The sequence below is a fragment of the Salvelinus alpinus genome, chromosome 2 (genome assembly GCF_045679555.1).
Source record: "Salvelinus alpinus chromosome 2, SLU_Salpinus.1, whole genome shotgun sequence".
Lineage (NCBI taxonomy): Eukaryota > Metazoa > Chordata > Actinopteri > Salmoniformes > Salmonidae > Salvelinus > Salvelinus alpinus.
In genome coordinates, this window is record NC_092087.1 from 85,754,377 (window position 1) to 85,826,465 (window position 72,089).

The window sequence follows — 72,089 nt, forward strand, 5'->3', positions numbered from 1 at the left end:
CCAAACGCTAACACAGGAAACAAACACCCACAAAACACCAGTGAAACCCTGGCTGCCTTAGTATGACTCCCAATCAGAGACAAACGATACACACCTGTCTCTGATTGAGAATCATACCAGGCCAAACACAAAAACCCCACATAGAAATAGAAACCTAGACCAACCCACCCAACTCACGCCCTGACCAACTAAAACAAATACATAACAAAGGAAAACAGGTCAGGAACGTGACAGAACCCCCCCCTTAAGGTGCGAACTCCGGGCGCACCAGCACAAAGTCTAGGGGAGGGTCTGGGTGGGCGTCTGTCCACGGTGGCGGCTCTGGCGCTGGGCGAGGTCCCCACCCCACCATAGTCACTCCCCGCTTCCGTATCCCCCTCCCAATGACCACCCTCCAACTAAACCCACCTAAATGAAGGGGCAGCACTGGGATAAGGGCCAGCAGCTCCGGGCTGAGGGACGGCAGGTCCTGGCTGGGGGACTCTGGCAGGTCCTGGCTGGGGGACTCTGGCAGGTCCTGGCTGGGGGACTCTGGCAGGTCCTGGCTGGGGGACTCTGGCAGGTCCTGGCTGGGGGACTCTGGCAGGTCCTGGCTGGGGGACTCTGGCAGGTCCTGGCTGGGGGACTCTGGCAGGTCCTGGCTGGGGGACTCTGGCAGGTCCTGGCTGGGGGACTCTGGCAGGTCCTGGCTGGGGGACTCTGGCAGGTCCTGGCTGGGGGACTCTGGCAGGTCCTGGCTGGGGGACTCTGGCAGGTCCTGGCTGGACGGCTCTGAAGGCTCGGGACAGACGGGCAGCGTTGGGCAGGCAGACAGTTCAGACAGCGCTGGGAAGGCAGACAGTTCGGGCAGCGCTGAGCAGGCAAGCAGCGCAGGCGGCGTTGGGCAGACGGCCGACTCTGACCTGCTGAGGCGCACAGTAGGCCTGGTGCGTGGTGCCGGAACTGGAGGCACTGGGCTGGAGACATGCACCACAGGGAGAGTGCGTGGAGGAGGAACAGGGCTCTGGAAACGCACTGGAAGCCTGGTGCGTGGAGTAGGCACTGGTGGTACTGAGCTGGGGTGGGAAGGTGGCGCCGGATATACCGGACCGTGAAGGAGGACACGTGCTCTTGAGCACCGAGCCTCCCCAACCCTACCAGGTTGAATGGTCCCCGTAGCCCTGCCAGTGCGGCGAGGTGGAATAGCCCGCACTGGGCTATGCAGGCGAACCGGGGACACCACCTGTAAGACTGGTGTCATGTACGCCGGCCCGAGTAGACGTACTGGAGGCCAGATACGTTGGGTCGGCTTCATGACATCCGGCTCGATGCCCAACCTAGCCCTCCCAGTGCGGCAAGGTGGAATAGCCCGCACTGGGCTAAGCACGCGTACTGGGGACACCGTGCGCTTTACCGCATAACACGGTGTCTGACCAGTACGACGCCCTCTCACTCCACGGTAAGCCCGGGGAGTTGGCTCAGGTAACCAACCCGGCTTCGCCACACTCCCCTTTAGCCTCCCCCCAAGAAATTTTTGGGTGAGCCTCTCGGGCTTCCAGCCTCTCTTACGTGCTGCCTCCTCATACCAGCGCTCCTGGGCTGTGGCTGCCTCCTTCTCCTCCCGAGAGCGGCGATTCTCTCCCACCTTAGCCCAGGGTCCTTCTCCGTTGAATATTTGCTCCCATGTCCATTCCTCTTCTCTCCATTGCTTTTGTTCTTGCCGTCCTTCTCCAATCCGCTTGGTCCTGGTTTGGTGGGTGTTTCTGTAAAGGTTGTCAATGTCGTTCTCCTCCTCAGACGAGGAGGAGCATGGATCGGACCAAGATGCGGAGTAGGAGGTATTCATGATTTTAATGGCAAACCAACAAACACTACAAATTAACAAAACAACAAACGTGACTAACCTGCAACAGTCCTGTGTGGCCCAAACGCTAACACAGGAAACAAACACCCACAAAACACCAGTGAAACCCTGGCTGCCTTAGTATGACTCCCAATCAGAGACAAACGATACACACCTGTCTCTGATTGAGAATCATACCAGGCCGAACACAAAAACCCCACATAGAAATAGAAACCTAGACCAACCCACCCAACTCACACCCTGACCAACTAAAACAAATACATAACAAAGGAAAACAGGTCAGGAACGTGACATTGTCTCCATTTCTGATTTCTGTAACCATTAACTTACCTGTGCAATATTGACATAAGCTCATAGTCCTGTTTTATCAATTGCTGTGCTGATCAGTGGGCAAATGAATATGTATCTTAAAGATGAATGTATTTGTATTTATTTTTGCAATGAAGATTGTGACGCTAACTTAATACACATTTACAATAGGCCTATATCTAAAAATACGTGCAGCCTAATGATATATATTTATATATACAGTGCAGAAAGTATTCAGACCCCTTGACTTTTTCCACATTTTGAACACCTGCTCTTTCCATGACGAATACTGACCAGGTGAATCCAAGTGAAAGCTATGATCCCTTATATATGTCACCTGTTAAATCCACTTTAATCAGTTTAGATGAAGGGGAGGAGACAGGTTAAAGAAGGAGCCTTGAGACAATTGAGACAGGGTTGTTTATGTGTGCCATCAGAGGGGGAATGGGCATGACAAAAAATTAAGTACCTTAATCTTTTGTAAGTACCTTTGAATGGTAGTAGGAGCCAGGTGCACCAGTTTGTGTCAAGAAGTGCAATGCTACTGGGTTATTCATGCTCAACAGTTTCTCGTGCGTATCAAGAATGGTCCACCACCCAAAGGCCATCCAACCAACTTGAAACAACTCTTTTTTTATTTCACCTTTATTTAACCAGGTAGGCCAGTTGAGAACAAGTTCTCATTTACAACTGCGACCTGGCCAAGATAAAGCAAAGCATTTCGACACATACAGCAACACAGAGTTACACATGGAGTAAAACAGACACACAGTCAATAATACAGTATAAAAATAAGTCTATATACAATGTGAGCAAATGAGGTGAGATAAGTCACATCTAGCAAAGTGGATGAGTAAATATTGTCTAGACATGTACACATGTCCATAAAATACAATAGATGGCCGTAATCACACCCAGACACACCTGGCTAACTTGATGGGTCATGTAATCATCTGGCGAAGTGGAGTCTTTTGGTTAGACTAGTAGTTAGCTAGCTAAACAATGAACCTAATGATGCTTTCAAGACAACCAGGGACTTGGGAAAAATATGAGGTAAAATCATGACGTCAGTGATCTTCAGGTCGGAAAGTAGGAGCTCTAGAAAGAGGCCTGAGTTCCTGAGTTGGAATTCCGAATTGGATGACCTTTCAAAATATTTTTTTTTTCAGTTGGAGCTCGTTTTTTTCAGAGTTCCTTGAAAGCACTAGGATGTCAGAGATTTCCGGGTACCCAGTTCAGAGTTCCCAGTTGTTTTCAACGCTGAAATAACCCCAATCTATACTGAATATCATAGCTAGCAGGTAGCTAAAGCTAACCAAATAGGTTCAATGTTAGCTAACTAGCTAATGTTAGGCTATAACTAGCAATGCAAATAGATTTCTGAGATACAAATAATATTACCTCACAGATCATACACGTAATGTTAGCTAGCAAGCTAACCAGGTAACGTTAGCTAGCTAGCAAACAGTATGCTTTAACTTGCAATGAAAGCTACTTTCTGACTAAATTAGAACCGTATATTATCTGTAAATGTAGCCAGCTAGACTTTTACACATATGCATGGATTAACGCTTCTCCCTCACTGTCACAGATGGCATGGTTGCCCTAAGTTTGAAAATGTAATCCGGAGACAGGTGTTTTATACAACAGCCTTCTGTGTTCTCTCTTCGACTCCCTCCGCATATTTGCAATCAAACGCCAGAATTTTCTCCGTCTCCTTAGCTATCATATTCTGCTTCCACCTGGTATTCCACTGATTTCAAAACTTGGTCAACTTCCTCCATAACAACAACACTGTTGATCGCTGTTTCTTCCTCACCACTGTCATCAGAAGACCCTACAATGTCTGGTTCAATGAAAATGTTTTGACCTAAATCAGGGATTTCCTCATCGTCTGATTCATTTTCAGTCAGAGAGAGTCAGCATGTCATGATCGTCCTCCAGAAAGTGGAGAGCCCTAGCAACGCTTTTGCAGGACTTCATGATATCTTTCAAAAAAGCTGTGGTAAAGAGGATTACCTAAACATACTGAGCAGCTCATGTTATAGACAGAAGCATCCTGCATGGCACACCAATCTGAACTTAACTCTTGGCATGTCCAGCCCATCCAATATAACAGCCAATCATGGCTAGCGGGAAGGTTCCTCCCTTTTTCCGTTGCTAAACCAACAAGGCTCGTAATTTAACAATTTTATTCGTATTTACAGATACAAATTTGCTATTAAGGCACATGAAAGTTCACATGTTTTAGAAGGCAATTCTACCCAAAAAATGCATTTTAATAAATGCCTCTCCTGTGAAGTAGTGACGTGTGACATAAGGCTAGTATCCTGAAACGAGTCACATGTAATTCCTTCTCGCAACTATGTACGCGCTCTCCTCCTCTCACCTTTTCCCTTCGATTGTGGACTTTAGTGCACAACACATCAGCTGTCTGTGACCAGGTGAAAAAACCTTTCATATCATGACCGCTAAACCCTCATACTCAAGATAGAACTGCCAAAGGGGGAGGAGTTGCAATCTACTGCAGAGATAGCTTGCAAAGTTCTGTCATACTTTCCAGGTCTATGCCCACACAGTTCGAGCTTCTAATTTTAAAAACGAATCTCTCCAGAAACAAGTCTCTCACTGTTATAGACCCCCCTCAGCTCCCAGCTGTGCCCTGGACACCATATGTGAATTGATTGCCCCCCCATCTATCTTTAGAGTTCGTTCTGTTAGGTGACCTAAACTGGGATATGCTTAACACCCCAGCAGTCTTACATTCTAAGATAGATGCCCTCAATCTCATACAAATGATTAAGGAAACCACCAGGAACAACCCTATATCTGTAAACATGGGCACCCTCGTAGATATTATCCTGACCAACTTGCCCTCCAAATACACCTCTGCTGTTTTCAATCAGGATCTTAGCTATCACTGCCTCATTGCCTGCATCCGCTATGGGTCCGTGGTCAAACGACCACCCCTCATCACTGTCAAACGCTCCCTAAAACACTTCTGCGAGCAGGCCTTTCTAATCGACCTGGCCCAGGTATCCTGGAAGGATATTGACCTCATCCCGTCAGTCGAGGATGCCTGGTCGATCTTTAAAAGTAATTTCCTCACCATCTGAAATAAGCATGCCCCTTTCAAAAAATGTAGAACTAAGAACAGATATAGCCCTTGGTTCACTCCAGACCTGACTGCCCTTGACCAGCACAAAAACATCCTGTGGCGGACTGCAATAGCATCGAATAGTCCCCGTGATATGCAACTGTTCAGGGAAGTCAGGAACCAATACACACAGTCAGCCAGGAAAGCAAAGGCTAGCTTTTTCAAACAGAATTTTGCATCCTGTAGCTCTAACTCCAAAAAGTTTTGGGACACTGTAAAGTCCATGGAGACCAAGAGCACCTCCTCCCAGCTGCCCACTGCACTGAGGCTAAGCGACATGGTCACCATCGATAAATCCATGATTATCAAAAATTTCAATAATAAGCATTTCTCTACGGCTGGCCATGCTTTCCTCCTGGCTACCCCAACCCTGTCCAACAGCTCCGCACCCCTCACAGCTACTTGCCCGAACCCCCCCAGCTTCTCCTTCACCCAAATCCAGATCGCAGTTGTTCTGAAAGAGCTGCAAAACCTGGACCTGTACAAATCAGCTGGGCTAGACAATCTGGACCCTCTCTTTCTAAGATTATCCCACCGCCATTGTTGCAACCCCTATTACCAGTCTGTTCAACCTCTCTTTCATTTCGTCCGAGATCCCTAAAGATTGGAAAGCTGCCGCGATCATCTCCCTCTTCAAAGGGGGTGACACTCTAGACCAAAACTGTTACAGACCTATATCCATCCTGCCCTGCCATACTAAACTCTTGAAAGCCAAGTTAACTTCTTCTGGCTGCAAGCCCGAGGCCACCCACAATATGACAACAGCGACTTCAAGTGCAGGGCGCGAAATTCAAAATATATTTTTTTGAAATATTTAACTTCACACATTAACAAGTCCAATACAGCAAATGAAAGGTACACATCTTGTGAATCCAGCCAACATGTCCGATTTTTAAAATGTTTTACAGCGAAAACAGCACGTATATTTATGTTAGCTCACCACCAAATACAAAAAAGGACAGACATTTTTCACAGCACAGGTAGCATGCACAAAGCCAACCTAACTAACCAAGAACCAACCAAACTAACCAAGAACCAACTTCATCAGATGACAGTCTTATAACATGTTATTCAATAAATCTATGTTTTGTTCGAAAAATGTGCATATTTCAGGTATAAATCATAGTTTACATTGCAGCTACAATCAGAATTTGCACCGAAAGCAGACATAATAATTACAGACACCAACGCCAAATACCTAAATACTCATCATAAAACATTTCTGAAAAATACATAGTATACAGCAAATGAAAGACAGGCATCTTGTGATTCCAGACAATATTTCCGATTTATTAAGTGTTTTACAGCGAAAACACAATATAGCGTTATATTAGCTTACCACAATAGCCAAAAACACAAGCCATTTCCCAGCAGTAAAAGTTAGCGATCGTAACAAACCAGTAAAAGTTATATAATTTTTGACTAACCTTGATATTCTTCATCAGATGACAGTCCTATAACATCAGGTTATACATACACTTATGTTTTGTTCAAAAATGTGCATATTTAGAGCTGAAATCAATGGTTATACATTGTGCTAACTTAGCTACTTTTTCCCACAACGTCCGGATTTTTTTCTGACACTTTTTCTGACACACATATTCTGACCAAATAGCTATTCATAAACATAACAAAAAAATACATGTTGTATAGGAAATGATAGATCCACTAGTTCTTAATGCAATCGCAGTGTTAGAATTCTAAAAATAACTTCATTTCGACATACAGCTTCGGTATAGCTAGAGTACCCAAAAGCTGGGCGCCGACGACTAGTTCACATGTACGACAGATATATGAAATAGCATCATAAAATGATTCCTACTTTTGCTGATCTTCCATCAGAATGTTGTACAAGGTGTCCTTTGTCAAGAACAATCGTTGTTTGGATTTAGAACGTCCTCTTTCCCTCTCGATTTAGCAAGCACACTAGCCAAGTGGCACGAATCTCTCCATGTCAACAAACGGAAGAGAACGGAACACGGCAAAACTCCCGAAAAAATGTCAATAATCTGATTAAACTATATTGAAAAAACATACTTTACGATGATATGGTCACATGTATCAAATAAAATCAAAGCCGGAGATAGTAGTTGCCTATAACGACAGCTTTTCATAAGGCAAATCCAGGTCCCTCTTCGCGCCTTCCTGAAAACAGGAAATGGGGGACACGTCATTCCAAGAGCTGTAATTTGAGTCCAGATCAAGTTACACACTCCATTTCTTCTCTCACTCCTTGTCGACATCTAGTGGAAGACGTATAAAGTGCATCTAAACTAATAAATAACAAGGACTTTAATAGGCAGCCCCTAGAACAGAGCCTCAATTTCAGACTTTCCACTTCCTGTCAGGAAGTTTGCTGCAAAATGAGTTCTGTTTTACTCACAGATATAATTCAAACGGTTTTAGAAACTAGAGAGTGTTTTCTATCCAATAGTAATAATAATATGCATATTGTACGAGCAAGAATTGAGTACGAGGCCGTTTGAAATGGGCACCTTTTATCTGGCTACTCAATACTGCCCCTGCAGCCAAAACAGGTTAACCTCTCTTGGGCACGTGAGACGATAGTGTCCCACCTCTACAGCAGCCAGTGAAACTGCTGGGCGCCAAATTCAAATACAGAAATACTCATTATAAAAAGTCAGAAAACAAAACATATTTTACATAGGTTTAAAGATTAACTGCTTGTGAATTCAACCACTGTGTCAGATTTTAAAAATGCTTTACAGCAAAAGCATACATTACGATTATGAGAACATAGCCCACTAGACAAATCATTACAAACAGTAGCCAGCCAGGTAGAACAGTTACACAATTTAGAAATAAAGATAAAATGAATCCCTTACCTTTGATGATCTACATATGGTTGCATTCAGCAGACATTAATTTACTCAATAAATGTTCTATTTGTTCGATAAAGTCTCTTTATACCAAAAAAACTCTGTTTTGTTTGCGCGTTTTCTTCAGTAATCCACAGGCTCAAACAAAGTAAAAACGGAAAGACAAAAAAATCCAAATTGTATCCGTAACGTTCATAGAAACATGTCAAACGATGTTTATATTCAAACCTCAGGTTGTTTTTAGCCTAAATAATCAATAATATTTCAACCGGACAATAACGTTGTCAATATAAAATGTAAACTAGAAACGCACTCTCTCGGTCTTGCGCAGGAAAAAGCTCTGTGACCCGGCAGGGTCCACTCATTCAGACTGCTCTTACTTCTTAATTTTTCAGAATACAAGCCTGAAACATTTTCTGAAGACTGTTGACATCTAGTGGAAGGCATAGAAACTGCATTTGAGTCCTAAGTCAATCGATACTGTATTGGCATTGAATAGAAAACTACAAAACCAAAAAAAAAAAAACTTCCTGAATGCATTTTTCTCAGGTTTTTGCCTGCCAAATTAGTTCTGTTATACTCACAGACACTATTTTAACAGTTTGGAAACTTTAGAGTGTTTTCTATCCAAATCTACCAGTTATATGCATATCATATATTCTGGGCCCGAGATGCAGGCAGTTTAATTTGGGCATGCATTTCATCCAAAATTCCGAATGCTGCCCCCTACCTTAGAGAAGTTAATAAACAGATCACTGACCATTTTGAATCCCACCGTACCTTCTCCGCTGTGCAATCCGGTTTCCGAGCTGGTCCCGGGTGCACCTCAGACACGCTCAAGGTACTAAACAATATCACAACCCCCATCGATAAAAGAAAGTACTGTGCAGCCATCTTCAGTGACCTGGCCAAGGCTTTCGACTCTGTCAATCACCGTATTCTTTTTGGCAGACAAAATAGCCTTGGTTTCTCAAATGACTGCCTCGCCTGGTTCACCAACTACTTCGCAGATAGAGTTCAGTGTGTAAAATCGGAGGGCCTGTTGTCCGGACCTCTGGCAGTCTCTATGGGGGTACCACAGGGTTCAATTCTCAGGCCGACTCTTTTCTCTGTATATATATAAATGATGTCGCTCTTGCTGCAGGTGATTCCCTGATCCACCTCTACGCAGACGAAACCATTCTGTATCAAATCAAATCAAATCAAATGTATTTATATAGCCCTTCGTACATCAGCTGATATCTCAAAGTGCTGTACAGAAACCCAGCCAAAAACCCCAAACAGCAAGCAATGCAGGTGTAGAAGCACGGTGGCTAGGGAAAACTCCCTAGAAAGGCCAAAACCTAGGAAGAAACCTAGAGAGGAACCAGCTTATGAGGGGTGGCCAGTCCTCTTCTGGCTGTGCCGGGTGGAGATTATAACAGAACATGGCCAAGATGTATACATCTGACCCTTCTTTGGACACTGTGTTAACAAACCTCCAAACGAGCTTCAATGCCATACAGCACTCCTTCCGTGGCCTCCAACTGCTCTTAAACGCTAGCAAACCAAATGCATGCATTTCAACCGTTCGCTGCCCGCACCCGCCCGCCCGACTAGCATCACTACTCTGGACGGTTCTGACCTAGAACACGTGGACAGCTACAAATACCGAAGTGTCTGGCTAGACTGTAAACTCTCCTTCCAGACTCATATAAAACATCTCAAATCCAAAATCAAATCTAAAATCGGCTTTCTATTTCGCAACAAAGCCTCCTTCACTCACGCCGCAAAACTTACCCTATTAAAACTGACTATCCTACCGATCCTCGACGTCGGCGATGTCATCTACAAAACAGCTTCCAATACTCTACTCAGCAAATTGGATGCAGTCTATCACAGTGCCATCCGTTTTGTTACCAAAGCGTCTTATACCACCCACCACTGCGACCTGTATGCTCTAGTCGGCTGGCCCTCGCTACATATTCGTCGCCAGACCCACTGGCTCCAGGTCATCTACAAGTCTATGCTAGGTAAAGCTCTGCCTTATCTCAGCTCACTGGTCACGATAACAACACCCACCCGTAGCACACACTCCTGCAGGTATATCTCACTGGTCACCCCCAAAACAGTTCTCTGCTGCCATGGACTGGAATGAATTGCAAAAATCGCTGAAGCTGGAGACTTACATTTCCCTCACTAACTTTAAACATCAGCTATCTGAGCAGCTAACCGATCGCTGCAGCTGTACATAGTACATCTGTAAATAGCCCACCCAATCTACCTACCTCATCCCCATATTGTTTTTATTTACTTTGCTGCTCTTTTGCACACCAGTATCACTACTTACACACCATCATCTGCTCATCATCATCTGCTCATCTATCACTCCAGTGTTAATCTGCTGAATTGTAATTACTTTGCTACTATAGCCTATTTATTGCCATACCTCCTCATGCCATTTGCACACACTGTATATAGACTTTCTTTTTCTATTGTGTTGACTGTACGCTTGTTTATTCCATGTAACTCTGTGTTGTTGTTTGTGTCGCACTGCTTTGCTTTATCTTGGCCAGGTCGCAGTTGTAAATGAGAACTTTTTCTCAACTAGCTTAACTGGTTAAATAAAGGTGAAATAAAAAAATTATAAAAATAAAATAGCTACTAGAATTAACGTGTTAGTTAACCCACTACAATCATGCGGGCCGGTGTAATTAATAAAACCGAAAGCTTACCTTACTTGAAAGAGTTCCAGTGTTGACTAGACATAGCCAGATAGCTAACATAGCATATGTTTGAGCCAGGTGTTTAAGTAGGCTAAACTAGGTAGCTAAGCTAACATAGCACCCCCCTCTGTTTGAGCCAGATGTTTAAGTAGGCTAAACTAGATAGCTAAGCTAACATAGCATCCCCCTCTGGTAGAGCCAGGTGTTTAAGTAGGCTAAGTAGGCAGCTAGGTAGCTAAGTGAAAGTGAAAGTTTAAAAAAAAATACAACCAAATATCTCTCTCTCTCTTTCTCTCTCTCTCTCTATCCATCTATCCCTCTCTCTCTTGCTTCTTCTGAATTTTGGAAGAAATTAATTTGTTCAAAACTGTTCAACTATTGTCTTTCTCTTTGAGTTAAACTACTCACCACATTTTAGCTTATGCTTTCAGGACTAGACTAATTCTCTGATCGTTTGATTGGGTGGATTACATGTCAGTTCATGATGCAAGAGCTCTGATAGGATGGAGGACGTCCTCTGGAAGCTGTCATAATTACTGTGTAAGTTTATGGAAAGGAGTGAGAACAATGAGCCTCCTAGATTTTAACCATGGTGCTACACTACAGAGTGCTGCTGAGGCTACTGTAGACCTTCATTGCAAAACGGTGTGTTTTAATTAATTATTGGGAGACATGAGAATACATTTAGTATAGTTCTGTTAAAATGTATAACTTTTTTCATGTTTTACTATTTTTATTTATTTGAAATTCACTGAGGAGGATGGTCCTCCCCTGCCTCCTCTGAGGAGCGTCCAATGGTGTGAATGTGGTGTGTGTGTGTGTGTGTGTGTGTGTGTGTGTGTGTGTGTGTGTGTGTGTGTGTGTGTGTGTGTGTGTGTGTGTGTGTGTGTGTGTGTGTGTGTGTGTGTGTGTGTGTGTGTGTGTGTGTGTGTGTGTGTGTGTGTGTGTGTGTGTGTGTGTGTGTGTGTGTGTGTGTGTGTGTGTGTGTGTGTGTGTGTGTGTGTGTGTGTGTGTGTGTGTGTGAGTCACTTGCTGTTTAGCCTCACAGCTTCGGGATAGGAGCTATCCTTGAACTTGGTGGTCAGTGTTCAGCTTGCCGGGCCGCAGAGAGTTCCTATATTTGGGCTTCTGAGAATAAAACAGCTTCTGAACAATCAATGTAGAAAAATGTGTTTACAGTACTACAGATATGTTCAATAAGTGGTTGTTGTTGATTATGACTTTATTGTATCCATTACGAATCAGGTGGAGTTATTCACCAGCTATTGCTTGAGTTGTTGTTTATGTTTCTAAGACTGCAGGGTGGGAGATGCAACAATGGCCTTGAGAACAGCAGGAAGTGTGTTGGTGGTCTTTCTCTGGTCTTTAGCAGGTATGGTCACATTATCTTTTAGTTGCTCTGTTTGTCAATCTACATACATTTCTAAAAGGATAAGAAACATGTTATTCTGGTGTGTTCTGCTAGGAGTCTCCACTTCACTTAAATGGTTATCATTCTCACCTCACTGAGTGATGATTATCTGTGGTTTCTATTCACACTCAGCAACACACTCAGTTTGAGTCATTAGACCTTGGCTTAATTCTTATACCATTGTGTTGTGTGACTGTGTTTCAGTGGTACTGGGTCAGACTGGCTGGAGTGTAACGTACACCACTCAGAGTATCTGTACCTTGAAAGGGTCAACAGTGGAGATGTCCTGCTCTTACACATATCCCAGTGGTTATACAATCACAACAACCTTCTGGTTCACTAAAATGTATGCTGTGGAGAATTATGTGAGTCTGAGTGATGACCCAGACTACAAAGGACGTGTGACGTATCGTAAGGATGAAGAGAATGGTCACACCCTGTCAATCACAGACCTGAGAGAGAGTGACTCAGCTACATACAAGTTCAGATTTACAGATCAGACTGGAGGATGGAAATATACTGGCAATCCTGGAGTCACTCTGTCTGTCACAGGTACAGTTACATTCAATATAGTTAAACTGTTGAATTCCATTTAGTTCAGGAAAATTGTCTTGGTTTTGTATTTATGTCTGTATAACATAGGACTTCTTACATTATTGTATTAAAGTGATACGTCTGTGACAAAGGGATTTACAGTGATATTGTTTTTTCTCCAGGTCTTCAGGTGAAGGTGACTGATGGACATCAGGATAAGACACTGACCTGTAGCACCACCTGTACTCTGACTGGTAACCCCACCTACATCTGGTACAAGAACGGACAACATCTAGATGAGAGCACCTCCCCCCAGTACAAAGACCCAGTCTCCAGTAACTATGAAGACAGTTACTCCTGTGCTGTAAAAGGCCATGAGGATCTCATCTCTCCTGCAGTGTGTGAGTGTGAATCTAATATGGAATCTAATACAGAATTTATACAGAATGTTTGTACTACGTCCTGTGGGTCTCACTGTGTAATTTGATAGGTCTTGGCTTTTATGAAAATATCTAAAAGTACAGTATAATGTACTCATGTGATTCCATTATGTTTTAGGTGTCCAGGGTCAGGACTGCAACAGAGTGACTTACACCAAGAGGACAATCTGTGCCTTGAAGGGGTCATCAGTGAACATATCTTGTACTTATTTTAGTCTTTATAACATCACATCATCACTCTGGTTTAGTCCTAAACAGAGTGACAGCTGGAGAGATGAGTTGATCCCTGAGGACCTAACCACAGACCCAGGGTATGCAGGTCGTGTGGAGTATGCAGGAGAGAATGAGAGAGGTCGCTCCACCCTGAGAATCACAGATCTGAGAGAGGAGGACTCAGCTGAGTACAAGTTTATATTCAACACACAGACCTCAAGATGGGGATACAGTTTCCCTGGAACAACTCTGACTGTCACAGGTTACACTGAACAAATGATCATACCCACAGATTTCTATTCACTGTTGGTTTCTTTATATTTTATACGTAATTCTTGATGGTTTTAATTATGTTATTGTCATTAACCCTGTATTCAGACCTGCTGGTGAAGGTGACTCCTGCCAGAAAGGCAGGGAAGAGGACACTGACGTGTATCACCACCTGTACTCTGACTGACAACCCCATCCCCACCTACATCTGGTACAAGAATGGACGCAAAGTAAAGGAGGACACTTCCAGCCTGTACTTAGACTCCTTTAGTGATGCAGACAGTTACTCCTGTGCTGTAAAAGACCATGAGGATCTCCACTCTCCTGCAGTATGTGAGTATTGACCTTGTAAACAACATTTCATACAAAATTTCATACAAATAAAATGTTTTTTCAAGTTGAGGGACAATCATATTTGTATATGCTGTGATTGTGACGTCCACTTCTGCCTTAGTTCCGTATCTATTCCCAAGCTGTGTTGAATGGGATTCAAGAATATATAATCAAATTCATGAACATGTGGTCATTTATTAAGATTGTGGTAACCGTGGGGTGTTGGGTTGAGCATGCAGAGATTAACACAGAGACCGGGAGGTTTTAGTCAGCAAACACAACTTTACTAGGCCATAAAATAAACATAACAAAGAAAATCACGTAGGTTTGGCTCGATCCTTCTTCTCAGCTTTGGCTCTGTGTCGGTCTCTCCCGGGTCTCTCCCGCGGTGTGCCACAGCGCTCCTTTTATGTTGCCTCCACAGCTGGTTGGCACTTTCCCCTAATTACCTCCACTTGGAGCCATCCGTGTCGGGATGCCCAGCTCGTATACTCCCAGTAGATGGAGCCAACATCTCAGCACGTACTTCCCCTCTATTACCACCCCCCAGGGTAGACCTCCCGGGATACCACACACCCAGTGATCAGGGTGAACTTCCTTCTGAGGAGGTAATACTTGAGGGTGTCCAGTGCCCACTTTACGGCGAGGCACTCTTTCTCGACAATCTACTTTTCCTCCCTCGGGAAGAGCTTCCTGCTGACATACATGATTGGGTGCTCCTCACCTTCCTGCTCTTGGGACAACACGGCCCCTATCCCTGTGTCAGACGCGTCTGTCTGGACTAGGAGGTTTTTTGTGAAGTCCGGGATCACGAGTACCGGGCGCGAACATAGCGCGTCCTTCAGGGCCTCTGTGTCCTCCGTCCATTGCACCGTCTGGGGTAGTCGTGCCTTCATTAGGTCTGTGAGGGGAAAAGCTATTGCGGCAAAGTTAGGTACAAATCAACTGCAGTAACCTGCTAACCCCAGGAATGACTTCCTCTGCCTCTTGGTTTGGGGGACTGGCCATTCCCTAATGGCAGCGATTTTTTTCTCTTGGGGCTTCACATTTCCCCGCCCGATCTGATAGCCCAGGTACACCACCTTGGCATAGCCCAGCTAGCGGTCAGACCGGCATCCCTTAGCACATCCACCACTGCCTGTAACCTACAGAGATGGGACTCCCAACTGTCACTGTGCACAATTATGTCATCCAAGTAAGCAGCCGTGTACTCACAGCGCAGGACGAGGTCCATGAGTTGCTGAAAGGTCGCTGGTGCCCCATGTAGCCCAAAATGAAGAACCCGGTAGTGGTATTTACATTTACATTTACATTTAAGTCATTTAGCAGACGCTCTTATCCAGAGCGACTTACAAATTGGTGCATTCACCTTATGATATCCAGTGGAACAACCACTTTACAATAGTGCATCTAAATCTTTTAAGGGGGGGGGGGTTAGAAGGATTACTTTATCCTATCCTAGGTATTCCTTAAAGAGGTGGGGTTTCAGGTGTCTCCGGAAGGTGGTGATTGACTCCGCTGACCTGGCGTCGTGAGGGAGTTTGTTCCACCATTGGGGTGCCAGAGCAGCGAACAGTTTTGACTGGGCTGAGCGGGAACTGTACTTCCTCAGAGGTAGGGAGGCGAGCAGGCCAGAGGTGGATGAACGCAGTGCCCTTGTTTGGGTGTAGGGCCTGATCAGAGCCTGAAGGTACAGAGGTGCCGTTCCCCTCACAGCTCCGTAGGCAAGCACCATGGTCTTGTAGCGGATGCGAGCTTCAACTGGAAGCCAGTGGAGAGAGCGGAGGAGCGGGGTGACGTGAGAGAACTTGGGAAGGTTGAACACCAGACGGGCTGCGGCGTTCTGGATGAGTTGTAGGGGTTTAATGGCACAGGCAGGGAGCCCAGCCAACAGCGAGTTGCAGTAATCCAGACGGGAGATGACAAGTGCCTGGATTAGGACCTGCGCCGCTTCCTGTGTGAGGCAAGGTCGTACTCTGCGAATGTTGTAGAGCATGAACCTACAGGAACGGGTCACCGCCTTGATATTAGTTGAGAACAACAGGGTGTTGTCCAGGATCACGCCAAGGTTCTTAGCACTCTGGGAGGAGGACACAATGGAGTTGTCAACCGTGATGGCGAGATCATGGAACGGGCAGTCCTTCCCCGGGAGGAAGAGCAGCTCCGTCTTGCCGAGGTTCAGCTTGAGGTGGTGATCAGTCATCCACACTGATATGTCTGCCAGACATGCAGAGATGTGATTCGCCACCTGGTTATCAGAAGGGGGAAAGGAGAAGATTAATTGTGTGTCGTCTGCATAGCAATGATAGGAGAGACCATGTGGTATAGCGGCCCCGGGGTGGAGAAGGCCATTTTCTCCCGGGAGGCCGCTGCCAGAGGCATCTGCCAGTACCCCTTCGTCAGGTCCAAGGTAATGACGTATCTCACCATCGCCAAGCGGTCGATCAGTTCGTCCACCCTGATCATGGGGTAGTCGTCGAACTTACTGACCTCGTTCAGGCCCCGGAAGTCATTGCAGAAGCGGATGGTTCCGTCCGGTTTCGGCACCAGCAATACAGTGCTAGACCACGCACTGTGGGACTCCTCCAGTACCCCCATCTCTAGCATTGTTGTCACCTCCCGCTGGACCGCATGCGGGCTATGCTGTGGCCGGGTCCACGTTACGCACAGCGCCTCTCGTGCATGCCATTTCTTCAGCAAGTTCACATGGTAAAGCTGGAGGGGTTGGCGGACCTTGTTTTTGACGTCGACTACCCGCTCGACGATGTCGTAGTGCCCATGCCACGTAGCCAGGAATTGAATCTCTGTTGTAGAGATCAACATCAACATCTTCTCACCTGGGTGGAACTCGCGTGGTTAGGATCCCCAGATGTAGACACGCTCCTGGGCACATTGCGCCTGGGCCATGGGCTCTCTCACCACACCACTGGCCAAATCGCCGTCATCCTCTCCCTCATCTCCTCCACATTCTACTACGCTGCGAAGCAGTCCGCTGGGCCGACGGCCATACAAGAGCTCAAAGGGGGAGAACCCAGTGGATGCTTGGGGTACCTCATGCACTGAGAACATCAGGTGGGGCAGCAGCTGGTCCCAGTTCCTCCCGTTTCTCTCGATTACTTTCTTCAGCATCTGCTTTACGGTATTTTTGAAGCGTTCAACTAGCCCATCCGTTTGTGGATGGTACATATTGGTCCTTATCAGTTTGATTTGTAGTAGATTGCAGACATCTTTCATCACACGAGACATGAATGCAGTGCCCTGGTCCCTCAGGGTTTCCCGTGGAATACCCACCGGGCTGAATAAATGGAAGAGCTCCCATGCGATACCTTTCACTGCCACCGTGCGTAACGGGATTCCCTCAGGATACCGGGTGGCGTAATCCATGATTACCAGGATGTATTGGTGTCCCCTCACGGTCTTCACCAATGGCCCCACCAGATCCATCGCCACCCTCTCAAATGGTACACATATAATGGGCAAGGGAACCAAAGTTTCTATAATGTACCCTCGGAGCTGTGATCTGGCACTCTGGGCAACTACGGCAGTAGTCCTCCACAGTGCGCTTGACTCTGCGCCAGTTGAACCGGTTCCCGATCCGCTCCCTGGTTTTCTCCATCCCCACGTGTGCCCCATTCAGCTCGGTGTGGGCAAGCTGCTAGGCAAGCTGCTAGACAGTCCTAACATACTGGCTGGGTATGAGTAACAAGTATTTTTTTATTCCCATTGTGCTTTACTACCTGATACAATAAATGATGCTTGATGGCGAAGTGGGGGTAGCGCCACTCACTTACCCCAGGTAACAGGACACCATCCACCGCAATCACCTGGCCCCTCGCTTTCTGGAGATTGGGGTCTTCTAACTGGGCCGTCCCAAACTGACCCGTGAGGATTCTTCATGTCGGGAGGTCCGTCTGGTTTCTCCACCTCAATAAAGGGGAGACTGAGATCTTCCTCGCATGGTGGCTCGCTTGCCGGAGCGGGGTTGTCTCCCTCCTCCAGGTCCGACTCGGGCCCAGTGGACACCTCTTGCAGCGGTAGGTGGGTTGCACAGGTCACCATCCTTTTTCCTGTCCTTCCTACCTCGCGTTCGCACCTCCCCAGGTCCCTCCTCCACAGTGCCTGGAAGAGAGGGCAATCTCGACTGAGGAGAATGGACATGGGCAGGTTAGGAACAGCCCTCACGCGCATCTGGCACTCCCCCCTTGGGGTGGTTATCCTCACCAGCACAGTTGGGTACCTCTTTGTGTCCCCGTGTACACAGGACACTGTCACCTCATCATCCCCCGGTTCGTCTTTCCCCTCTTGTGTGAGCAACTGCGGGTGGGCCAGGATCAACATGCTGCTGGAGTCCAGCAGAGCGCTGGTGTCGATGCCATCAATTCGTAGCAGGAACCATCAGAAGGGCCGTCTCGGTGTGCGACCAACAGGAGGTGACGTCATTCGCCATCCGGGTTATTCCAGAGCTGGGGAATGCGGATGGCATGGCCTCCATCCAGCTGGGACAGCTCCACGCGAGGTGTCCCGGCTCACCACACTCATAGCAGCGTATCTCATCTAGGTCCAGCAGCGGCCGACATCGTCGGTTTGGGTCATCCTCCCGCTTCATGGCCGGTTCCGTGCGGGCCCCCTTCAGCCCCTCACCTCTCTCTGTGCGGTTCTTCCTCCTCGCCGGGTCCACTCGTCCTGGCCCCTCTAAACAGGTCCCTGGGTGTTCTGGTGAGTTTCCACAGCGGTCAGCAATTCCTCCAGGCTCTGGGGGTCCGCATGCCCGAAGGTAGCGATCCAGGACGACCTTGTCGATCATCGGGAGGGACAGTATGTCAGTCAGTAGCCAGCCCCTGGTCAGGCGCACCATGTCGCTCATCTGAGTCGTGGACCATTTGTGCACAGCGTGCGAGGCTGAACCCATAACGGCTCAGGATCTCGTGTTTGAGTCCCTCATAATTCGCCTTCTGGGCCTTCCCAGAGAGGTAGAGTGCTAACAGGCTGGCTCACTTGAGCATGGCCCATCCCTCCCTCTGCGCCGTCCTCTCGGAGGTGCTCAAATACATCTCCACATCATCTTCCTCCCTTAATAACCTGTCTGGGAACGGGGTTCCGCTAGTAGTAGGGTCCCCTAGCGGAACCCCTCGCCAACAGCCAGTGAAATTGCAGGGTGCCAAATTCAAACAACAGAAATCTCATAAATCAAATTTCTCAAACATACAGGTATTAGACACCATTTTAAAGATAAAATTATCGTTAATCCAGCCACAGTGTCTGATTTCAAAAAGGCTTTACAGCGAAAGCTCCACAAATGATTATGTTAGGTCACCACCAAGTCACAGAAAAACACAGCCATTTTTCCAGCACAAGACAGTTGTCACAAAAATCAGAAATATAGATAAAATGAATCACTAACCTTTGATGATCTTCATCAGATGACACTCATAGGACTTCATGTTACACAATACATGTATGTTTTGTTCGATAAAGTGAATATTGATATCCAAAAATCTCATTTTACATTGTCGTGTTATGTTCAGTAGTTACAAAACATGCGGTGATTTTGCAGAGAGCCACATCAATTCACAGAAATACTCATAATAAACATTGATAATAGATACAACTATTATACATGGAACTTTAGATAAACTTCTCCTTAATGCAACCGCTGTGTCAGATTTAAAAAAGACTTTACGGAAAAAGCATACCATGCAATAATCTGAGTACGGCACTCAGAGCCCAAAGCAGCCAAAGAAATATCCGCCATATTGGGCAGTCAACATTAGTCAGAAATAGCATTATAAATATTTACTTACCTTTGATGATCTTCATCAGAATGCACTCCCAGGAATCCCAGTTCCACAATAAATGTTTGATTTGGTTTGATAAAGTTCATAATTTATGTCCAAACACCTCCTTGTTGTTAGTGCGTTTAGTAAACAAATCAAATTTATTTGTCACATACACATGGTTAGCAGATGTTAATGCGAGTGTAGCGAAATGCTTGTAGCGAAATCGAAACTCACGAGGCGTGGGCAAGTCCAGCGGAAAGGTCGGACGAAAATTCTAAAATGTTATATTACCGGTCGTAGAAACATATTAAACGATGTATAGAATCAATCTTTAGGATGTTTTATCATAAATGTTCAATAATGTCCCAACCGGAGAATTCCTTTGTCTGTAGAAAAGCAATGGAACGAGAGGTAACTTTCTCATGACCGCGAGACACGAGCCCGTGGCACTCTGCCAGACACCTGACTCATTCCCCTCTCATTCAGCCCCCCTTCACAGTAGAAGCCTGAAACAACGTTCTAAAGACTGTTGCCATCTAGTGGAAGCCTTAGGTAGTGCAACATGACCAATATCCCACCGTATTTTCAATAGGGGCTGAGTTGAAAAACTACAAACCTCAGATTTCCCACTTCCTGGTTGGATTTTTTCTCAGGGTTTTGCCTGCCATATGAGTTCTGTTATACTCACAGACATCATTCAAACAGTTTTAGAAACTTCAGAGTGTTTTCTATCCAATACTACTAATAATATGCCTATATTAGCATCTGGGACTGAGTAGGAGGCAGTTTACTCTGGGCACGCTTTTCATCCAAAAGTGAAAATGCTGCCCCCTAGCCCAAACAGGTTAACTTAACCAGGAACTGATTCGGGCCAGACTCGTGAGCCATCCCTGCCTTCAACTGGGCTACCTCCGCTACCAGTCGGAGGTTTTGTTGGCGCTGCTCCTCCAGTGCTTGCTCCAGGAGAGCCTGTTTCTTCTGCTGGCTGAGGATAAACTGAGCCACCAACTCCTCCATGGTATTCTCTGTACGCTCGACCCCACGGCACCCAAAGCTACTGAGTTGCCTGCGTTCTGGTAAACCGTGGGGTGTTGGGTTGAGCATGCAGAGATTAACACAGAGACCGGGAGGTTTTAGTCAGCAAACACAACTTTACTAGGCCATAAAATAAACATAACAAACAAAATCACATAGGTTTGGCTCGGTCCTTCTTCTCAGCTTTGGCTCTGTGTCGGTCTCTCCCGCGGTGTGCCACAGCGCTCCTTTTATGTTGCCTCCACAGCTGGTTGGCACTTTCCCCTAATTACCTCCACTTGGAGCCATCCGTGTCGAGGTGGTGCCCAGCTAGTGTACTCCCAGGAGAGGGAACCAACGCCGCAGCCCCGTACCTCTCCTCTATTGTCATCCCACGGGGTAGACCTCCCGGGATACAACAAGATATATAACATAATATTCATGTCAGTGGGAGAATTTACTTCTATCAGATGCCTTTTATGAAGAGCTTTGCGGTATGTTTTTGCACATAGAAAACCCTTTCAATTTTAAATTGAAAAAAGAAAAAGAAAACTACAAACGTTGAAAAACGACAAACCTGAAGGGGTGGTCACTTTCTCGTTACTTTTACAGAATATAACTATGGTTTTACAAACGGTTAGGAAGTAATTATTCATTTTCCTACTTTATTAAAAACATAAGTGTATACTGGTAGGTATTGTAATTAAAGATTTATGCAAGGTGTTCTCTTGTCTTCTTGTATTTCAGGTCAGAAGTGTTGGAGTGTGACTTACAACCATCAGAGGATCTGTGCCTTGAAGGGGTCAACAGTGAACATATCCTGCTCTTACACATATCCCAGTTATCATGAGATCAAAAAAGCTTTCTGGTTTACTAAATGGTCTGATATGGATGCTGAAGATCTAAGCTCAGTAGCAGGGTATGAGGGTCATATAGAGTACCTTGGGGATAAGGAGAGTGACTGTACCCTGAGAGTGACAGATCTGAGATTGAGAGACTCTGCTCGGTACAGGTTCAGATTGATAACATCCGGAGAAAAGTTTGCTGGCTCATCCGTCTCCCTGACTGTCACAAGTAATCTGTCACTCATCTCACATCTATTACTGTAATTACCTTATTAGGGGCAGTCATACAGAAACTGTGGTGGTATGTGATGGAAAAATACCAAATGTTGTATTTCACATAAGAGGACATATATAGGAGGATATTAATGATTTGTTTCCTTTTACTTCAGATGTTGTGTTGGAGATGGATCCTACGTCTGTGTCAGAGAGGGAGAATGTCACACTGACATGTAGAACCAAATGTACACTGGACACCATCACAGTCTACAGTTGGTATAAGAATGGACAGCCTATACCAAACAGCAACACCTCCTCTCCTGTCTATAGCCTATTCTCAGTCAGCAGTGAGGATACAGGCAGATACTCCTGTGCAGTAGAAGGCCATGAGGATCTCCCCTCTGCTGAAGAGAATCTCACTGTCAGATGTAAGTACATGGGGCTTAAATCTTTAGTTTGGTATATTAACATTGTAGTGACAGATATTAGCTTCACATGATATTTGAATAGATAATCTTCATTAAGTGGGTGAATCTAAAAGTAATTTTGTGGAAAAGTACATTTGTGGAAAGTTAATAGAATATTTTTAACTGACCTAATTTGTACTCCTTCTAAATCCACTGTCTTTTATTTCAGATGGACCAAAGAACACCTCATTGTCAGTCAGTCCCTCTGGTGAAATAGTGGAGGGCAGTTCAGTGACTCTGACCTGCAGCAGTGATGCCAACCCACCTGTGGACAAATACACCTGGTACAAGAAGAACATAACCTCACCAAAAGCATCAGGACAGAGTTACAGCATCACTAACATCAAATCTGAGGACAGTGGAGAATACTATTGCGAAGCTAGCAACATTAATGGGACAGAGACTTCCATCCCTGTCCATATTAATGTCATGTGTAAGTATGTCATGTTCTGTCTATTACTGGTGCTCTGTGATATGACTGTTTTTAACAGATACGCACTATAAACACATGTACACATGGGATTTGTGTTGTAGATATGTGGTAGTAGAGTAGGGGCCTGAGGTCACACACTTAATGTGTTGTGAAATCTATTGTGAATGTATTGTAATGTTTTAAAATTGTAGAACTGGCTTAATTTTGGTGGACCTAAAGGGGATCCATAATAAATACAACTACAAACAGATATATGTTCTAACCTCTTGACACTTAAACCCAGTAAATCCTGCAGCATTGTTTTCCTGGGTTCCTGTGGTGGGGGTGGGGGCTGTCCTGACTGCTGGAGCTCTTCTACTCACCATCTACTGCTATATGAAGAGGTGAGCCAGCCATTTACATCTACTGTATTAGTAACATATCAACCTCCACTAGAGGTCAGTAGAGAGCATAACTCACTCTGTTCCTCTTTACAGGAGATCCACAGGAGGAAGTGATGCCACAACAGACACACATGTGATTATATCAGTTACACCTCCACCTTCACACCTGGTGACATTAATCTACTGTATCACGACAGTCTCTTTCACACTATTTTCACTGTTACCATGTTCCCTCTCTCTACACAGAGTGTCCATCATGACCCTAACAGTGACACGTACACAGGTCTGAACATGAAGACCTGGTCACCTGACTATGACACTCTGGAGGTAAGTATCTTATTATGTGTTTGTGTTTTATACAGTATTTGAATGTGTTTAGAGAAAATGATAGAGTGGTGTCACAAAGTGCTCATGCATTTCTCTCTCTCCACTCCATCCCTCCCTCCCTCTCACGCTCTCTCTTTGCCTCTCCCTCACTCTCTCGTTCTCTCCAGAGTGTCCATCCTGACCCTAACAGTGACATGTGCACAGCTATGAAGAAGAAGACCAGGTCACCAGAGTGACACCCTGGCAGTGTGTGTGTGTGTGTGTGTGTGTGTGTGTGTGTGTGTGTGTGTGTGTGTGTGTGTGTGTGTGTGTGTGTGTGTGTGTGTGTGTGTGTGTGTGTGTGTGTGTGTGTGTGTGTGTGTGTTCATAAACACTTTATGAAGTGGTGTGTAAAGTGCTCATTCAATGTGTCTTCTTTCAGAATGTGAGGGACTCCCCCAGTGACACAGCCCCTCAGATTAGATTAGATGCTGAGCCCTCAGATTATGAGAAATGAAGAGAACCACCACAGATTCTGGACTGAAGAGAACCACCACAGACCTGGACTGAAGAGAACCACCACATAACCTGGACTGAAGTCAATCAACACAGAACCTGGGCTGTGGAGAACCATAACAGAAACTGGTCCGAAGAGAAGAGAACCACCAATGTTTTTTCCTTGTAATGTTAATTGTATATATTGAAGATAAATAGGACGGATTATACTTTTACTCTTTTACAATAGTACATTTCCCCCAAAAATTATTACATAATGTACTTTTCTCAGCAACTAATATGGATAATATTGAAAACAGCTTTTAATATTTTTTGCTCTCTGACCTTGTTGCTCCTGATGTGTTAATAGATGTACTTTGTATTGCTGTCAGACATTATTGTGCCATGGCATTTATGAAAAGGAATATCATAATCATGCTTGTTTTATGGTGAAATTATTCATGATGATGTACTTCTGAAACAGTGTGATTCAGTGTAAATTATGCATTTTGTTGTAAATGAGCTCAAAGTTTAAGACAATAAATACAAATACATGTTGCGTGAAATATTACAGCCTAGTCTGTCATTCTTTATTATCTGTTAACTTGAAAATCTTAAAAAGCTGAATTTATAGAAGTTTATATTTTTTACATTTTATTTCAACTTTATTTAACTTCTCTAGGGTAGGGGGCAGCCCAAATTAAACTGCCAGCTACTCATCCCCAGAAGATAAGTTATGCATATCATTAGTAGATTTGGATGGAAAACACTCTGAAGTTTCTAAAACTGTTTGAATCCTGTCTGTGAGTATAACAGAACTTATTTAGCAGGCGAAACCCCAAGGACAAACCATTCAGATCTTTTTTTTTTTTGAGGTCACTCTCTTTTCAGTGAATTTTCATTGGGAAACCAGATTTCTAAGGGACCTGCTTGCAGTTCCTACCGCTTCCACTGGATGTCAACAGTCTTGAGAAATTGGTTGAGGTTATTCCTTTGTGTAATGAAGAAGTACGACCATCTTGAACGAGAGTCACATGAAGTGTCCTGTTAGATAGAAGCGCGTGACCAGAAAGCTAGCTATAGTTGGTTTTAATCCTGTATTGAACACAGATCATCCCGTCTTCAATTTTGACGATTATTAACGTTAAAAAATACCTAAAGTTGTATTACAAAAGTAGTTTGCCATTTTTTGGCAAAGTTTACAGGTAACCTTTGAGATATTTTGTAGTCACGTTTGAGCAAGTTGGAATCGGTGTTTTTCTGGATCAAACACGCCAAATAAATGGACATTTTGGATATATATCAACGGAATTAATCGAACAAAAGGACCATTTGTGATGTTTATGGGACATATTGGAGTGCCAACAACAGAAGCTCGTCAAAGGTAAGGCATAAATTATATTTTTATTTCTGTGTTTTGTGTCGCGCCTGCAGGGTTGAAATATGCTTCTCTGTCTTTGTTTACTATTGTGCTATCCTCAGATAATAGCATCGTTTGCTTTCGCCGAAAAGCATATTTGAATTCTGACATGCTGGCTGGATTCACAACCAGTGTAGCTTTAATTTGGTATCATTCATGTGTGATTTAATGAAAGTTCGATTTTTATAGTAATTTTCATAGTAATTATTTGAATTTGGCGCTCTGCATTTTCTCTGGCTTTTTTCCAAGTGAGACAGTAGCATCCCGCCTAAACTCAGATTTTTGGATATAAATATGAACTTTACCGAACAGAACATACATGTATTGTGTAACATGAAGTCCTATGAGTGTCATCTGATGAAGATCATCAAAGGTTAGTGATTCATTTTATCTCTATTTCTGTTTTTTGTTACTTCTCTCTTTGGCTGGAAAAATTGCTGTCTTTTTCTGTGACTTGGCTCATACCTTACATAATCGTTTGGTGTGCTTTCGTCGTAAAACCTTTTTGAAATTGGACACTTTGGCTGGATTTACAACAAGTGTATCTTTAACGCTACCGTCCCACATACCCTAGAGAGGTTTATTTAACCAGGCAGGTTAGTTGAGAACAAGTTCTCATTTGAAACTGCGACCTGGGCAAGATAAAGCAAAGCAGTTCGACACATACAACAACACAGAATTACACATGGAATAAACAAACATACAATCAATAATACAGTAGAAAAAATCTGTATACAGCATGTGCAAATGAGGTAGGATAAGAGAGGTAAGGCAATAAAAAGGCCATGATGGCAAAGTAATTACAAAATAGCAATTAAACACTGGCATGGTAGGATGTGCAGTAGATGAATGTGCAAGTTGAGATAATGGGGTGCAAAGGAGCAAGATAAATAAATAAATACAGTATGAGGATGAGGTAGATTGGATGGGCTATTTACAGCTGGTGCTTAAAGCTAGTGAGGGAGGTAAGAGTCTCCAGCTTCAGAGATTTTTGCAGTCCGTTCCAGTCATTGGCAGCAGAGACCTGAAGGAGAAGCGGCCAAAGGAAGAATTGGCTTTGGGGGTGACCAGTGAGGTATACCTGCTGGATCGCGTGCTATGGGTGGGTGCTGCTATGGTGACCAGTGAGCTGAGATAAGGCAGGGCTTTACCTAGCAGAGACTTGTAGATGACCTGGAGCCAGTGGGTTTGGCGACGAGTATGAAGCGAGGGCCAGCCAACGAGATCATACAGGTCGCAGTGGTGGGTAGTATATGGAGCTTTGATGACAAAACTTATGGCACTGTGATAGACTGCATCCAATTTGTTGAGTAGAGTGTTGGAGGCTATTTTGTAAATGACATCGCCGATGTCGAGGATCGGTAGGGTTAGGGTTAGGGTATGTTACGAGGGTATGTTTGGAAGCATGAGTGAAGGATGCTTTGTTGCAAAATAGGAAGCCAATTCTAGATTTGATTTTGGATTGGAAATGTTTAAGAAGGTGTCATAATCGACCCATAAAATAACACAATATATGTCACATGTTACGGCTTTCATATTCCTCCTCCTCGGACGAGGAGAGGCGAGAAGGATCGGACCAATACGCGGAGTGGTTAGTGTCCATAATTTATTAGCATCGAACTGAACACTATATGAAGCAAGAATAAAAATGAAAATCAAAACCGACAAACAGTCCCGTGTGGCACAACGACTACACGGAAGACAAACACCCACAAAACACACGTGAAACCCAGGCTGCCTAAGTATGATTCTCAATCAGGGACAACGATTGACAGCTGTCTCTGATTGAGAATCATACCTGGCCGAACACAAACATCCCAACATAGAAAATAACACATAGACAAACCCACCCAACTCACGCCCTGACCAACTAAATAAATACAAGAAAAAGGAAAACAGGTCAGGAACGTGACATCACAGCAGGTGTAAGTATATAGGTCATGAGAGCGTTATGACCATATTATGACAGGTTATGACAAGTTATGTCAGCTGTTATGAAATATTGTGACATGGTCATGACCAAGTCGTAGCGTGCTATGACACTGTGTCAAATAAATTGTTACCATTGGGGTCAATCCCATGTCAATTCCAGTCAATTCAGAAAGTAAACCAAATTCCAATTCTACATTTTCACTCATTAAAAAGCTTTGAAGATAATTGGAATTAGAATTTCAATCTACTTCTTGAAAATAGTGGAATTGAAATGGAACAACTTGCTGGTGGTTGACATCATTCTTATTCTGCTCCTGCTGCTGATGTGCAGAAGTGTTAACGGAAACCTCAGTGAGGTGTGAAATATAACTATTTAAAGTGAAGTGGAGACACTTAATTATCCTATCAGAAGCTTCTAAAGCCATGACATCATTTTCTGGAATTTCCAAGCTGTTTAAAGGCACAGTCAACTTAGTGTATGTAAACTTCTGACCCACTGGAATTGTGATACAGTGAATTATAAGTGAAATAATCTGTCTGTCAACAATTGTTGGAAAAATTACTTGTGTCATGCAGAAAGTAGATGTCCTAACCGACTTGCCAAAACTATAGTTTGTTAACAAGAAATTTGTGGAGTGGTTGAAAAACAAGTTTTAATTATGACTCCAACCTACGTGTATGTAAACTTCCAACTTCAACTGTAGATAACTGTAATTACCTTATTACGGGCAGTAATACAGGCTTAGTAGTGGTATGTAACAGAAAAATAACAAATCTTGTATTTCACATCAGAGGACATACAGTTGAAGTCGGAAGTTTACATACACTTAGGTTGGACACCAACCCCGAAGAAGTTAAAACTTTCCACCTTCTCCACTACTGTCCTGTCGATGTGGATGGAGGGGTGCTCCCTCTGCTGTCTCCTGAAGTCCACGCTCATCTCCTTTGTTTTGTTGACATTGAGTGAGAAGTTATTTTCCTGACACCACACTCCGGGGGCCCTCACCTCCTCACTGTAGGCCGCCTCGTTGTTGTTGGTCATCAAGCCTACCACTGTAGTGTCGTCTGCAAACTTGATGATTGAGTTGGAACCGTGCATGGCCACGCAGTCATAGGTGAACAGGGAGTACAGGAGAGGGCTGAGAATGCACCCTTGTAGGGCCCCAGTGTTGAGGACCAGCTGGTTGGAGATATTGTTTCCTATCTTCACCCCCTGGGGGCAGCCCGTCAGAAAGTCCAGGACCCAGTTGCATAGGGGACCCAGGGTCTTAACGATGAGTTTGGAGGGTACTGAGCTGTAGTCAATGAACAGCATTCTTATGTAGGTATTCTTCTTGTCCAAATGGGATAGGGCAGTGTGCAGTGTGTTGGCGATTGCATCATAAGTGGACCTATTGGGGCGGTAAGCAAATTGGAGTGGGTCTAGGTCTATCACCAAGTCAGGTGATATGATACTTGACTAGTTTCTCAAAGCACTTCATGATGACAGAAGTGAGTGCAATGGGGCAATAGTAATTTAGTTCAGTTACCTTGGCTTTCTTGGGAACAGGAATAATAGTGGCCCTTGAAGCATGTGGGGAGAGCAGACTGGGATAGGGATTGATTGAATATGTCCGTAAACACACCAGCCAGCTGGTCTGCGCATTCTCTGAGGACACGGCTAGGGATGCCTTCTGGGCCGGCAGCCTTGCAAGGGTTAACACATTTAAATGCTTTACTCACGTCAGCCACGGAGAAGGAGAGCCCACAGTCTATGGTAGCGGGCCATGTTAGTGGCACTGTACTGTCCTCAAAGCGAGCAAAGAAGTTGTTTAATTTGTCTGGGAGTAAGATATCGGTGTCTACGACAGGGCTGGTTTTCTTTTTGTAATCCGTGATTGACTGTAGACCCTGCCACATACGTCTCGTGTTTGAGCCGTTGAATTGCGACTCTACTTTGTCCTTATACCGACAGTTTGCTTGTATGATTGCCTTGCGGAGGGAATAGCTGCACTGTTTGTATTCGGTCATGTTTCCGGTCGCCTTGCCATGGTTAAAAGCGGTGGTTCGCGCTTTGAGTGTTGCAAGAATTCTGCCATCAATCCACTGTTTCTGGTTAGGAAACGTTTTATTAGTCACAGTGGGTACGACATCTCTGATGCACTTGCTAATAAACTCGCTCACCGAGTCAGCCACTACATCAATGTTATTGTCTGATGCTATCCGGAACATATCCCAGTCCACGTGATCGAAGCAATCTTGAAGCATAGAATCCGACTGGTCAGACCAGCGTTGAATAGACCTGAGTATGGGCGTTTCTGGTTTTAGTTTCTGTCTATATTCTGGGAGCAACAAAATAGAGTCATGGTCAGATTTGCCGAAGGCAGGGCGGGGGAGGGTTTTGTATGCATCACGGAAGTTAGAGTAGCAGTGATCCAGAATGCTACCAGCTCGAGTCACGCAGTCGATATGCTGATAAAATTTAGGAAGGCTTGTTATCAGGTTAGCTTTGTTAAAATCCCCAGCTACAATAAATGCAGCCTTGGGATGTATGGTTTCCAGTTTGAAGTTCTTTCAGGGCCGACGAGGTAATTGCTTGGGGGGCTATACACAGCTGTGATTATATTCTAAGAGAATTCTCTTGGAAGATAATGCTGTCGGAATTTGATTTGAAGGAATTCTAGGTCAGGTGAACAGAAGGACTTCTTATCAGAGACATGTTTGTATTTGTCGGCACGATGCATGAAGAAACCGGGTTTCTGTACCGACTCTGACAACGTATCCATAGTGAGCCATGTTTCCGTGAAACAGAGAATGTTACAACCTCTGATGTCTCTCTGGAAGGCAACTCGTGCCCAAATTTCGTCCACCTTGTTGTCTAGAGATTGGACATTGGCGAGTAATATGGTCGGAAGCGGTGGATGGTGTGCTCGCCTTCTGAGTCTGACCAGTAGGCCGCTCCGTCTGCCTCTCCTGCGGCGACCGCATTGTTTTGGGTCGGCCTCTGGGATAAGATCCGATGTCAGGGTGGAGTTCCGAACAAGGGATCCGCTTCGGGAAAGACGTATTCCTGGTCGTATTGTTGGTAAGTTGACGTCGCTTTTATATCTAATAGTTCTTCCTGGCTGTATGTAATAACACTTGAGATTTTCTGGGCTAACAATGTAAGAAATAATACATGAAAAAACAAAGAACTGCATCGTTTTCTAAGGACCTGAAGCGAGGTGACCATCTCTGTCGGCGCTATCTTGTGTCGACGCTTGGCATAGCTCACGGTGATCTTAGGCTTGTGTGCGGCTGCTCGGCCATGGGAACCCATTTCATGAAGCTCCCGACGAACAGTTATTGTGCTGAAGTTACTTCCAAAGGCAGTTTGGAACTTGGTAGTGAGTGTTGCACCCCAGGACAGACGGTTTTAAAGTGCTAAGCGCTTCAGCACTCGGCGGTCCCGTTCTGTGAGCTTGACCTGTGTGGCCTACCAATTTGTGGCTGAGCCGCTGTTGCTCCTAGATGTTTCCACTTCACAATAACAGCACTTACAGTTGAACGGGGTTGCTCTAGCAGGGCAGAAATTCGACGAACTGACTTCTTGGAAAGGTGGCATCCTATGACGGTGACACGTTGAAAGTCACTGAGCTCTTCAGTAAGGCCATTCTACTGCCAATGTTTGTCTATGAGGATTATGAGGATTGCATGGCTGTGTGCTCGATTTTACACACCCGGGTGTGGCTGTAATAGCTGGATCCACTCATTTGAAAGGGTGTCCACATACTTTTGGATATATTGTGTATTTAGGAGGATATTAATGATTTGTTTCCTTTAACTCCAGATGTTGTGTTGGAGATGGATCCTACATCTGTGTCAGAGAGGGAGAATGTGACACTGACGTGTAGAATCACATGTACACTGGACCCCATCACAGCCTACAGTTGGTATAAGAATGGACAGCCTATACCAAACAGCAACACCTACTCTCCTGTCTATATCCTATTCTCAGTCAGCAGTGAGGATACAGGCAGATACTCCTGTGCTGTAGAAGGCCATGAGGATCTCCCCTCTGCTGAAGAGACTCTCACCGTCAGATGTAAGTACATAGGGTTTAAATCATTAGCTTGGTATATTAACATTGTAATTATTTTGTATCTATCTCCAGTTGTATTCTTTATGAAGTAACATCATGTTGGAACCTCAGAGCATGTGCTTTACATTTTTCTCAATGTAATTATTTTAATATATCTTGTAAAATGCGCTGATGTACTTTATTTGCTAAATCTAATGTCATCAGAAAGCCAAGATAATATATACCATAACCAAGATGTTAATGTCTTTTTAATGGTCCTTTACCAGATGGCCCAAAGAACACCTCGGTGTCAGTCAGTCCCTCTGGTGAAATAGTGGAGGGCAGTTCAGTGACTCTGACCTGCAGCAGTGACGCCAACCCACCTGTGCAGAATTACACCTGGTACAAGAACATGTCGATGAGACATTCTGGACAGAGATACACCATCCATAACATCAGCTCTGAGGAAAGAGAGGGATACTACTGCGAGGCCCTGAACATTATAGGGAGAGAGACTATCCCTGTCCATATTAATGTTATATGTAAGTATGACACATTCTGTCTATTTTTGTGCTCTGTAACTTTACAGATTTCATTCTGACATCATGCATTTATAACCTCATGACCCTGCAGCAGTGTTTCCCTGGTTTCCTGTGGTGGGGGTGGGGGCTGTCCTGACTGCTGGAGCTCTTCTACTCACCATCTACTGCACACTGAAGAGGTGAGCCAGCCATTTACATCTACTGTATTAGTAACATATCAACTTCCACTAGAGGTCAGTAGAGAGCAGAACACACTCTGTCCCTCATTACAGGAGATCCACAGGAGGAAGTGATGCAACAGCAGACACACAGGTAATAATGTCAACAACCAAAGTTATTTCAATCCCAATACCACAGACAGTAAGCAAATTAATTTACATGAAAATGTAGAGGGAGTGGTTCGTAAAGTGCTAATTCAGAGTGTCTTCTTTCAGATTAAGGGACTCCCCTGTGACACAGCCCCTCAGAAAGATGCTGAGCCCTCCGATTATGAGAACTGGAGCGAACCACCACAGAACCTGGACTGAAGAGAACCACCACAGAACCTGGACTGAAGAGAACCACCACAGAACCTGGATTGAAAAGAACCACCACAGTACCTGGACTGAAGAGAACCACCACAGAACCTGACTGAAGAGTACAACCACAGAACCTGGACTGAAGAGAACCACCACAGAACCTGACTGAAGAGAACCACCACAGAGCCTGACTGAAGAGTACCACCACAGAACCTGGACTGAAGAGAACCACAACAGAACCTGACTGAAGAGAACCACCACAGAACCTGGACTGTAGAGAACCACCACAGAACCTGGACTGAAGAGAACCACAACAGAACCTGACTGAAGAGAACCACCACAGAACCTGGACTGTAGAGAACCACCACAGAACCTGACTGAAGAGAACCACAACAGAACCTGGACTGAAGAGTACCACCACAGAACCTGGACTGAAGAGAACCACAACAGAACCTGACTGAAGAGAACCACCACAGAACCTGGACTGTAGAGTACCACCACAGAACCTGGACTGAAGAGAACCACAACAGAACCTGACTGAAGAGAACCACCACAGAACCTGGACTGTAGAGAACCACCACAGAACCTGACTGAAGAGAACCACCACAGAACCTGGACTGAAGAGAACCACAACAGAACCTGGACTGAAGAGCAACAGCATCAAACCAAAGCTAGGCCTCACAATGCTATTCTCTTACTATCATTATGCTTTCTTATCTATTAGGTTTTCCAGACAATGACCTTTAACTTTTGAGTGAATGCTGGAATTTAGAGTGTTATCCTAATGATAAATACAGTTTGTATATAGATGATAAATGGGATAGATTAGGCTTCTTCAATTTTTCTATAAGATTTTGCTATTTACAGATTTGATAACATTTCATGTAGAAATATGTTGAACTATTCATTAGCTCAGCTCCTTCAGGTGTTTAGTAAGCCCACCGCATGCTAGGTAATGCTAGTATCAACATCCCATCCAAAACAGCTGAAACTATAGTAAGACCAGCACATGCTAGATAATGGTAGTATCAACATGCCATCCAACACAGCTGAAACTATAGTAAGACCACCACATGCTAGATAATGGTAGTATCAACATGCCATCCAACACAGCTGAAACTATAGTAAGCCCACCACATGCTAGGTAATGCTAGTATCAACATCCCATTCAACACAGCTGAAACTATAGTAAGACCAACACATGCTAGATAATGCTAGTATCAACATGCCATCCAACACAGCTGAAACTATAGTAAGACCACCACATGCTAGGTAATGCTAGTATAAACATGACATCCAACCCAGCTGAAACTATAGTAAGAACACCACATGCTAGGTAATGCTAGTATCAACATCCCATTCAACACAGCTGAAATTATAGTAAGACCACCACATGCTAGGTAATGCTAGTATCAACATCCCATCCAACACAGCTGAAACTATAGTAAGACCACCAGATGCTAGGTAATGCTAGTATCAACATCCCATCCAACACAGCTGAAACTATAGTAAGAACACCACATGCTAGGTAATGCTAGTATCAACATGCCATCCAACACAGCTGAAACTATAGTAAGACCACCACATGCTAGGTAATGCTAGTATCAACAGCCCATCCAACACAGCTGAAACTATAGTAAGACCACCACATGCTAGGTAATGCTAGTATCAACATCCCATTCAACACAGCTGAAACTACAGTAAGACCACCACATGCTAGGTAATGCTAGTATCAACACCCCATCCAACACAGCTGAAACTATAGTAAGAACACCACATGCTAGGTAATGCTAGTATCAACATCCCATCCAACACAGCTGAAACTATAGTAAGACCACCACATGCTAGGTAATGCTAGTATCAACATCCCATCCAACACAGCTGAAACTACAGTAAGACCACCACATGCTAGATAATGGTAGTATCAACATCCCATCCAACACAGCTGAAACTATAGTAAGACCACCACATGCTAGGTAATGCTAGTATCAACATCCCATCCAACACAGCTGAAACTATAGTAAGACCAACACATGCTAGGTAATGCTAGTATCAACATCCCATTCAACACAGCTGCAACTATAGTAAGACAACCACATGCTAGGTAATGCTAGTATCAACATCCCATCCAACACAGCTGACACTATAGTAAGACCACCACATGCTAGGTAATGCTAGTATCAACACCCCATCCAACACAGCTGAAACTACAGTAAGACCACCACATGCTAGGTAATGCTAGTATCAACATCCCATCCAACACAGCTGAAACTATAGTAAGACCACCACATGCTAGGTAATGCTAGTATCAACATGCCATCCAACACAGCTGAAACTATAGTAAGACCACCACATGCTAGGTAATGGTAGTATCAACATCCCATCCAACACAGCTGAAACTATAGTAAGACCACCACATGCTAGATAATGCTAGTATCAACATCCCATCCAACACAGCTGAAATTATAGCTAGCCTTGATTAGTAATCACAGCGTCAGCTTCCCCACTAAGGTCCAATGTGATAACTTGAAATCTGAGGAAGAAAGTTTGGTTTAAGAAGTAGTATGACATTTTAAATGATGCCGTACATCTATGAATATAGGCTTACTGATAAAAAGACCCAGTAATGCTCGACTGCTGAACAGCGCATATCGCGGCCAACAGCATTTGGGGCAGCCCGATGGTGGTAGTTATGACCCACTCTCACTAAAACTACTGTAGCAGAGTGAGTCTCATCATGGTATAAGATGCCTGCATACTCACTATGTACAAGCAAACATGATAACATGCGTAAATGTATTACTAGCAGAAGATGAATAAGAATGAATAATACACGATGACTAGAATGAAGTGATCGCTACAGTAGCATACAATGTAAAGATGGACCGACAGGGAGGCCTACCTATGTAAAATACATAACAGGATTAGAACATGGCTAATAAATCAGAGCCTGAACCTACTGTTGCAGATAAGGATGAAGTAAATATTAGAGTGACACAAATTATACCATAAAATGGAAACTAATTATGTGACTCATGCAACAGTATCAAATTGTATTTGTCACATGTGCGGAATACAACAGGTGTAGATCTTACAGGGAAATGCTTACTTACAAGCCCCTTAACTAAAATAACATTAGAGAGGCTATATAAAGGGAAAGGGGGATACCTAGTCAGTTGTACAACTGAATGCATTCAACTGAAATTTGTCTTCTGCATTTAACCCAACCCCTCTACAGGGGGTATCGTACAGAGTCAGTTTGGGGGGCACCGGTTAGTTGAGGTAATATGTACATGTAGGTAGAGTTAAAGGGACTATGCAGAGATAATAAACAGAGTGTTGCAGCAGTGTCTTGGTAGCCCTTTGATCAGCTGTTCAGGAGTCTTATGGCTTGGGGGTAGAAGCTGTTAAGAAGCCTTTTGGACCTAGACTTGGCTGTCCGGAACCGTTTGCCGTGCGGTCGCAAAGAGAACAGCCTATGACTGGGGTGGCTGGAGTCTGACCATTTTTATGGCCTTCTCCTGACACCGCCAGGTTAGAGGTCCTGGATGGCAGGAAGCTTGGCCCCAGTGATGTACTGGGCCATACGCGCCTTTTGGTCGGAGGCTGAGCAGTTGCCATAACAGTCGGTGATGCAACCAGTCAGTATGCACTAATGCAGCCTTTCATAAAGTTGGGTCACGGACCTGTTAATGGTGGGTCGCGACGTGTCAGTGTAAATACATAATTGTTTCATTAATTACTGGAATTGATTTGGCCAAGTGCATCTGCGCTCTCTGTTCAATGTGCTTTCTGCTTAAGCTGCGGTCTCTGCTCAGTTTGGCAGCTGCACGAGTGTGAGAGGGAGATGCCTGTGTGCATCGGAGTTGTGTACCGGATCTCTTTTTCTGCGGTTTTCTTGAAGATCACTCCGCTACACACGACGCAGCGCTGTCGTTCAGATTGTTGGCATTTTATAACAGGTGATAAGCAGTAATAAGGGAGTACTAACTAACTCTCATAGTAGTAGATGTGAGTTTCTCTTTCAATCCCCTGGCCTTGTACATGGCTAATAGCTAACATTCGCCAAAGCAAGCTAGCTACTGATAGTGCAACCCTAGTAACAGTACAGATGAAAATGAAAATGATCAGGCCTACTTTACATCTTACTGTAGAAATTATTGTTGAAAACTAGTCTAGGTTGGAACTGTTACTCTCAAAATACAATAATAATTGTTATTCTTAACTGGAATTAACTGATTGACGCAAGATGCTTTTTGAGGCAAACACACTCACAGTTCTGGGTTGCTCATCTACAGTAGGAAGCGGTCTCCTGCCTGACTGAGAAAGCAGTAGATGTTCTGGTCCAGTTTGGCACCACATACCTATGTGAGTCAGGGTTCTCAACTCTGACATACTTAAAAAACAAGTACAGAAACAGTTTCAAGGCTGAGCATAACCTCAGTGTTGCATTGTCAAAAACAGAGCCCAGAATAGACATGCTCTCATTAGGACTGTGTGGGGGTTTTCTGGTCTACAGATGTGATCAATCAGTTTATTCCAGTTCAGAATAAAAAAAGATGTATTGTAGTTTAACAGCAACAGTTCCAACCTAGACTTTCAACAATCATTTCTACAGTAAGATGTACAGTAGGCCTGATCATTTTTCATCTGTACTGTTACTTAGGGTTGCACTATCAAAAAGCCTGTGTGTGTGTTCTGTTATTCATCTGTGTGATGTGATCAATCCTTTTATTCCAATTCAGAATTTAAATGATTTATTGTATTTTAACAGCAACAGTTCCAACCTAGACAGATATGTTTTTAATGGAGGAAAATAAATATTAATACATATTTATATGGATATTTAATTTCATTGTTATTTGTTTTTGTCTATATTGCATTTGTTTTAGGCATAAGGGCAATGACATGTACTGATAATTATGTATAGTTGCATATTTTCCTGAGTTTGGGTCCAAGGAAAACACAGAATGTTGCATTCTGGTCCCAGGCTGAAGAACCCCTGCACTAATGAGCTAGCAGACGCTCTGAGCAAATCAGAGTAGAAGTGCAGCTAAAGTGTAACTATACAAATGCACTAGTCCAGACCAGTCTGCAAGTTCATTTGAAGGCTTCTAGTTTAAACTGTGTAAGGGAATAGGGTTCCAAGAATAATAACCAGAAATATTTTGTACAACATTTGAATAGTGACTGTCGGCGAAAGTCACACCGACTAATGTGACTGGGATGACCTGTAAAATGTAAGCTATGGCTGATAGTGTGCATTTATTGCTGCGGTTTCATGAGCTGGACACATGCTGTACTAAACTAGTTAACGCTCATGATCAGAAAATATTGCTTCTCACTCACTGTATAGCAACACATAGCCTGTATGCTAGTCTAGCATAGACTACTTCCTCCTTGTATGTATGAAGGACTATTCTCCATGATGGTTCGTGGAGCACACTGACTCAGCTCGAAAGCTGGTATTGGGAACAAACAAGTAGACTATATGATAGACTACTCCTGAGGCTAATTCTACTTAGCTAGCTAGTTTGTATCCAGCTATTAACTGAAAACAGAGCAGCAACATGGTTGATCCTCGCAATTAATCACATCACCGCAGCAGCCAAACATTGCAACATGAGCATATTGAACGATGCGGGCGAGGTTCAAACACAGCTAGCGAGCATTTACAAAGAAAACATTATATCAGAAATCAGCAGCATAGCGAGAAACAGCTAGTTACAACAGCAGAGTCAATGGAGAAAAAGAAGCCAGCGCTTAGTAGCAGCAAGCGGCAGAAGGATGTAAGAGCAGACCCGGTCAATAAGGAAGTTGTGAATGATACTAGCCTCTAATTGGTGCAATCTCAGTTGAGGCGGGCACTCGGGTTTCCTTTCTGAACTAGCTCCGCTTAATAAATAGCCTTATTTTCTTGTGTACTTCCGTTGTACTTATCTGTTTTTGATCTTTTTCTATGGGATTTAGCCAATTCTTGATTTTTTATAATAGATAAAGTATTGGCTTGTTTTAGTGACACAAAAGGAATAATATTGATAAGAGCTTTTAAATAATTTTAGCTCTGGAGTTGCTCCTGATTTGTTTAAATACGTTTTACTTTGTATTGGTGTCAGATATTATTGGGCATTTTATATTTTATATTATACCATATTGTTCAGTGTAATAATATTGCTTGTTTTATTATCAAATTATGAATTATTACCTATTTTAGATACATTACTCTTTTTTTTTTTTACATTGAATACAGTACAAGTATCATATTGTAAAGACGCTCAAAGTTAGACAATAAATAGACAACAAATATATCAATTATGTTTCTTGTATTTGTGCCTATTGTACACATGATGGCGCCATTGAGCAACATAATGCATGAGTGGCTAGCCTATAGGTCAGCCAGGGATACTCCATTACTGTCAGGAGATAAACTGTAATAGATCAACAATCAGCACTGTTCATCAACAAACACACACACGACCATGCACGCACACACACACACGTAAACACACACTGAGTCTGGAACTTGCCAGAGTCTTTCCCGGTAGTTCAGACGTTGTGTGTGTGTGTGCCTGCGTGTGTGTTGTGTGTGTTTATATATATGTGTGTGTGTGTGTGTGTGTGTGTGTGTGTGTGTGTGTGTGTGTGTGTGTGTGTGTGTGTGTGTGTGCCTGTGTGGGTGGTATGGGTATGTTGCTCCCTAGACTACTGCAGGAGTACTCTAATGTAAGTGGTCCAACAGATTTACTAGGTGGTAAAGGTCTGGATGGACTATTTCTACATTGATCTCATTTCTTGTATTTCTTTGGGAATGTGGTTCATACTGCTACTGGTGTCTGGAGCTCTACCCTTCTGCCCTATCAGACGCTCAGAAGTCCATCCAGCTCGCCCCTGATTGGCCAAAGGGATACTTCTTCAAGGGGAGTGCACTGATGGGGTTGAATTCTACTGTGAACGTGGACATTGCTGATTGTGTGTGTTTGTGTGTCGGTCTGTCTTCTCCACTCCTTCTATCTCCCCATCGTTTCCTCCCTTCACTCTCTCACTTCATGTCCTCTACCTCCCGTCCCCTCCCCTCAGTTTTCCTTAAATGACCTTCTGAATAGGAATGGACCAGGGTTTGAGGCTGCGTGTTGCTACTGATGTCCACCTGACAGCACAGTAGAGATCTCAATGGTGAGTTAGACGTCCCTGCATGATACACAGAGTCAAGAGCCTTCAGTTTAGAGCTTCAGTTTAGAGCTTTAAATAGTATCAACATCGTTCAACACAGAGAGAAAAGTACAACGATTCAACTCCTTTCTGGCAGCAAAGGAAAAACAAGCTTTGTTATTGGTTCCATTTTACTTGTGGGACTATGCTATTGGTCCCATTGCATGTATTTGGAATGTGCCTGCTGTTTGTCCTCCTGTCCAGGGGTGGAGCTGGAGAGCACCAGCCTGGTGATCAGGTTCCCAGACCGCTGGATGCAGAGAACCCCTCCCTCTCCTCAGAGGACCAACCCTATAGGCCTCAACACCTCCTCAGCCTCCCAGTACGCCTCCACAGGGTAAGGACACCCATCTGTCTGTCAAAACATCATCTACGATTTATAAACATATATATAAGCATTTATAATTAATAATTATGAGTTATTCTAAAGTGTTACCAATCATCTCATATAAACTTTTGAAATGTACAAAGTGATGGAAGGAGGAAGCAGGAGCACAGGTGCAGGTGTTTGTGTTTTCATACTGTTTGTCTCTCTCTCTCCCAGGACCAGGAGGATGGCTCCCATCAATGGTGACGAGTGTTTCTTCTGGAGGACTACCGGCTGTTTCTATGGTGACAAGTGTCGCTTCAAACACAAGCCTGACCAGAGAGGGAGAGACAGGAAACCCTGACAACCCTGACAAACCTTACAACCCTGAACACCACGTACCGTCCGGATATGACAGAGTAAGGAAGAAGAGAAGGAATAACAGAATAATGAATATGAAGATTGAGGAAGAGGAGGAGGGACCGTGTAGCTACCTTAAAAGGGAACAGGAGGCTTGGATAGAATGGAGCTGTTGGGGGGTGTCACCGCTTTTGTAGTCCTCTGACACACAGCACAGACAGCACACTGGACACACAGTAGGACTAAGTGTCAATCAAAGTGAAGAGGAGTGCTCCTCTGATTTCCTTCCCCCGCCCCCTCGGTCTGAGCTGTGAAACATGTTTGATCATTGATGTCAGATGATGGAGATGATGTCATCATTAGAATCTTGAGGGGGTTGTTGCCCAGGCCAACGCCTCTACAACAACCATGTTGTAGACACTAAAGGGGGTCAGTGCAGGGTCTTTGATGTAGCTGATGAGGAGTGTACATTAAATGGGTTAGTAGAATAGAATTAATGACATCATGGAACTGACCAAATGTAAATGGAACTTTGACCTGTTCCATGTAGAACTCAGAGGGACAAGGCACACATTATAAGATATTATAAACATTCCATATAGAATAGTCAACATATTGTTAACATGGTTCTGTATTTAAATAAAAGTGGAAATGGGGGACATTTTGTCCATTATAGAAATGTAGGGCCCATTCTAATACAGTAACCTCCCTTTTCTGACATGTTGTTCTGGTCTTCATGCATGTTAATGACTTAAAGAGGAAGGAGAGGACAGTTCTGTATCAGCTACTTGTGTTCTGACTACTTTAAATATGTGTCAACCACAGAACTGACAGTTACTAGCAGTTCCCACTCACTACCAGTCAGTTGACTCACTGTACAATACCTCACCCCTTCACTTCACTCTGTAAGTACTCTTGACAATATCTTGAAATGTAGTTTTTGGTTATTTGTTTTTAGTCATAAGTCATATATGATATATGTATAATTTTACTTGTTGTTATGTTTTGAGCTGTGTTTTGGTTGTTACATCAGGGCCAGTATTCATAAAGTGTCTCAGTGTAGGAGTGTTGATCTACATAGTGATGAGATGATTAACCAGGGTAAAATAGACATGCAGACAAACATTGTAACACTTCAGTGTGTGTGTGTGTGTGTGTGTGTGTGTGTGTGTGTGTGTGTGTGTGTGTGTGTGTGTGTGTGTGTGTGTGTGTGTGTGTGTGTGTGTGTGTGTGTGTGTGTGTGAGTCAATTGCTGTTTAGCCTCACAGCTTGGGGATAGGAGCTATCATTGAACCTGGTGGTCAGTCTTTAGGCTGCTGTACAGCTTGACGGACCGTAGAGGATTGAACATTTATCCTCCTATATTTGGGGTTCTGAGAATAAAACAGCTTCAGAACATTCAGAAATATGTGTTTACAGTACTACAGATCTGTTCAATAAGTTGTTGATGTTGTTTATAATGATGGTGATGATGGTGATGGTGATGATGATGATGATGACTATTGTATACATTAGGAAATTGTTTTTGCATCATACTACATATCATCTTAAATAGACAGATGTAGACAGACATGCAACACGTCACACACATTACATACATATTGCAATAGACTTACAGACAGAGAGTATTCACATAGACAACCATGTAGTACACTACAACACAACACAATATGAGCCTGGTTCATTTTCAGTAATGAGGCCCTGTACCCCATTTACAGTTTCTACTTCAATGTATCAGGTGGAGTAATTCACCAGCTATAGAGTGAGTTGTTGTTTATGTTTCTAAGACTGCAGGGTGGGAGATGCAACAATGGCCTTGAGAACAGCAGGAAGTGTGTTGGTGGTCTTTCTCTGGTCTGTAGCAGGTATGGTCTCATTCTTATATTTTAGTTGCTCTGTTTAATAATCTACAGACATTTATTAAAGGTTAAGAATCATAATGATATTCTGGTGTGTTTTGTTAGGCGTCTCCACTTCACTTAAATAGTTTTCTGTGGTTTCCATTCACACTCAACTCAGCAACTATAGCAACAAAGTGGAGACAAACCCTACTGTCAGTGGCAACCAATAGACCTTGTCCTAATTCTGATACCATTGTGTTTTGTGACTGTGTTTCAGTGGTACTGGGTCAGAATGGCTGGAGAGTGAAATACACCACTCAGAGTATCTGTGCCTTGAAGGTGTCATCAGTGGATCTGTCCTGTTCTTACACATATCCCAGAGGTCATACAGTCACAACAACCTTCTGGTTCACAAAAATTTTAAATCTGAGAGACGACCCAGACTACAAAGGTCGTATGACGTACCGTAGCGATAGGATGAATGGCCACACTCTGACAATCACAGACCTGAGAGAGAGTGACTCAGCTGAGTACAAGTTCAAATTTATAACAGATCAGACTGAAGGGAAGTATACTGGTGATCCTGGAGTCACCTTGTCTGTTACAGGTACAGTGACATTATATATAGTATTGATCTGTTTAATCACTCTGTCTGTTACAGGTACAGTGATATTATATATAGTATTGATCTGTTTAATCACTCTGTCTGTTACAGGTACAGTGATATTATATATAGTGTTGATCTGTTTAATCACTCTGTCTGTTACAGTGATATTATATATAGTGTTGATCTGTTTAAACACTCTGTCTGTTACAGGTACAGGGATATTATATATAGTGTTGATCTGTTTAATCACTATGTCTGTTACAGGTACAGTGATATTATATATAGTATTGATCTGTTTAATCACTCTGTCTGTTACAGGTACAGTGATATTATATATAGTATTGATCTGTTTAATCACTCTGTCTGTTACAGGTACAGTGATATTATATATAGTATTGATCTGTTTAATCACTCTGTCTGTTACAGGTACAGTGATAATATATATAGTGTTGATCTGTTTAATCACTCTGTCTGTTACAGGTACAGTGATATTATATATAGTGTTGATCTGTTTAAACACTCTGTCTGTTACAGGTACAGTGATATTATATATAGTGTTGATCTGTTTAATCACTATGTCTGTTACAGGTACAGTGATATTATATATAGTATTGATCTGTTTAATCACTCTGTCTGTTACAGGTACAGTGATATTATATATAGTATTGATCTGTTTAATCACTCTGTCTGTTACAGGTACAGTGATATTATATATAGTATTGATCTGTTTAATCACTCTGTCTGTTACAGGTACAGTGATATTATATATAGTATTGATCTGTTTAATCACTCTGTCTGTTACAGGTACAGTGATATTATATATAGTGTTGATCTGTTTAAACACTCTGTCTGTTACAGGTACAGTGATATTATATATAGTATTGATCTGTTTAATCACTCTGTCTGTTACAGGTACAGTGATAATATATATAGTGTTGATCTGTTTAATCACTCTGTCTGTTACAGGTACAGTGATATTATATATAGTATTGATCTGTTTAATCACTCTGTCTGTTACAGTGATATTATATATAGTGTTGATCTGTTTAAACACTCTGTCTGTTACAGGTAAAGTGATATTATATATAGTATTGATCTGTTTAATCACTCTGTCTGTTACAGGTACAGTGATATTATATATAGTATTGATCTGTTTAATCACTCTGTCTGTTACAGTGATATTATATATAGTGTTGATCTGTTTAATCACTCTGTCTGTTACAGGTAAAGTGATATTATATATAGTATTGATCTGTTTAATCACTCTGTCTGTTACAGGTACAGTGATATTATATATAGTATTGATCTGTTTAATCACTCTGTCTGTTACAGTGATATTATATATAGTGTTGATCTGTTTAAACACTCTGTCTGTTACAGGTACAGTGATATTATATATAGTGTTGATCTGTTTAATCACTCTGTCTGTTACAGGTACAGTGATATTATATATAGTATTGATCTGTTTAATCACTCTGTCTGTTACAGGTACATTGATATTATATATAGTGTTGATCTGTTTAATTGGTTCAGGAAAACTGTCTTGATTTGTATTTAAATAATATAAAAATGAACGTATGGTATAACAGAAATGTCTGAATTGATGATTTGAGAATGTCCACTCCTGCCTCATTTGAACTAGACAACAGGTCATTGATGGTTTTAATGTTGTTATCTACTCCAGACCTGCAGGTGAAGGTGACCACTACATGGTGGTCAACGACACTGACCTGTAGCACCACCTGTACTCTGACTGGTAACCCCACCTACATCTGGTACAGGAACAGTAAGATTGTACAAGAGGACTCCTCCCCCTCATACTCAGTCTACTTTAAAACTGAAGACAGATTCTACTGTGCTGTAAAAGGCATCAATTCTCCTGCAGTGTGTGAGTGTGACTAATAGACTTTATAAAGTCTATCAAAATCATCCAATACATCATAGGTCAGTGTTCATGTGCAGTGAAACAGACATGAAATAGGGCTCCTATTTCCTTTAGATTAATGGTTGTTGATTTTACAGTTGTAAATACTTACACCATTTGAAAAATGTACTTGTGTTTCAGCTGTTGAGGGTCACAGTTATTTCCATGTGACTTACACCAATCAGAGTGTCTGTACCTTGAAGGGGTCATCAGTGGACATACCCTGCTCTTATACATTTCCCAGTGGTCATACAGTCTCTGAAACAAAATGGTACACAAAAGGAAAACTTGACGAGGCGCCTCAAATCCTGAACCCGGGGTATGGAGGTCGTGTGGAGTACCTTGGAAATATGCAGAGTGACTCCACCCTGAGAATCACAGACCTGAGAGAGGAGGATTCAGCTGAGTATAAGTTTAGACTCAGAACAGATCAGACAACCTGGGAGCCCACCTTCCCAGGAACAACTCTGACTGTCACAGGTAACACTGCACGTCACATCCTATCAATACTGCAAATGATTACTTAATGATATACTCAGTGTTTTAATCCTCTTTCATTTAGGTCTGCAGGTGAAGGTGACTCCTGCAACTGTGACAGAGGGACAGAAGGTGACACTGACCTGTAGCACCACCTGTACTCTGACTGACAACCCCAACCCCACCTACATCTGGTACAAGAATGGACATGTAACCACCCAATCTAACAGTCTGTTCCTAAACCCAGTCAGCAGTGAGGATACAGGCAGATACTCCTGTGCTGTAGAAGGCCATGAGGATCTCTACTCTGCTGAAGAGACTCTCACTGTCACATGTGAGTATGTGTGATACATCTCCAGTTGTATTCTTTTAGTAACGTCTTCTCTTATCTATTCTATCTATTATTTCAATCTATGTCCAAGTTCCATGAATGTACTCATCTCATTACTGTAGTTAACTACAAGTACTTCACAAACACTGTATTGTTACATTATTGTCTAAGTTATACATATTTATATTAATATTTCATTTATTTCAATCACTAGTCCAAGTTCCATGATGCTCCTCATGTAAAGCTCTATGTATGAACAATGTGTTGTTACATATTGTCTACCAGATGGCCCAAAGAACACCTCAGTGTCAGTCAGTCCCTCTGGTGAAATAGTGGAGGGCAGTTCAGTGACTCTGACCTGCAGCAGTGATGCCAACCCACCTGTGGACAAATACACCTGGTACAAGAAGAATGTAACCTCACCAAAAGCATCAGGACAGAGTTACAGCATCACTAACATCATCTCTGAGGACAGAGGAGAATATTACTGTGAGGCCCAGAATGGAAGAGGATCTATGAACTCTACAGCTCTGATGATCATTGTAGCAGGTAAAGTTAATCTTCAAAACTTCAATGCAAAACTACATGATTCAATCTCATGTTAATATTTTGGATTTGGCTTATTTTACTTGGGTTTTAATTCAACATTGAGTGTACAAAACATTAAGAACACTTGTTCTTTCCATGACATAGACAGACTGACCAGGTGAAGCTTTGATCCCCTATCACTTGCTAAATCCACTTCAATCAGTGTGGATGAAGGGGGGGAGACAGGTTTTACCATATTATATTTGTTTTTAATTTATTAGAACATGCCATGTACTCATATCATCCATATTTTATTGTAGGGAAACAGACCTCAGTTCTGACTGCAGCTTTAGGAATCATAGTGGTTGTTCTGGTTCTCATCCTCTGTCTCTCTGGACTCATGTGGTTCAGGTGACATACTTTTTTTTATTTCACCCCTCGCACTCTGATTTGTTATGAATGCATTAATATATTAATTTATTAATTAATGTGCAAAACTTTATTTGTAACATGTCAACTTCCACTAGAGGTCACTAGAGAGCATAACTCTCTCTGTTCCTCTTTACAGGAGATCCACAGGAGGAAGTGATGCCACAGCAGACACACAGGTGATTCTATCAGTTACACCTCCACCTTCACACCTGATGACATGAATTTACTATGTCACGACAGTCTCTCTCATACTATTTTCACTGTTACCGTGACAACTCTCTCTCTCTCTCCACAGATTGTCCATCCTGATCCTAACAGTGACACCTACACATCTCTGAACATGAAGACCAGGTCACCAGACTATGACACCCTGGCAGTGAGTTTGTGTGTGTGTTTGTGTCCATAAAAATGTTATAGAGTAGTGTGTAATGTGTTCACTTTGTTTTCTTTCAGAATGTAAGGGATTCCCCTAGTGAAACAGTCCCTCAGATAGATGCTGAGCCCTCAGATTATGAGAACTGAAGAGAACCACCACAGAACATGGACTGAAGAGAACCACCACAGAACCTGGACTGAAGAGAACCACCACAGATCCTGGACTGAAGAGAACCACCACAGAACCTGGATGAAGAGCTTCAGCACCAAACCAAAGCTAGGATTTACACCTCTATTCTCCTGCTATCATATTGCTATCATATCTAGAAGGCTTTCCAGACAATGAGCTCTAACTTTTAGAAAATTCTGTGATTATTTTATTTTCTTGTAAAGTTAAGGAAAGGGGAATACCTAGTCAGTTGTACAACTGAATGCATTCAACTGAAATGTGTCTTCCACATTTAACCCAACCCCTCTGAATCAGGGAGGTGCGGGGGGCTGCCATTATCGACATCCACGTCTTCGGCGCCCGATGAACAGTGGGTTAACTGCCTTGTTCAGGGGCAGAACGACATATTTTTATAATGATGCTTATTGGTGTCATATCTAGAAGTTTTTCCTAAGCTTTAACTTCCAGTAAATGCTGGAGTTGAATTATCTTTCCTTGTAATGATAATTATGTATATTGATGATAAATAAGACAGATTATGCTTCTGCTCTTTTTCTATGAGATTTGACCATTTGTAGATTTTCTGTAACACAAAAAGTCCACTTTTCTGTTTGCTCTCTGTAGATTAATATTATGTTTCTGTCTTTCTCTATGGGATTTTGCCATTTCCAGATTTTAATAACAAATATAGACCTACATTTCTCAGTGACTAATGTGGATAATATTGATAACAGCATTTTAATATTTCTAGCTCTTGAACCAGGTTTCTCCTGATGTGTTTAATAATGACTTACTTTGTTTTGCTGTCAGACATTATTGCGCTTTTTATATTAAGTAATATCATATTGTTCAGTGTCATGTCACTTGTTTCATTATCAAATGATTAATTATGACCTATTTTAGATGCATTAAATACATGTTCACATTTGGAGATTTTACAGTGTTGTTCAATGTAAATACAGTATAGGCGCCATGTTGTAAATGAGCTCAAAGTTCAAGATAAGAAGTACACTGATTAGTTGATCAACTATTAATACATTGAATCATATCTATATCCACTCTGCTGTTGTTTCTTGTATTTCTGCCTATTGGACACATGATGGACATAATAACTGCTAATAACACATCTTCAACCGCCCGACTATACTGTAAGTGATAAAGTGAAAATCTGAGGCCCTCACCACCCAACACTAACCCGCAAATATAGAATATGTGCTATAGGCTACAGTCAAAGACAGGGAGTGCAGGATTTTTTTGCTGTTGCTTGATTTAGACATGTTTCTGCTTATAATTTCAGACATTTTGGTGGGCTATTTGTTAGTCAACTTGTCCGTAGTTTCTAGATACATGCATTAGCGACACGTCATTCATGGCAGGTGTGGCAGAGCTCCACCTGTTTAGCTTTTTTTGTTGCTTTTTTTCATGTTATTTTGGCATTAATACATGACACATATCAATTTGCATACATTGTAAAACATAAATAATGCATTGAGTTAATAAAGTCGCATACAAACATGGTCTCTTTTTTACTTTCTTGAGTAAGGTAGGAAAATGCAGGTGTTCCTAGCTCAGTGCATTCTGTGGTGGTGGGGCAGCCAGCGGAAAATACGAAGTCTGCAAGCTGATTTCGGTCGTCAGTTCAACAGTGTTGCTGTTTGTCAGTGTTGCTGCTGTTCGTCCTCCTGTCCAGGGGGTGGAGCTGGAGAGCACCAGGCTAGTAATCAGGTTCCCAGACCGCTAGATACAGAGAACCCCTCCCTCTCCTCAGAGGACCAACCCTATAGGCCTCATCACCTCCTCAGCCTCCCAGTACGCCTCCACAGGGTAAGGATATCTGTCTTTGTCAAAACATCAGCTATCATTTATAAACATATATAAATCTTCTTGCAACTACAGGGGGTGCTGTTTCGAATTAGCATTTTTTTCATCTCCAAATTAAACTGCCTAGTACTCAATTCTTGCTCGTACAATATGCATATTATTAATTCTATTGGATAGAAAACACTTTCTAGTTTCATAAAACGTTGGAATTATGTCTGTGGGTGACCCAGAACTCTTTCTACAGCGAAATCCATGACAGATAGTGAAAGGTCTGAGAGCGAAGCTCTGGTTTCAGATCAGTTTTTAAGGTCTGTGTATATCCTATTGAACGACACGAACTGCACCCGCCTTCCCCTGGATGTCAGTAACCAATGAGAAGTGGAATGGGCTTTCTACGTAGCTCTCAGAGGTTATAAAAGACCAAGGAGTGAGAGTAGCCCCCCTTTCGACGCTCGCCATTACGCAGGAAGGGACCTCCGGATGCCATTTTCAAAGGCTCGGTTATCAACGTTAAATGTATCCGTCTGTAATTTAATTCGATATAGGAGTTAGAAACATCATAACGTAGTTAATTTAAACCGTTTTATAGCAATTTATATCCGTTTAGTGCGATTTTGATGCATTTCTATGTGATGCTCTATGAAGCACCGGGCACGTTTCGGGGTCCCGGTCGAACGTTAGCGGGCATTTCGACGGACAAAGGACATCTTTCGACCAAAAGAAGATTAGACCCAAGAAAGGATACATTGCCCAAGAATCTGATGGAAAATCACCTCATAGTAAGTAATATTTAATATGATAAATCGTTGTTCTGTCGAAATATTTTAAACGCATATTTCGCCATTTTGTTTTCTATCCCTTCGCTTGGCGAACCCTGTATTGCACAGTAAGGATAATTTTAGAAATGTAAATCAGCGATTGCATTAAGAACTAATTTGTCTTTCGATTCCTGTCAACCCTGTATTTTTTAGTCAAGTATATGATTAGCTATTGATTAAACTAGATCACTCTGAAAGATGGCGACCGACTTTTCCATGCTTGTATTGCTACTATCTTCATTGTATAACCACGTTTTTTTATGGCTAAATATGCACATTTTCGAACAAACAATATATGTATGTTGTAATATGATGTTACAGGAGTGTCAACGGAAGAATTCTGAGAAGGTTAGTGAAAAAATTAATATCTTTTGGCGATGATTACGTTATCGCTCTCTTTGGCTTGAATTGATGCTCTGGTAATGTTTGCACATGTGGTATGCTAACTTATCGATTTATTGTGTTTTCGCTGTAAAACGCTTAGAAAATCTGAAATATTGTCTGAAATCACAAGATCTGTGTCTTTCCATTGCTATGCTTTGTCTATTTTTATGAAATGTTTTATGATGAGTAAATTGGTCATACACGTTGCTCTCTGTAGTAATTCTAGTCCAGTTGTGATTGTGGGTGCAATTGTAAACTGTGATTTCTACCTGAAATATGCACATTTTTCTAACAAAACCTATCCTATACCATAAATATGTTATCAGACTGTCATCTGATGAGGTTTTTTATTGGTTAGTGGCTATCAATATCTTTATTTGGCCGAATTGGTGATAGCTAGTGGTGGAGAGAAAAAATGGTGGACAAAGAAAAATGGTGTATTTTGCTAACGTGGTTAGCTAATAGATTTACATATTGTGTCTTCCCTGTAAAACATTTTAAAAAACAGAAATGATGGGTTTATTCACAAGATCTGTATCTTTCATCTGGTGTCTTGGACTTGTGATTTAATAATATTAAGATGCTACTATTTAGTTGTGAAGCTATGCTAGCTATGCTAATCAGTGTGGGTGGGGGTGGGGGGTGCTCCCGGATCCGGGTTTGGGAGGTGGTAGAGGATAAGCAAGTTTTACCAATCTCATATTATATATCATAACTTTTGACACAAATGCCGGATTGTGCAGGCGGGAGAACAGGCATGCGGGTGCTGTTATTTTCATATGTCCTCCATAGAGATGGATAGAGGACTCTAGTGCCCAAAATCTAGTTTTAGCATGGGCAGCACCATTGAGAACTGTCACGTTCAAGCTCTCTCTCCTCTCTCTCTCTCTCTCTCTCTCTCTCTCTCCCTCTCTCTCTCTCTCTCCTCTCCTCTCTCTCCTCCTCCTCCCTCCCCTCTCCCTCACCTCCTCTCTCTCCCCCTCTCTCTCTCTCTCTCTCTCTCTCTCTCTCTCTCTCTCTCTCTCTCTCTCTCTCAAATCAATTCATAGGGATTTATTTGCATGGGAAACATATGTTTACATTTCCAAAGCAAGTGAAATAGATAATAAACAAAAGTGAAATAAACAAAAACATTTACAGTAAACATTACACTTACAAACGCTCCAAAGGAATATAGACATTTCAAATGTCATATTATGTCTATATACAGTGTAGTAATTATATCTCTTTCTCTCTTTCTCCCCCTCTTCTCTTTCACTCTCTCTCTCTCTTTCTTCAAACATAAGCCTGACCAGAGAGGAAGATACAGGAAACCAGGGCAACCCTTACCACTGACAATCCTGACCACCCTGACAACTCTGACCACCCTGACCATCCTGACAAGCTTGACCACCTTGCCTCTACGACGACCATGTTGTAGACACTAAAGGGGGTCATTGTAGGATCTGACCTGCAATGATCCCTTCCCCCCCTCTCCCCATTGATGAAATACTTTATTGTAAAATGTGAATCCCTCATCCAGTTCCGTGTTCCGTGGCAAAGATTTCAGCTTCTCCTATTCCTCTTAATATAGCGTCCCCACCATATAATCCGGTCAAATAACAGTTTTTTAGAAGGATCCAAAATGAAGTCACCAGTCATAAGATTTAACCTTTCTAGGACACACGTTCCGCTAGCGGAACCCCCCACAACATTCCGCTGAAAAGGCAGCGCGGGAAATTCAAAAATATTTTTGCAAAATATTTAACTTTCACACATTAACAAGTCCAATACGGCAAATGAAAGATAAGATCTTGTTAATCTACCCATCGTGTCCGATTTAAAAATTGCTTTACAGCGAAAACACAACATATGATTATGTTAGATCACCAAGTAAAAAAAAAACACAGCCATTTTCCCAGCCAAAGATAGGAGTCACAAAAAGCAGAAAGAGATAAAATTAATCCCTAACCTTTGATGATCTTCATCAGATGACACTCATAGGACATCATGTTACACAATACATGTATTTTTTGTCCGATAATGTGCATATTTATATCCGAAAATCTTAGTTTACATTGGCGCCATGTTCAGAAATGCCTCCAAAATATCCGGAGAAATTGCAGAAAGCCACATCTAATAACAGAAATACTCATCATACACTTTGATGAAAGATACATGTTTTACATATAATTAAAGATACACTTGTTCTTAACTTCTTGCAACTATAGGGGGTGCTGTTCCGCATTAGCATATTTGTGTCTCCAAATTAAACTGCCTCGTGCTAAATTCTTGATCGTACAATATGCATATTATTGTTATTATTGGATAGAAAACAGTCTATAGTTTCTATAGGAGTTGAAATTTTGTCTCTGAGTGGTACAGAACAATTTCTACAGCACTTTTCATGACAGGGTTCAGATTTCAGAAATTTTTACCTCTGATCTGGGGTCTGTTTATAAGGCCACAGTGAATGCTATGAAGAAACCGACACTGCCTACGTCTTCCTCTGGGTGTCTGTACGTCATCACGTTTTCAATGAAGTCGATGGGATATTCCCAGCCATTATAAAAGCCCAAAATGTACAGAGACCCCCCTTTCTCAACGTGCGCCTCAAGCGTGAAGGCCATCGGACCTGCCTCGTTCCAAATCGTTTTCTAACCAGCAGTATTTCTCCGGTCATGTTTTCAGTCGTTATAGTTGTTAAAAACATCATAAGGTAGTGAATTTTAACCGTTTTATAGCAATTTATATCCGTTTAGTGCGATTCTGAGGAATTTATTTGTCGTGCACTTTCTAGCTTTGGGAACGTTTCGCGGTCTCGGTCGTTGTTAGTGGACATTTCGAAGGACAGAGGACATCTATCGACCAAAAGACGTTTATAACATAGAAAGGATACATTGCCCAAGAATATGATGGAAGATCAGCTCAAAGTAAGCAATATTTAATATGATAAACCGTGTTTCTGTCGAAATATTTTAAACGTATATATCGCCATTTTGTTTGGTATAGCTTCACTTGGCCAACCCTGTATTGAAAAGTAAGGATAATTTTAAAAATGTAAATCAGCGGTTGCATTAAGAACTAATTTGTCTTTCGATTCCTGTCAACCCTGTATTTTTTAGTCAAGTATATGATTAGCTTTTAATTAAACTAGATCACTCTGATAGATGACGTCAGACATATTGAGGCTTGATTTCCTAGTATTTTCATTGTGTAACCACGGTTTTGTATGGCTAAATATGCACCTTTTCGAACAAACTGTATATGTATGTTGTAAAATGATGTTACAGGAGTGTCATCGGAAGAATTCTGAGAAGGTTAGTGAAAAAATTAATATCTTTTGGCGGTGGTTACGTTATAGCGCTCTTTGGCTGGAATCGATGCTCTGGTAACGTTGGAACATGTAGTATGCTAACTTATCGATTTATTGTGTTTTCGCTGAAAAACGCTTAGAAAATCTGAAATATGGTCTGAAATCACAAGAACTGGGTCTTTCCATTGCTATGCTTTGTCTATTTTTATGAAATGTTTTATGATGAGTAAATTGGTCATACACGTTGCTCTATCTAGTAATTCTAGTGGATTTGTGATGGTCGGTGCAATTGTAAACTGTGATTTCTACCTGAAATATGCACTTTTTTCTAACAAAAACTATCCTATACCATGAATATGTTATCAGACTGTCATCTGATGGTTTTTTTTATAGGTTATTGGCTATCAATATCTTAGTTGAGCCGAATTGGTGATAGCACCTGAAGGAGTAAGAAACTGATGGAGTTAGAATAGTGGTGTATTTTGCTAACGTGTTTAGCTAATAGATTTACATATTTTGTCTTCCCTGTAAAACATTTTAAAAATCTGAAATGGTGGCTTTATTCACAAGATCTGTATCTTTCATCTGGTGTCTTGGACTTGTGATTTAATGATATTTAGATGCTACTATCTACTTCTGAAGCTATGCTATCTATGCTAATCAGTGTGTGGGGGGTGGGGGGTGCTCCCGGATCCGGGGTTAGTAGCAATGAAAGGTTAATGCAATGGCTGTGTCAGATTTTTAAAAAACTTTACAGAAAAAGAACACCATGCAATAATCTGAGACGGCGCTCAGATATCAATAACATTTCTCCGCCATGTTGAAGTCAACAGAAATACAAAATTACATCATAAATATTCCTTTACCTTTGATTATCTTCATCAGAATGCAGTCCCAGGAATCCTAGTTCGACAATAAATTGTTGTTTTGTTCGATAATGTCAATTATTTATGTCCAAGTAGCTACCTTTGCTAGCACGTTTAGTTCACATGTCCAAACGCTGGCGCCGGTCCAGGCGAACTCGGACGAAAACTTCAAAAAGTTATATTCCAGGTCGAATAAACTGGTCAAATTAAGTAGATAATCAATCTTCAGGATGTTGTTATCATATATATCCAATAACGTTCCAACCGGAGCATTCCTTTTTGTCTACAGAGTAATGGAACGCATGGTGATATCATGAGTAATGCGCATGACCAGGAACTTGCATTCTGCCAGACCACTGACTCAAATAGCTGCCATCCGGCCCCACATCACACTAGAGGCTTCATTCAACGTTCTACTGGCTGTTGACATCTAGTGGAAGGCGTAGGAAGTGCGACCAGATCCATATCTTACTGGAATGTGAATAGACGATCAGTTGAAAATCAACCAGCCCCAGAATTTCCTGTTTGGAAGTTTTTCTGCCATATGAGTTCTGTTATACTCACAGACATAATTCAAACAGTTTTAGAAACTTCAGAGTGTTTTCTATCCAATAGTAATAATAATATGCATATATTAGCATCTGGGACAGAGTAGGAGGCAGTTCAATGTGGGCACGCTATTCATTCAAAGTGAAAATGCTGCCCCCTATCCCAGGTAGGCCAGTTGAGAACAAGTTCTCATTTACAACTGCGACCTGGCCAAGATAAAGCAAAGCAGTGCGAACACAGAGTTACACATGGGATAAACAAACATACAGTCAATAACACAATAGAAAATTATATGTACAGTGTGTGCTAATGTAGTAAGATTAGGGAGGTAAGGCAATAAATAGGCCATAGAGGCGAAATAATTACAATTTTACATTAACATGTGTTTACCTTTGGATGAAAGTAGAGACTCAGAGCTAGAAAATTGTATATCTTACACTACAGTTGAGGTACAATGGGAAAGTAATTCTGCTTTGAAAGTTGATAAACTTGTAACCTGTTTGGGCTCTAGGGGGCGAATTGGAAAAACTGGAAAATATGCGCAAATTTTCAAACGGCCTTTTAATCAATTTCTGCTCTTACAATATGCATATTGTTAATAGTATTGGATAGAAAAGAGTCTCAAGTTTCTAAAACCGTTTTAATTTTTTCTCTGAGTGGAACACAAGTCCTTTGGCAGCACTTTCCCCGACCAGGAAGTAAAATGCAAGATGTTTATGCTCGCTTCAACGCTCTGCCTATACATGGTCATGCCACTTATGACCCGAAACACACCTCGTACGCCTTCCTCTGGGTGTCAAGAGTACGTCAGAGGAGAAATCATGCGTTTATCTTGTTCTGACGTGAAATAAGACCTATTTCTTTGACGTGACCGTCAATTTCAGGAAGTCAGAAGCGTGCGACTTGGGAGAGATATCATGTTTTGTTTTGCTGCCGTTTCGGATGTGAACTATCTCCAGCTCGGATTTGATTTGATAAATGAGACCATGTCATCGTAATGTATGTTTTTTCAATATAGTTTAACCTTTCACGGCTACTAACCCCGGATCCGGGAGCACCCCCCACCCCCCACACACTGATTAGCATAGATAGCATAGCTTCACAAGTAGATAGTAGCATCTAAATATCATTAAATCACAAGTCCAAGACACCAGATGAAAGATACAGATCTTGTGAATAAAGCCACCATTTCAGATTTTTAAAATGTTTTACAGGGAAGACAAAATATGTAAATCTATTAGCTAAACACGTTAGCAAAATACACCACTATTCTAACTCCATCAGTTTCTTACTCCTTCAGGTGCTATCACCAATTCGGCTCAACTAAGATATTGATAGCCAATAACCTATAAAAAAAACCATCAGATGACAGTCTGATAACATATTCATGGTATAGGATAGTTTTTGTTAGAAAAAAGTGCATATTTCAGGTAGAAATCACAGTTTACAATTGCACCGACCATCACAAATCCACTAGAATTACTAGATAGAGCAACGTGTATGACCAATTTACTCATCATAAAACATTTCATAAAAATAGACAAAGCATAGCAATGGAAAGACCCAGTTCTTGTGATTTCAGACCATATTTCAGATTTTCTAAGCGTTTTTCAGCGAAAACACAATAAATCGATAAGTTAGCATACTACATGTTCCAACGTTACCAGAGCATCGATTCCAGCCAAAGAGCGCTATAACGTAACCACCGCCAAAAGATATTAATTTTTTCACTAACCTTCTCAGAATTCTTCCGATGACACTCCTGTAACATCATTTTACAACATACATATACAGTTTGTTCGAAAAGGTGCATATTTAGCCATACAAAACCGTGGTTACACAATGAAAATACTAGGAAATCAAGCCTCAATATGTCTGACGTCATCTATCAGAGTGATCTAGTTTAATTAAAAGCTAATCATATACTTGACTAAAAAATACAGGGTAGACAGGAATCGAAAGACAAATTAGTTCTTAATGCAACCGCTGATTTACATTTTTAAAATTATCCTTACTTTTCAATACAGGGTTCGCCAAGTGAAGCTATACCAAACAAAATGGCGATATATGCGTTTAAAATATTTCGACAGAAACACGGTTTATCATATTAAATATTGCTTACTTTGAGCTGATCTTCCATCATATTCTTGGGCAATGTATCCTTTCTATGTTATAAACGTCTTTTGGTCGATAGATGTCCTCTGTCCTTCGAAATGTCCATCACCAACGACTGACACCCTAAAACGTGTCCAAACTTTCAGAGTGCACGACAAAGAAATTCCTCAAAATCGCACTAAACGGATATAAATTGATATAAAACGGTTAAAATTCACTACATTATGATGTTTTTAACAACTATAACGACTGAAAACATGACCGGAGAAATACTGCTGGTTAGAAAACGATTTGGAACGAGGCAGGTCCGATGGCCTTCACGCTTGAGGCGCACGTTGAGAAAGGGGGGTCTCTGTACATTTTTGTCATTTATAATGGCTGTGAACGTCCCATCGACTTCATTGAAAACGTGATGACGTACAGACACCCAGAGGAAGACGTAGGTAGTGTCGGTTTCTTCATAGCATTCACTGTGGCCTTATAAACAGACCCCAGATCAGAGGTAAAAATTTCTGAAATCTGAACCCTGTCATGAAAAGTGCTGTAGAAATTGTTCTGTACCACTCAGAGACAAAATTTCAACTCCTATAGAAACTATAGACTGTTTTCTATCCAATAATAACAATAATATGCATATTGTACGATCAAGAATTTAGCACGAGGCAGTTTAATTTGGAGACACAAATATGCTAATGCGGAACAGCACCCCCTATAGTTCCAAGAAGTTAATCAGATTATTTGAATTTTTTCGGGAGTTTTGCCGTGTTCCGTAATGTTTATTTTGTTTACGTTGGAGAGTTCCGTGCCACTCGACGAGTACCCCTGCTAAATGAAGATGGAAAGTTGCCATTCTGAAGGGATTGAACGACTCTTCTGGACTAAGGACAACTTGATCAACATTCTGATGAAAGATCAGCCAAAGTAAGACCAAATTTATAATGTTATTTCATATATCTGTCGTGCATGTCAACTGGTCGCGCGCGCCCAAGTGTGTCTGTCTGGCGTGGCTATGCTAATTTAGCGCTACATTTAGTTTTCGATGTAAAACATTTAATAAATCGGAAATATTGTCTGGAATCACAAGAATCCTGTTTTTCAATTGCTGCACAGTATGTATTTCTCAGAAATGTTTTATGAGGAGTAATTAGGTATTTGATGTTGGTGTCTGTAAATGTTATGGCTGCTTTCTGATTGTAGCTGAAATGTAATTTATGATTTATACCATAAATATACACATTTTTCAAAAAAAAAAAATGCTATACAATAAATATGTTATCAGACTGTGATCTTATGAAGTTGTTTCTTGGTTAGTGGCTATATATATCTTCATTTGGTCGAATTAGTGATAGCTAGTGACGGAGTAAAAAACTGATGCAGTTAGAAAAGTGCTCTCTTTTGCTGACGTGGTTAGCTAATAGATTTACATATTTTGTCTTCCCTGTAAAACATTTTAAAAATCGAACATGGTGGTTAGATTCACAAGATGTCTGCCTTTCATATGCTGTATTGGACTTGTTAATGTGTAAAAGTTAAATATTTAAAAAAAATGTTTTTTTGAATTTGCCGCTCTGCCTTTTCAGTGGAATGTGGGAGGTGTGGCGCTAGCGGCACCCCAAGCCTCAACAGGTTGTAACCTCACTTTTGAGAAAATGGCCGTTGAATGTTTTGGTACCTACTTGAGAGGTCTTCTTTGTCTACACCCATTCAGCATCATGCACACCCTGTAAGCTTTAGCCCCACCCATCTCTTTAAGGTTTCACATGTGAGGTTATATATTTTAAACAAGCAAAGATTTCAAGTCTAAGGGCTGGCTTATTCTACAGGTGTGTTTGTAGAATACATTTAGTCTGGAATGCCAGTGTTCTCTGGGCGTTTGTAAACTCAGAGTGTTGTCAGATTGTCCGTTCGTAAAACCAGAGCATTTCGTTCTCGGAGCGTTCAGAGCGCACACTGGACGCTCTGGCTGAGGAGTAGGGTTGATCTTAGCATTCTGACCTAACAACAGCAGTCAAGCACCCAAGCTAACTGGCTAACGTTGGCTAGCTTGCTAGCTACTTCCAGACACAAATGAGAGAACAGCTCACTCTGACCATTTTACTCGCCCTAGCAGAGCTGGTTAGGCTGTTTTTAAGTTAACCTGCTGGCAACAATTTAATTACGCTTTTTGCCAATTAATACTGACACAGGCCATATTCAATGGGTTTTGAACGTTCGTAGATTTGTCAGTTTTTTTGCACTCTGGCACACTCAGATGAGAGTTTTCTGAAATCGGAGAAGATAGCCAGAGCTATCTACCATTGACAGCTGTTGCAGTGACATCATAAACATCCGAATAGCTACTTGCATAGTGGAGTCTTTTGTTTAGACATGTAGCTAGTTATCTAAACAATTAACCTGCATGAATCTGCAGGTAGCTAACCAACCAGGTTCAATGTTAGCTAGCTAAAAGTACACTTTAACTTGATGAGAAACATATAATATTTGAAAATGTAGCTAGCTAGATACATGGATGGACACTTCTCCCTCTCTGTCATGAAAGCCATGGTTGCCCTTAGTTTGAAGATGTAATCCGGAGACAGGTGTTTTCTCGCTTAGCAATCATACTCAAATTCCACTGATTTCAAAACTCGGTCCTCCAGAAAGTGGAGCGCAAGACTTATGCAGATCTACTATGTGATATATATATTTTTTAAAGCAGCGTGAGAAAGGATTACCTACACATACTGACCAGCTCAAATAAACAGAAGGATGTTACATGGCAGACAAATCCGAACTCATTTCTTGGCATGTCCAGTCCATTTATTATCTCAAACAATCATGGCAAGGGGGAAGGTTGCTGACTTTCTCTGTGGCTTAACCAACTAGGCTCCTGATTTAACTTCTTGACGCTAGGTGTCCTCTGAATAGTTCCTGCGTGTGAGGTTCCGGTCCAGTTGAAATATTATCGATTATGTTTGTTAAAAACAACCTTAGGATTGATTATAAAAAACATTTGACATGTTTCTACGACCATTATGGATACTTTTTGGAATTTTCGTCGAACGGAACGAGGCTGTAGTTTTCTCAACTGTGCGCAGAAAGGTTAACAATTCTATTCGTATTTACAGATGGTATACAACTTTGTTATTAAGGCACACGAAAGTTCACATGTTGCAGAAGGCATTTCTAACTCATCCCAAACCATCTCAATTGGGTTGAGGTCGGGTGATTGTGGAGGCCAAGTCATCTGATGCAGCATTCCATCACTCTCCTTGGTCAAATCACCCTTACACAGCCTGGAGGTGTGTTGGGTCATTGTCCTGTTGAAAAGCAAATGATAGTCCAACTAAGCACAAACCAGAGGAGATGGCGTATCACTGCGGAATGATCTTGAAGCCATGCTGGTTATGTGTGCCTTGAATTCTAAATAAATCACCAACAATGTTACCAGCAAAGTACGCCCAAACCATCACACCTCCATGCTTCACGGTGGGAACCACACATGCAGAGATCATCAGTTCAACTACTCTGCTTCTCACAAAGACACGGCGCTTGTAACCAAAACTCTCCTATTTGGAGTCATCAGACCAAAGGACAGATTTACACCAGTCTAATATCCATTGCTCATGTTTCTTGGCCCCAGCAAGTCTCTTCATATTTTTGGTGTCCTTCAGTAGTGGTTTCTTTGCAGCAATTCGACCATGAAAGCCTGATTCACACAGTCTCCTCTGAACAGTTGATGTTGAGATGTGTCTGAAACTTGAACTCTGAAGTGTTTATTTGGGCTGCAATTTCTGAGGCTGGTAACTCTACTGAACGTATCGTCTGCAGCATAGGTAACTCTGGGTCTTCCTTTCCTGTGGCGGTCCTCATGAGAGCCAATTTCATTATAGCGCTGGATTGTTTTAGCGACTGCACTTGAAGAAACTTTCAAAGTTTTTGAAATGTTACGTATTGTCTGACCTTCATGTCTTAAAGTAATGATGGACTGTCGTTTCTCCACTTATCTATTTATTACTTAACACTTTGTTACATACGCCTCTCGGAAGAGGGAACGCAACACCCTGCCAAAACTAAACTCCCCGTGGAGTGAAAGAGGTATGGGACTGTAGGTGCGAGTAGGGATGACAAAGGCAGACAACTTATAGTTTACAGTGAATTTATTCCTTCACGTGGTAATTTTGGGGGAAAGGGTCTGGACAGGGCCAAAGCAAAGAAAGTAAATGTCAAAGCCCCCTCTCCTACCTTACCTGCCTACCAACTACTTATCTAACTTAGCACCACCTGGTGCGCTAACAAAAATACAGGGGGTGGTCTGCACAGGTCTTAGCTTGTCTTGGCTAGTGTGTATAAACAGTAATACTACGGGTTATGTATGCCCGCAGGCCTCTTGCCTAAGCACTCCCTAGGTGCCTTCCCCTTCCCCACTGGGAAGAAATTAAACAGAATATTACAAACAATTTCACAAAAAAACTCTGAGAAACACAGAACATCAAATAAGCTCTATCTGACTGAGCAACAAACTAACACAGAACATACCAAAGCTGCTCCCAGCAACAAATAACAGAACATAACCAATCAGCCCTCTTTCAGCAACACTAACCAAAATACAGGACATAACCATCAGTTCTCTTCTCCAAACAAAGGAACACTGGCTTTTATAGCTGCAGGAGGAGTCGGTAATTGCAGACAGCGGTATCTCCTGACGAGAGGGGGGGGTCAGCTCCAATCTGCAATGGGGCTGACCAATCAGCTGCTTAGGGGAATCCAGGAAACCATTTCCTAAAATACACACATACAAATACACAAACCACAACACAGAAACTGGGGATCGTAACACACTTATTATTTTATTTTTTTCTCAAAACTTCTTAAAGCATTGTTGGTTAAGGGCTTGTAAGTAAGCATTTCACTGTAAGATTCACACCTGTGTATTCGGCGAATGTGACGAATACAATTTAATTTGATTTGACCTATTCTCCTGCTATCATATTGCTATCATGTCCAGAATGTTTTACATAGCTTTAACTTTTAAGTACATGTGGAGTTTAATTCTCTTTCCTTGTAATGATAATTATGTATATTCATGATAAATTGGATAGATTATGTTGATGTGGTCAAATGATTTTACTTTTGTATTGCTGTCAGACATTGAGCTATGGCATTTATGAGAAGGAATATTAATAGTATAATTACTCTTGTTTTATTGTGAAATTATTCATTATCTACTTTAGATGAAGTGTGATTCGGTTTAATTTATGCATCATGTTGTAAATAAGCTAAAAGTTTAAGACAATACGTACAAAATGTTATTTATTCTAAATATTGCAGCTTTGCCTGTCATTCTTTATCGTCTGTTAACTTGAAAAACCGAAGAAGAAAAATTGAATATTGTATCACATCATTGGTTGTCGAGCATGAAAATGTGGCCGTGTTTGACATTGCAGCCGACATTAAAGGTGAGTGGAGACTGACTGATCTTCAAATAATATGAAGTAGTTATTTATCATTGTCACGAACGTCGTAGTGAGGAGACCAAAGCGCAGCGTGAAGACATATTTTTAATGGAAGACGAATAAACACGAAGAAGACTAAACAAACTAACAAAATTAACACTATAAACAATGAGTGCAGACATGCAACTTCACATAGACAATAACCCACAAACCAAACTGGAAAATGGCAACCTAAATAGGATCCCCAATCAGAGACAACGATAAACAGCTGCCTCTGATTGGGAACCAATCTAGGCCACCATAGACCTACATAATGCCTAGACTACACACACACACCTAGACATACCAAAACCCTAGACAAGACAAAAACACACATACCACCCTCGTCACACCCTGACCTAACCAAAATAATAAAGAAAACAAAGAATACTAAGGTCAGGGCGTGACAATCATGCAAGGTGATTTGTAGATCAGTCAGTCAGTCAGTCAGTATTTAACCATCACACGTCACAGTTTTGATTAATTATATTCCAGCTACCATTACAATGAGCCTCTCCTCCTATATATCTACACACCAGCCTCCTCTGTTGTACACAAGGTCCAACAGTGTAACAGAATACGATAGTGGCATATTTTACTACAATAGACAATAGTGTGTGTGTGCTTAAATGTGACTTTGTCAAGTAAACAGTTTAGTTTTTCACTAGGTTATCTGATGTATTTCCAGTTTGTTATGTTGTTATTAACCCAACATTAATGAGGACATTATTATTAGGATGGTGCAGTAATGTTGAGATGCCAGTAGGGAGAACTCTAGTCTAGAACACTGGAACCTTCAGTGTTACTTTGGATGCTGCTGATGAGGAGTGATGGTCATGGGTGTTTAAATGGAATGGGTTCTAATTGAATGACATCATGGAACTTTGACCTGAATACAGAACTCAGAAGGACAATGCAACACATTCTAAGAAATTGTTAACGTTATAAATAGTGAAGAGGTCTTGCAGTTGTGTCAGAAATCACCTAGCAACAACACCAAGTCCTCTATAGTCGACATGTTGTTTAAATGGTTCTCTGTGTAGTCAAAATATCACATATCCTTTAACATATCCAATATCACAATTTCACATAGCCTTTAACAAGGCTAATCTGAAAACAAATCTCCCTAAATTCTATCAGCATATCGATTGTGCTACCAGGGCTGGTAAAACCCTGGATCATTGTTATTCTAACTTCCGCGACGCATATAAGGCCCTCCCCCTCCCTCCTTTTGGAAAAGCTGACCACGACTCCATTTTGTTGCTTCCAGCCTACAAACAGAAACTAAAACAAGAAGCTCCAGCGCTCAGGTCTTTTCATCGCTGGTCCGACCAATCTGACTCTACGCTTCAAGACTGCTTCGATCACGTGGATTGGGATATGTTCCGCATTGCGTCCAACAACAACATTGACGAATACGCTGAATCGGTCAGCGAGTTCATTAGAAAGTGCATCGGCGACATAATACCCACAGCAACGATTAAAACATTTCCAAACCAGAAACCGTGGATTGATGGCAGCATTCGCGTGAAACTGAAAGCGCGAACCACTGCTTTTAACCAGGGCAAGGTGATCGGAAACATGACCGAATACAAACAGTGTAGCTATTCCCTCCGCAAGGCAATCAAACAAGCTAAGTGCTAGTATAGAGACAAAGTAGAGTCGCAATTCAACAGCTCAGACACAAGAGGTATGTGGCAGGGTCTACAGTCAATCACGGATTACAAAAAGAAAACCAGCCCCGTCGCGGACAAGGATGTCTTTCTCCCAGACAGACTAAATAACTTTTTTGCTCGCTTTGAGGACAATACAGTGCCACTGACACGGCCCGCTACCAAAACCTGCTTCACTGCAGCCGAGGTGAGTAAAACATTTAAACGTGTTAACCCTCGCAGGGCTGCAGGTCCAGCCGGCATTCCAGCCGCGTCCTCAGAGCATGCGCAGACCAGCTGGCTGGTGTGTTTACGGACATATTCAATCAGCCTTATCCCAGTCTGCTGTTCCCACATGCTTCAAGAGGGCCACCATTGTTCCTGTTCCCAAGAAAGCTAAGGTAACTGAGCTAAACGACTACCGCCCCGTAGCACTCACTTCCGTCATCATGAAGTGCTTTGAGAGACTAGTCAAGGACCATATCATCTCCACCCTACCTGACAACCTAGACCCACTCCAATTTGCTTACCGACCCAATAGGTAAACAGACGACGCAATCGCAACCACAAGAGGAATACCTATGTGAGAATGCTGTTCATTGACTACAGCTCAGCATTTAACACCATAGTACCCTCCAAACTCGTCATCAAGCTCGAGACCCTGGGTCTCGACCCCGCCCTGTGCAACTGGGTACTGGACTTCCTGACGGGCCGCCCCCAGGTGGTGAGGGTAGGTAACAATATCTCCACCCCGCTGATCCTCAACACTGGGGCCCCACAAGGGTGCGTTCTGAGCCCTCTCCTGTACTCCCTGTTCACCCACGACTGCGTGGCCATGCACGCCTCCAACTCAATCATCAAGTTTGCGGACGAAACTACAGTGGTAGGCTTGATTACCAACAACAACGAGACGGCCTACAGGGAGGAGGTGAGGGCCCTCGGAGTGTGGTGTCAGGAAAATAACCTCACACTCACACTCAACGTCAACAAAACAAAGGAGATGATTGTGGACTTAAGGAAACAGCAGAGGATGCACCCCCCTATCCACATCGACGGGACAGTAGTGGAGAGGGTAGTAAGTTTTAAGTTCCTCTGTGTACACATCACGGACAAACTGAATTGGTCCACCCACACAGACAGCGTTGTGACACAGACAGCGTTGTTCAACCTCTGGAGGCTGAAGAAATTCGGCTTGTCACCAAAAGCACTCACAAACTTCTACAGATGCACAATCGAGAGCATCCTGTTGGGCTGTATCACCGCCTGGTACGGGGCAACTGCTCCGCCCACAACCGTAAGGCTCTCCAGAGGGTAGTGAGGTCTGCACAACGCATCACCGGGGGCAAACTACCTGCCCTCCAGGACACCTACACCAGCCGATATCACAGGAAGGCCATAAAGATCATCAAAGACAACTACCACCCGAGCCACTGCCTGTTCACCCCGCTATCATCGAGAAGGCGAGGTCAGTACAGGTGCATCAAAGCAGGGACCGAGAGATTGAAAAACAACTTCTTGCCAAAACTACAGACGATTATTAAACTACATACACTAACAACCTTTTGGTTCACAAAAAAATTATGCTGTCTGGAATCCTGTGAGTCTGAGTGATGACCCAGACTACAAAGGTTGTGTTACGTAGCATAGAGATGTGAAGAATGGCCACACCCTGACAATCACAGACCTGAGAGAGAGTGACTCAGCTACGTACAAGTTCATCTTATTTAAACTTCGCCATCTTATTTAAACTTCGCCATTTCCACTTTGGGAAAAAGTAGTGCCCAAATTAAACGGCCTCGTACTCTGTTCTAGATCATATGATATGCCTATTATTTTTACTATTGGATAGAAAACACTCTGACGTTTCTAAAACTGATTGAATTATATCTGTGACTAAAACAGAACCCATTTGGCAGGCAAACTTCCAAACAGGAAGTGAAAATTCTGAAATGGTTCTCTGTGACAGGCCTCGCCTTTTCAATTGCCTTGAATTTATGGATATGTATGCACTTCATACGCCTTCCACTAGATGTCAACAGGCAGTACAACATTGAATGAGGTGTCTAGCCTGATGTGGGACCGAATGAGAGCTTTTGGAGTGACAGGTCAGCCATATTGGCAGTATTTTGCTGCGCACCTGGGAGCACCATATCGTTTTCTGAAATGCGTTAGGTAGACATGAAGAAATGCTCCGTCTGGGACGTTATTGGATCTATTTCTGAAAAACATACTAAAGATGGATTATCAACTGAGTTTGACCAGTTTATTCGACTATTATTATGACTTTTTGAATTTTTCGTTCATGCGTAAAATCTTCATGGACACTTGAGCTCCACCATGCTAACCAAAGTTGCTAATTCAACAGAAGAAATGGACATTCTAAAACAAAACAACGATGTATTGTGGAACTAGGACTCCTTGCACTGCATTCTGATGAAAGATCATCAAAGGTAAGAGAATATTTATGATGTTATTTCGTATTTTTGTGGAATATGTTGACTCCAACATGGCGGAGAATGGCTGAGCGCTGTCTCAGATTATTGCATGCTGTGCTTTTTACTAAAGTTATTTTTTTTAAAATCTAACACAGCGGTTACAGTAAGAACCAGTGTATCTTTATTTATTTGCCCAACATGTATTTTTCAGCAAAGTTTATGATGAGTTTTTCTGTTCGATTACGTGACTCTCTAAAATTTCTCTGGACAATTTGGAGCATTTTGGCGCCATGTTCACAATGTAAAACCAGGATTTGTAGCTATAAATATGCACATTTTCGAACAAAACATAAATGTATTGTATAACATGATGTTATAAGACTGTCATCTGATGAAGTTGTTCAAAGGTTAGTGATTATTCTTATCTCTATTTGTGGGTTTTGTGAAAGCTATCTTTGTGGTGAGAAAATGGCGTTGTGTTTTGGGCTATTGTGGTGAGCTAACATAAATATATGTTGTGTTTTCGCTGTAAAACATTTAAAAAATCGGACATGTTGGCTGGATTCACAAGATGTTTATCTTTCATTTGCTGTATTGGACTTGTGATTTCATGAAATTATATTATATGATATTCCCTGTGGCGCTAGGCTAGGCTATGCTAGTCAGCGTTTCTGATGAGGAGGATCCCGGATCCGGGAGGGTGATCAAGTAGAGGTTTTAACAGATCAGACCAGAGGGAAATATTATGGCACATCTGGAGATTCTCTCTCTCACAGGTAACATTCTATTGTCTGATATTCTGTTTAATCTTCATTGTCCATTTAGTTCTGGAAAATGTCTTCATTTGTATTTATGAAATTCAAATAATATGATACTATGTGTATATAGCAATTGTCATGTCTTTATTGATCTGTTTGAGAATGTATAGCATCTTGTGATGACACTAGACAACAGGTGATTCAGGTTCATGTTGTCTAGTCCAGACCTGCAGGTGAAGGTGACTCCTTTTTCACAGATTCCAACATGGAGGATACTGACCTGTAGAACCACCAGCTGTCCTCTGACTGGTAACCCCACCTACACCTGGTACAAGAACGGGCAGGTTGTCACTGAGAATACTTCCCCGTATTCAGTCCTCCCTAATGCTAAGGACAGTTACTCCTGTGCTGTAAAAGGCCATGAGGATCTCCACTCTCCTGCAGTGTGTGAGTGTGAATTTAATACATTATACTGTGTGTTGGTTTCACTTTGTCATTTAAGAATTTTTAGCATTTCTAGAAAGAACTGAGAATATAATCCAGTTGACCTCTTATTATGTCACTGTGTTTCAGGTGTTCAGGATCAGAGCTGCAGCAGAGTGACTTACACCAAGATGAGAATCTGTGTCTTAAAGGGGTCAACAGTGGACATATCCTGTACTTATGTTGGTTATTATTCCACCACATCAACAGTCTGGTTTAGAAGTGATAAGACGACACCTGATGACCTAACCAGAGACCCAGGGTATGCAGGTCGTGTGAAGTACCCTGACAAAGAGAGATGGATATATAAAGGTCCCTCCATCCTGAGAATCTCAGATCTGAGAGAGGAGGATTCAGCTGAGTATCGCTTCACTTTTAAAACATACAACCCTTAATGGGGTCATAGTTTCCCAAGAACAACTCTGTCTGTCACAGGTAATACTACACTGTATGATACAACTGTATATCATATTGTAATTACAGGAGAAAAAAAAATATATATAATATATATATATATATATATAAATATATATATATACATATTGTTTCAGTTCTGCAGGTCAAAGTGACTCCTGCTGCAGAGGGACAGAACACACTGATCTGTAGAACCACTTGTACTCTGACTGACAACCCCACCCCCACCTACATCTGGTACAAGAACGGACAACGTCTAGATGAGCCCACTTCCCATCAATACTCTGTCAATAGTTATTATTCAGACAGTTACTCCTGTGCTGTAAAAGGCCATGAGGATCACCACTCTCCTGCAGTGTGTGAGTATGAATGAAACTAGTATTTTATGTAGTACCATTTAGAACCAATAAGAATGGTATTACTTTCTCTATCAATATTCTTAACTATATACTTTGGAATGATAAACAGTTTTATAGATGTATGTCAATATGTATTTTTTTAATTCAAAATGAACCTGTCCAATACATCTAAAACGTTTTGTCTCATTATCATTTCGGGAATTGATCAGCTACATTTTGTTTCAGGTGTTGTGGGTGAGAGCTGTATGAATGTGACTTATACCCATCAGAGTATCTGTGCTTTGAAAGGGTCAACAGTGGACATATCATGCTTTTACACACATCCCAGTTGGCATAACGTCACAGAAGTATCCTGGTTCAGCAAATGGGAGACTGAAGAAACTAAAGACCTGAGCCAGGACTCAGAGTATGCACGTCGTGTGGAATACCATCGACAAACAGAAAAGTACTCCACCCTGAGAATCACAGACCTGAGAGAAAGACATATTTTTTATAACATTAATAGTCCTACTTTCCTCAGCAACTAATATGGATGATATTGATAAGAGCTTTTTAATATATTTAGCTCTTGGGTCAAGTTTCTCCTGAAGTGTTTAATGATGATTTACTTTGTATTGCTGTCAGACATTATTCCGCATTTTATGTTTTATATTTTTTTATACTATATTGTTTTTTGAATTTTGTAATCAGTACATTACATACATTTGCACATTTGCAATTTTTGACATTTTATATTCATTATAATTGTATATTACGTAGTGCTATATTGTTCAGTGTCATGATATCACTTGTTTTGTCATCACATTTTTCATTATGACGTATTTTATATACGTTAAATGCATGTTTACCTTTGCAGTTTTTACAGTGTGTTTTAGTGTCAATACAGTATAACCATCATGTTGTAAATAAGATCAACATTTAAGACAATAAATACACAGATATTTTCATCAACTAATAAAACATTGATTCATAACTATTTTCTCTCAGCTCTTGTTTCTTGTATTGCTGCCTATTAGACACATGATGGCGGCATTGAATCATTTAACCATGAGTGGCGAGGCCAGCGTTTCCTCAACTCAGTCCTGGGGACCCCAAGGGGTGAACGTTTTGGTTTTATCCCAAGCACTACACAGCTGATTCAAATAATCAAATCTTCATGACGAGTTGATTACTCAAACACAGAGGCAGTGTTACTTAGTTGTCTTATTAACCTCAGAAATATTATTTCACTGAAATGACCCTAGTTTAACCCTTTGTTGTCTCCTCCAGTGAAGGCTATTCAGCTGTATAAGCACGGCCAGTATTTATTTTCACTAAAACAGTTTGCAATGAAGGTCTACAGCAGCCTCAACAGCACTCTGTAGGGTAGCACCATGGTTTAGCCAGAAGACAGCCAGTTTTCGTCCTCCTCTGGGTAGAATGACTTCAATACAAAACCTAGGAGGCTCATGGTTCTCATCCCCTTCCATAGACTTACACAGTAATTATGAGAACTTTCAGAGGACGTCCTCCAACCTATCAGAGCTCTAGCAGCATGAACTGACATGTTGTCCGACCAATCAAAGTATCAGATATTTAATCTAGTTCTGAAAGCATAAGCTACAGATAGCTCGCACTGCAGTCCATACAATGTGGTGAGTAGTTGACTCAAAGAGAAAGACAATAGTTGAACAGTTTTGAACTAATACATTTCTTGAAAAATGAAGGAGAAGCAAGAGAGAGTGGGAAGAGCTAGCAAACTCTATTTTGTTGTATTGTTTTCAGTTTAACTTACTTAGCCAGCATCTAATGCAGCTAGCTAGTTTAGCCTACTCAAACAACCGTCTCAAACAGAGAGGGGTGGTATGTTCGCTAGTTGGCTACGGCTATCCAACGCTGGAACTCTTCTAAGTCAAGGTAAGCTTTTGGTTTTATTCATTTATTGCCACGTGGGCCCACCAGTGTAACTGCTAAACTGCTTGCTAACTGTACACTGTTCTGTATGATTGGAGCGTGTTTACTAACGCATTAGTTCTAGTAGCTATGTTGACAATACGTTAGCTAATATGGTAACAATGATGTAGGCTGTGTGTAGCGTTAGCAGTCATGATATGAAGGTTTGGCTTGGAAAGGTTTTTTCTGCTTAAAAAAAGGCATTGCAAACTAGTGACATGGACTGAAACAGCTAGAAACAGCTACATGTCTCAATAACCTGTTCATCTATTTGTCCTTTGAACTCCTCCAATGGAGGACATTCCAAGATCAAGGGGCTGAATAATGAATGGACTTTTTCCATGTTTGGTTCAATTTTCGGTACTGTTAGCATTAAACAAGATTGAGATGTGAGTTTGTATGTGTTCTCATTTCCTGCTAGAAGAGAGGATATATAACATGGCAGTTTTCCTTAAATGGTCTTCTGAATAAGAATGTACCAGGGTTTGAGCCTGTGTGTTGCTACTGATGTCCACCTGACAGCACTGTAGAGATCACAATGGTGAGTTAGACGTCTCTGCATGATACACAGAGTCAAGAGCCTTCAGTGGAGAGCTTGAGTCTTGCACATAAATAGTATCACCATTGTCCAACACAGAAAGAAAAGTACAACGATTCAACTCCTTTCTGTCGGGAAATGAAAAACAAGCCGGTAATAAAACCCAATATAATGTTATTGGTTTCATTGTACTTTTGGGACTATGCTATTTGTTTAATTGTATGTATTTGGACTGCGCCTGCAGTTTTTCCTCCTGTCCAGGGGGTGGAGCTGGAGAGCACCAGGCTGGTGATCAGGTACCCAGACCACTAGATCCAGAGAACCCCTCCCTCTTTTCAACTCTATAGGCCTCAACACCTCCTCAGCCTCCCAGTACGCCTCCACAAGGTAAAGACATCTGTCTGTCATTCAAAACATCATTATGAGTTATTCTAAAGTGTTACCAATCAACTCATATACACTTTTGAAATGTACAAAGTGATGGAAGGAGGAAGCAGGAGCACAGGTGCAGGTGCTTGTGTTTTCATACTGTTTGTCTCTCTCTCTCCCAGGACCAGGAGGATGGCTCCCATCAATGGTGACGAGTGTTTCTTCTGGAGGACCACCGGCTGTTTCTATGGTGACAAGTGTTGCTTCAAACACAAGCCGGACCAGAGAGGAAGAGACAGGAAACCATGTCAACCCTGACCACCACGCAGTGACTGGATAGTGGAGAGGGAGGAGGATGATGAAGATTAAGGAAGAGGATGAGGGGTCGTGTCCCTACTTTAAAAGGGAACAGGAGGATTGGGGGAGGGCTGTCACCCCATTTGTTGTCCTCTGGCACAGACCACAGATCCCAGACAGAACACTGGACATATATAATGAGTGTATGAAATGTCAATCAAAGTGAAGAGGAGTGCACCTCTGATTTCCTTCCCCCTCTCCCTCGGCCTGAGCTGTGAAACATGGAAATTACATCATCATTAGATCCTTGAAGGGATCTTTGCCCAGTGAACCGCCTCTATGATCACCATGTTGTAGACACTAAGGGGGCTGACATCTGTTGTTATCATGTGTTTCACTGTGTATGTATGTAAGGTCATGTGACTGGACATGTGACCCCTTGTGATGTAACTGTAAGACTCACTGCCAGCCTGATGCCATAGGGTGCCTAGTAATTGCCCCAACAGGTGATAAATAAATACTATTATT

At 42.1% G+C, this 72,089-nt stretch overlaps 2 protein-coding genes and 2 long non-coding RNA genes across 6 annotated transcripts; 3 read left to right on the top strand and 1 right to left on the bottom strand.

Moving 5' to 3' along the window:
* The first annotated feature begins 11,953 nt into the window (after positions 1-11,953).
* Positions 11,954-23,797, top strand: LOC139544950 (sialoadhesin-like). Its single transcript, XM_071352195.1, has 12 exons — positions 11,954-12,226; positions 12,470-12,817; positions 12,982-13,200; positions 13,358-13,714; positions 13,831-14,055; positions 21,594-21,920; positions 22,081-22,335; positions 22,544-22,807; positions 23,091-23,190; positions 23,284-23,323; positions 23,437-23,517; positions 23,685-23,797. Exons 1-12 carry the CDS (start codon positions 12,172-12,174, stop codon positions 23,751-23,753), a joined length of 2,340 nt encoding a protein of 779 aa, XP_071208296.1. The 5' UTR covers positions 11,954-12,171; the 3' UTR covers positions 23,754-23,797.
* A 15,312-nt stretch (positions 23,798-39,109) lies between these two features.
* On the bottom strand, positions 39,110-40,739 carry LOC139545403 (uncharacterized). Its single transcript, XR_011669065.1, has 3 exons — positions 40,453-40,739; positions 40,106-40,290; positions 39,110-40,006 (listed from the first exon to the last, which is right to left on the bottom strand). It is a non-coding gene; the product is annotated as an uncharacterized lncRNA (long non-coding RNA).
* Positions 40,740-42,090: 1,351 nt separating this feature from the next.
* On the top strand, positions 42,091-46,203 carry LOC139545193 (B-cell receptor CD22-like). Of its 2 annotated transcripts, XM_071352690.1 has the most exons (6): positions 42,095-42,183; positions 42,437-42,766; positions 44,451-44,654; positions 44,832-45,170; positions 45,253-45,501; positions 45,784-46,203. In XM_071352690.1, the coding sequence occupies exons 1-6, from the start codon at positions 42,129-42,131 to the stop codon at positions 46,101-46,103; spliced, it is 1,497 nt and encodes a 498-aa protein (XP_071208791.1). In that variant the 5' UTR covers positions 42,095-42,128; the 3' UTR covers positions 46,104-46,203. The 2 variants fall into 2 exon arrangements, with proteins under 2 accessions (XP_071208802.1, XP_071208791.1); XM_071352701.1 differs by lacking the exon at positions 42,437-42,766 and having other exon boundaries at positions 42,091-42,183.
* Positions 46,204-46,206: 3 nt separating this feature from the next.
* On the top strand, positions 46,207-48,515 carry LOC139545367 (uncharacterized). Of its 2 annotated transcripts, XR_011669049.1 has the most exons (3): positions 46,207-46,634; positions 46,754-46,834; positions 46,912-48,515. It is a non-coding gene; the product is annotated as an uncharacterized lncRNA (long non-coding RNA). The 2 variants fall into 2 exon arrangements; XR_011669048.1 differs by lacking the exon at positions 46,207-46,634 and having other exon boundaries at positions 46,643-46,834.
* The last annotated feature ends 23,574 nt before the right edge of the window (positions 48,516-72,089 follow it).

Bases quoted from the DNA above. Each gene is read 5' to 3' on its own strand.
- LOC139544950 (XM_071352195.1), top strand. From the start codon at position 12,172: ATGGCCTTGAGAACAGCAGGAAGTGTGTTGGTGGTCTTTCTCTGGTCT. The intron at 12,227-12,469 runs GTATGGTCACAT...ACTGTGTTTCAG, and splicing joins CTTTCTCTGGTCTTTAGCAG to TGGTACTGGGTCAGACTGGC. The intron at 23,518-23,684 runs GTAAGTATCTTA...CGTTCTCTCCAG, and splicing joins CTGACTATGACACTCTGGAG to AGTGTCCATCCTGACCCTAA.
- LOC139545193 (XM_071352690.1), top strand. From the start codon at position 42,129: ATGGCCTTGAGAACAGCAGGAAGTGTGTTGGTGGTCTTTCTCTGGTCT. The intron at 44,655-44,831 runs GTGAGTGTGACT...CTTGTGTTTCAG, and splicing joins CATCAATTCTCCTGCAGTGT to CTGTTGAGGGTCACAGTTAT. The intron at 45,502-45,783 runs GTGAGTATGTGT...ATTGTCTACCAG, and splicing joins AGAGACTCTCACTGTCACAT to ATGGCCCAAAGAACACCTCA.